Below are 60,948 nucleotides of genomic sequence, written 5' to 3' on the forward strand. Positions count from 1 at the left end.
TACACGGTAGCGCTGGTACAACTCTAAATAGAGGAAGAACAAACGGCAGCTGAAGTCGCGTCAATGCGCGCGTGGGAGAGTGGTATGGAACGTCGAGCGCGAGTCCGATAAGAGCGTCGAGTGCTTTCAAGTGACCCAGGGACGCCGCCGGGACAAGAACAATGAGACATGGAAGAGTGCAGTGCGGAAAAAGGATCCGATATGTGTATACCTATATACTTAGAAACCGAGTCTGAAAAAAAAATTGTATAATAATATATTATAACAGACGGTATAGTTGGTATAATCAGTAGAAACAGTCCGGGTATGGCACGGCGCTTATTCCTTTGCTGGCCCGCTTGGAGAAAACTATAACGCTGTAACCTTCGGGTTCAGAGCCGAGGCAAAATGGTGTCAGCGTGCCTCATTAGATTTTAACGCGCGGCCCACATGCGACGGGCTCAAAAGTTCCTCCCTAGCTTTGTGCGTCGTCCGACCGGTATAGACTTGCGCGACCGAGCGCAAGATCAACAGAGAAAGAGACAGAGGTAAAAAGCACGCGCGCAGTCGTACACACACATAGATAAAGAAGGACTAGGGCAAACAGTGGGCAGAGGTCAGCTTTCGCGCACAAACGAAAAGAGAAGAAGAATAAGAGAGTATAAGGTGCTCGTCTCGGGGCAACGTCGCGATCGATTATTTAAGCCTTTTACCCCCTCGATTCTAATCCTTTATCGGCTGAGCGGCGGCCCGAAAGTGGATCGTTTCTCGTATATTTGTAAATTCACCGGCCCGCCCTAACGAATTCGGATTAAAGGCCTTGGTGCTGCAGCAGCGCTCATAGTGCAGTGTATACGCGATGCAGCAACGAGGAGGACGTTGGCTCGATAAGCGCGCGCCGTGGAATTGAAAAGGCACAGCTGAGTAGAGGGAGAGATAGAGCGGGTCTAAGCCTTGCCAAGGACTGCACAATATCGCAGGGGGGGGCGAGGTATACTTCCGCGCTGTATATATAGCCGGAGCTGGACCGCCGATCGAGTGCCGGAGAGATAAATGCGATCGAGGCTTGAATCGTAACGACGCTGTGGCTTAGGCCCCGCGGGCGAGGCTCTCGATTTCGCGGAGATATCTGTGTGTGTACTGAGAGAGAGAGAGAGAGAGAGAGAGAGAGAGAGAGAGAGAGAGAGAGAGAGAGAGAGAGAGAGAGTTGGTGACCAAGCTTGGAATTCACTTTTGCCGGGATACTGTGTGCGCGTGTAGAGGAAAGGCTGAGACGGGGCTTTGACCTGTAAAGGGAATGTGTGGAGTGATTTTTAGTTAGTTTATTATCGATTGAGTCTCGATTCACTTATCTATTTTTGTATACAGTCAATTCGATTCGGCTGAAACACTGTACGCGTAACTTTCTAATTAAAAGTTAAAATATTTTCTACTCAATTTATACTTTGGCCAAATTTATTGTGAAAATCACAACGCATTACGTTACTTTTTAATACAGCTAAAAGTGCTGAGGATGAACAAGATAAAACATCCCCCTCCCCCATTAATATCCTTGAAAAAAACACGCCATCGCAAATCCACACCCCATCGGCATGAAATCTCTCTTTCTCACAGATTTATAGATCCAAATCTGCCAAAAATACAATTATGCCGCGCTACAGCTCTCCAGCACGTACCAGGACCCTCTCTCTCTCTCTCCCCGCGTCTCTACTGCATGCACAGACGTAGAGCCGCAGAGACAGGGAGTGACAGTGAGAGAATTGAAATTGCAGGGAAAGTGATGGGGCAACTATTCATTAAAGCCTGCAACTCAGTCATCGGTCGATGCCATAGCCGCGCAAGTCCTGCTTCTGCTGCGGCTCTGCGCCACTGATATTGGCTACACGCGTATTGGCGACTAAAAGCGGCCGAGCGCCTACTGCACTACTCGAATTGATTGGAATTGTTCCCGACTGATATCCCCTGCCTGACGGCGTTCACTCGCCCAGCAGCCGCTCGCGCACGTGCGCACACGACTCTTTCACTTATATAGACCTTTGTGTATCAGAAACTATACGCGCGCGTGTGCTGTGCGGACGATTTACGCGACGTCTTCTGTGCTGCAGATTATTACGATCGCTTCGTTCTTTAAAGTCCTCAAATCAGATTAACGCGATATTTTTCCGTCGGTGATGCCAATTACATTTCATACGCTCGATATCACACGACCACCGCACGCGCGGCAGCTATACGCGAAAATATTCGAAGCGCGACGTATACGTGAGACTATTTACCGGCGAGTATATAAGATCGTCCGACTAATATCTAACGGGATTTCTCGAAAGTGAGAACGAGCGCGGCGAGATTTCGAGATGCAAAGCACGAATGCTATAGGAGAGGCGTCGAGCGTGAAGGGTTCTTCTTCGGAATTAATTTTGAAGCTCCCGCGCTAAGCGATGCACTCAATTCTCTCTCCCCCTCTCTCTTTCGTGCTTATCGTATCACTCGACGCGAGAACGTATTGGACTCCAGCCATAACAAAGAAGTTCCTCTCCTCGCACGCTCACAGCTCTCTGCATAGCGTGGATTTTAATCCCTTCAGAATTTAATTTTCTTCGGGCTTCATATTTCCGCATTCGATATCTCGATTGATTCGCTGAGCCGAAAGAATACGGAGCTCACGGCGCGCAAGCTCGACTTGCACAGGTATGCGTGTATGGCTGTATTTCTCGGGGGACCGATGTTCTGTCAAGAATATTGAAATTGTGTGATTATGAGATTTTTTGAAATATTTCAATACACTGGAGACATCTATAGCTGAAGGGTTATAAACTTAACTTTCATGTGTAATTTAACTTATGTGCGTCAATGTCGATGTTCCGAATAGCAATTACGTAAACTCGACTCTTGCACTGCAGAACCATCATCGCAAATAGGGCAATATATAGTACACGCAATTACGAAGCTCCACACGGTATCATCCGAACAAGATTCAAATACGCGTTTCTACAGCTAATTTGGAGTTAATCGCCCGACGTACAGGATTCGATGTGAAATTTACTGATTTACATGATATTAACGCAACAGTAAATTCGGAAGATCAACTCGAAATATTATACAGCGTTGGTGAATGTTCCAAATAAACCACATCAAACTACAAACTTTTATATTCAGTTTGTATTTTTATTTTCACACTTATAGAAGCAGAATACATATATTTTTTTTTTTTACGTGGCATTTGGAACTCGAAAGTTCATCGCCTCATCTACGCAAGCCTTCCACGCTGCCCTATCTTGTGTCAACCCCACCTAAGATGCACCTCTCCGATCGACACCCACCCGTCCTATTTCTACTAGATCCGCTTTTACGTTGTCCTCCCATCTACGTCTAGGTCTACCTAGAGGTCGCGTTACCATCGGCCTGCCCTTCATGACACGCACTGCCGTACGGTCGTCTCCCATTCTCGCTACGTGCCCTGCCCATCCCAATCTGCGCGATTTTATTATTCTGTTAATATTTGGTGACGCGTACAGATTGTGTAACTCATCATTGTGTAGTCTCCTCCATTCTCCGGTTTCCTCATCTTTCTTCGGCCCGTATATTTTTCGCAAGACTTTATTTTCAAATACCCTAAAACGGTTGTCCGCCTGCTTAGTGAGAGCTCACGTTTCGCACCCGTACAGAACCACCGGCAGTATTATCGTCCTATATATTCTTATTTTAACGTTTTTAGACAACAGCCTCGACTTAAGTAAATTACTCACGGCGTAGAAGCAAGCATTACCCGAATGGAGTCTCTTATTTATTTCGACATTAATCTCGTTTCTATCATTTATGGTCGTATCCAGATACCTGAATTCGCTAACCTTTTCAAAAGTAAAATTCCCAACTCTGAGATCTTCCTCCCCTCTGCAGATGCCTAGCTTATCCACAATCATGTACTTTGTTTTTGATTCACTCACTTCTAACCCTGTATACTCCACCGCTTTTATGAGGATTTCCGCGTTTCTTGCTACCGTTTCCCTACAATCCCCCAGTATATCCAAATCATCTGCGTAGCCTAGTATCTGCGTTGTTCCATTAAGCGTTGCGCCCATCTGGCTAACCTGCATTTTTCTAACGGCATATTCTAACGTTAAGTTGAACAGCACCATAGAGAGCCCATCCCCTTGTTTTAAACCATCGCGTATCATGAAGGGTTCTGATACATTACCGCCTACTCGGACCTTTCCCGTGCTTCCGTTCAGACATATTTGAATTAATCTCACGAGTTTTTTCGGTACACCGAGAAGTACTAGAATTTGATACATTTTGCTTCGCTTAATAGAGTCGTACGCTTTTTAAAATCTATAAATAGTTGGTGTATGGTTTCGCAAAATTCCCACTTTTTCTCTAACAACTGTCTTATGGTAAACATTTGATCGCTCGTCGATCTGTTGCGCCGAAATCCACACTGATAATCTCCTACTATATCTTCCGCGAATGGAGTGAGTCTAGCTTGTATTACGTTTGACAGAACTTTATAGCACGTTGCTAAAAGTGAGATACCCCTATAGTTATTGCAGTCTGTCTTATCCCCTTTTTAAAAATCGGTATAATGATAGATTCCTTCCAATTTTCGGGTATTGTTTCATTTTTCCAGATGGCACATACTAATTTATAGATTTTGAAAGTGAGCTCGGCGCCCCCATATTTGAGTAACTCAGCTGGTATAGAGTCATTTCCCGCGGCTTTGTTGTTTTTTAGTTTTTTAATCGCGGCCTCTACTTCTTGGTAGCTCGGTTCCTCCACGTGGGGTTCAGCAGTGTGAATTTCGTCCCCTAATTCTTCGCTATTTTCGTGCACGTTTAATAATTTATCGAAATAGTTTTTCCACAGCGACAGTAATTCGTTGTCATTTGTTACGAGGTCCCCGTTTTCGTCCTTCATCAGTTGCGCTCTACTCCTAAAACCCTTTCTGATGGCGTTAATCCCTCTGTACATTTCGCGGGGGTTATTTTCCTTACTGTTAGTTTCTATTCTCCTAATAAGATTCTTTTGATACTCCCGCTTCTTATTTCTGTAGATCGCGCTCGTCTGTTTCCTTACGTTAGAATACTCTTCTACGGTCCTATCGCTTCTATTTTGTAAGCTATCTAATTTAGCCTTTTTGCGCCTTTCAAACCAGAGTTCGCACTCTTCGTCAAACCATGGTTTGCTCTTTGGCTTTTTCTTTTTACCCAGTACTTTGTTCGCGGCCTCTTTTACCGTTTTTTCGATGTCCCCTCATAAGCTATTCGGTTCGTCATTCCCCTCCGGCGATGTGTTTGCTTCTTCAAGTGCCTGAAACCTGTTATTAATTTCTATCTGGTACCTAATTCGCTCTGTTCTATCTCGTAGTTTCTCAATATCGAAGCTTTCTACCTTGTTTGCTCGCTTACGATTTTGATTCGCTACTAGTCTAGCTCTTAATTTGGCTACTACTAGAAAGTGGTCCGAGTCGGTATCTGCCCCTCTGGAGGCCCTTACGTCAAGAACATTAGTATGACGTCTTTTTTCAATGTGGAAATGATCAATTTGGTTCTGTGTGGCCCCGTCCGGCGATGTCCACGTTGCCTTGTGTATGTTCTTGTGCTTAAAACACGTAGTTTTGATTATAAGATCTTTTGCCGCCGCGAAATTTATGACCCTATTGCCGTTATCATTGCTGGCTTCGTGCAGGCTTTCCTTACCTATAGTAGGCCTAAACATTTCCTCCCTACCTATTTTAGCATTGAAATCGCCTAATACTATTCTTGTGTCGTAAGACGCGAACTGGTCGATTACCTGCTCTAAAGTTTCGTAATAGAGATCCTTAGCTTCTTCTTCTTTGTCCTCCGTAGGACAGTGTACATTAGTAAATACATATCTATACCATTCCCCTTCGATAATAATGTACGAGAGCCTATCATTGACGGATTTGAAACTTTTAACCGAATGTATGATGCTTTTGCTTACGAGAAATCCGGTGCCTAGAGATCCCCCACTCCCGGCCCCATACAGGTACGTGAAGTTACCCGATGCTAGTACTCCGCCATCTGGCCACCGCGATTCCTGTATTGCTACCAAATCTAGATTGTACCTATCAGCTTCCTTTACGAGTTTTTTAAACGCACCTGCTCTGTATAGACTGCGAACATTCCAAGTTCCGACCCTTAAGTCCCTTTTGGTTCGGATTTGATTTTTTTGAGCCATGATGTTATGTTAAACCCGCGCGCTTCGGATCCTTCCGATCGCAGGTGAGTCCACCGTTCTAGAGGTGATAACCCCCATACCTCTCTAGAACTAAGTATGAGAGCTTTCCGACTTTGACGAGGACAGTGTCAATTCGTCGTCAGACACACTACGGTTTCATTCTCGCATCCTAACGCCCCCCTGCAAGGCAGCGCGCCTTCGCTGGCATCGTTACCGTGTAAGACCAGGTGACGAATCATTCTACACATCCCCTTTCGGGGCAGTTGTCATCGCTCCCGCATCCTCCTCGGCAGCAGGATTTATGCCCATTTTTGTAATGTGATGAAAGAGATAGATTGAGAGATAAGAGTTAATGCGAAGTGTTTTTGTTGTTGTGGTGCTTGCGTAGTGTTTCTAGATGAATGCGTTCGACAGTGTGGGCTCATCACACCCACGCCTGTTCCTATCGGCTGTCCGCGGCTGCTTATTCAATTTATTCGCAGCTAACCTCTTTCTCAGGGGCTGTTCCTCTATCCGCAACCTAAGGACGCGCTGTGTAGTGGTGATAGGCACCCACCCGTCCGATCTGGACGACAACGCCCAAGACCCGCTTAGGGTAGCGGCATTGTAACAGAGCAGAATACATATACCTGTTTAAATTACTATCCAAAATACTGAAAATCAAGTACACGCAATGACAGACATAAATTCAACAGTAAAAATGTAGCCTCAAGTTTTCACAATTCAACAATGGTAACCCTTATCCTATACTTCTTAGCATATTTTGAAAAGTGCAGATGGATTATTTCGAATGCCATGATTATGATCGACAATATCCAATCACCCAATAACAATTGAAAAGCAATCGTTATTTTCTTAATGTCTAAAGGCTTCTTTTCATTGTCATTTTTATACTTAAGATAAAATAAATCTTGACGAGCGTAGAACAATTTGATGAATCCTCCTACGTTTAATTTCGTCAAAATTCAGTTCATCTTGCTCAAAAACGGCGAATCTTCCGAGCATACAAAGACTATACCTCGTCTTAATAAACTATCTGTCGATATATATATATATATATATATATATATATATATATATATATATATATACAGGGTGACCCAATTTAAACGGGCACCGCTCATAACTCGTCAGGGACAGCCACAATCGAAAAAATGGTAGAGACTAAAGTTGTAGGATATCGAAGGGGCAACCCGATGGTGAACTTGGATTTGACCTTGAACGCGTTTTTCAAGGTCATTTGAAGGTCAACTTTGGATTTTTAAATATGAACCCCATTCTTTTATTGCGGGAATGGAAAGAGCGGTAAATTTTACGTTCAGAATGGTATGTTCGGTTGCGGCACTGAAGGTCATCGCAAGGTCATGCAGCCAGAATGAAACCCCGCCTACGTAATTCCTCTAGCAACGCCAAATTAAAAAAATTGGTAGAGATTAAAGTTGTAGGATATCGAGGGGACAACCCGATGGTGACCTTGAATTTGACCTTGAACGCGTTTTTCAAGGTCATTTGAAGGTCAACTTTGGATTTTTAAATAGGAACCCCATTCTTTTATTGCGGGAATGGAAAGAGCGGTAAATTTTACGTTCAGAATGGTATGTTCGGTTGCGGCACTGAAGGTCATCTCAATGTCCTGCAGCCAGAATGAAACCCCGCCTACGTAATTCCTCTAGCGACGCCAAATTAAAAAAAAGTGGTAGAGACCAAAGTTCTTGTATAGGGGGGGGGGGGGGGGAGAATTGTGACCTCGAATTTGAGCCAGTCCTACAAGGTCATTTCAAGGTCAAATTATTTTTTTTCAAACTTTACTTTTACTTTGTATCCGAGATGAAATCCCTTCTTAGATGTTCTCTGTCCAGCGGCCAAGACGCAAATGAGCCCTCGCTAGCGTCCAAACATAAGTCTCGCTATTCCCCGAATGATCCCTTCCGACGGTTAACTTGCGAATGACTCCTCTAGGTGGTCGCCACCTACCTACCCGAACTCCTGATGTGCGAAAAATAAAAATGGCTCCCGAAATAAGCCTTTTAAAATAAGTCCCGCGCTCAGTCTTGCCACCGCGACTCCGTCGAACCTTCCCCTACGACGCTTAACTCACGAATGATTTTCAAGCAGGCGCCCCGGCCCCGCGCCGTACCTGCCGCCCGAACTTTTGATTTGCAAAAATAAAAATAGCCTCCGAAAATTGTCGAAAGAGTCTCACACTCGGCCTTCCGCCAAAAATATTATTTTTTTAATTTGGCGTTGCTAGAGGAATTACGTAGGCGGGGTTTCATTCTGGCTGCAGGACATTGAGATGACCTTCAGTGCCGCAACCGAACATACCATTCTGAACGTAAAATGTACCGCTCTTTTCATTCCCACAATAAAAGAATGGGGTTCCTATTTAAAAATCCAAAGTTGACCTTCAAATGACCTTGAAAAACGCGTTCAAGGTCAAATCCAAGGTCACCATCGGGTTGCCCCTTCGATATCCTACAACTTTGGTCTCTACCATTTTTTCGATTGTGGCTGTCCCTGACGAGTTATGAGCGGTGCCCGTTTAAATTGGGTCACCCTATATATATATTAATTCAGTTTCATAAACGTAAAATCTCAACGATTTGTTCTCGAATATACACGCTATGCGTTTCTCATTTAAAAGCATTCGAAAGCAGTCGCTGATATGGCTTACGTGATAACTATCTTGAATAATTTTTCCAAATATAAAGTCTTTATAAAACTGATCCCCGTGAATCTCTAGATCAGAGTTGATCAAGCCGTCGGCCGAATCCACTGCATGTCATGTATCCGGGAATCGTGCTCATTTGGCTCAAACGACACTGTATGAATGAATTAATGACGAAAAAAGCAAGGTCACGTAAAAAGATTTCTCGCTAGAGCCACGAGGTTGCCTTGTGGCGGAAGTGTTCACCAGCTTTCTCAAAATTTCCAATGCAGCTGACGATAATGAAAGCCTCCTAAAGTAGGCTAGCGTTATTTATTATTGATGTCGAAAATGTGAAAGCCCAAAGTATCCAAACCTTGAATGGGAACATATAGTAAATTTGCTCTGCCAAATTGAATTCTGTATTCAACGTAACTATTGAAATTTTCAGGCTGTAAAAGGGATAAGCTTCGTATCTCACGAAATCTCGTAGGAATATTCGATTAATGCATAATTCTATGCCATCCACCAAAACATCTTTGAAGGTCCCCTCGGGTCATTTTTTATCATTGATAAATCCACAGTTATAAGTGATCTTCATTGTAACAGTGGCATTTATTCGTTTGAGGATCTCATTAAAAACCTGATATTTGACTCCTTTGAATCTATCATAACCGCTTTTATTTCTATCGAACTGAATAGATTCTAAATGAGTGATGCACGTTACTGCTTTGAAATTGTAGCCATTTATATCCTTTACTTTATCAAAGTATAAATCCTCTAAACATTCGTTATAAATTGATTATTCGTTTATATTTATCAAAATTTTTGGCGTTTATACATTTACTTACGTGACAGTAGAATTCTATCCAAATTTACAAACTGGTGATCCAATTCTAACAAGGTCCAGTGATTATTTGTTGAACTACTGTTTGCCACGACATTCCAAAATTTTGGCGCCAGTGCATTAAAAGGATTAAAAGAGTACAGGTGCAAGTTTGTACGATTATCAGGACATAAATAGATTGCATTCAAAATATGGAAAGTCCACGCAGTGTTTAAAAATTCTTGCGCCGATTCACAATTATTTTGCGCATCATCACAAACTATCAAGAAGAAAACTTCGTGATTCCAATTGACTGAATTCTTTAGATCAGTCAAGACCTCTTTAAAGTTTTCATGGCTTGATGTAACTATAACGACGTTATTTGTGCAGTAGATTTTATTTCTTACAATTTTTTTGCCGATTACAAAAACTCTTTGCTTGCGCTTGTGATTTCGTAGCAGAAAGTCTTTATTATTTTTGCCTAATATTAACGAGATATAATGTTAAATGATTTTTTGAAAATCACATTGTGATTTTCATTCCAATCGCCTATGAGTATAGTGCTCCAATTCGTGCTGGTAAAGCTATAGTGGATTATGCGCGCCTTATGGGAGAAATATAATTCAAAATTATAATGTCAGCAACTTACGTTTATTGTGTTTTTAAAAACTTACAGTCGTTTCGAATATTTTATTGTCGGATTTTTCCAAAAACTAGAGCTCTTTGATTGTACTTGGTAATGTCGCAAAATAAATGTTATGAAAATACAAATGTAGAACGCAGCCTTTGATTTATAGTTCATAATTGTTTTTTACATTTTTCAGAAGACAAAACGAAAAATCCCGAACACTGGGGTTTGTGAAGACAGACTAAAGAAGGCTTGAAAGAGAACCGCGACGTAACATTAGCACTTTTTAAATTAAAAAACTCGCGCTACTTATCCTGTCTACGCATCAAGCCTGAAACAAATGAAACTCCACCACATTGATTTAGAAAAAGTGCATACAAAAATATATACCTTCAAAAATAGACACACTATTTTCAAAATTAAAATTCGCGCACTCAGTTGAAATGAGCCACTGGATTTCTTCAAACCCCGCACAGAATAACTCTAAAAAGCTAACTACCACGCTAGCGAGTGCACGACTCGAGCGCGTCAAATAATCAAAACTGCAAAAGAGAAACTTTCCATATACTTTCGAGCGTAAAAAAAAGTCGGTACAGCGAAAGAGCAAAAGGGGTGGTCGTCGAGTCGCACGGGAAACGGCAGCAGCAGCGGCGTTCAATATGCCAGATGCCGCCGAGAATATTGGACAAAAGTTTGCAGGGAGAGAATATAAATTCGCGCCCGCGTACTGGCCGGTCTGCAAAAGAGCGAGACGAAAAGAAAAAGGATAGCGCAGAGAGATAAGAATAAGGGGGTAGGGTATAGAGGATACGTTCAGACTATATGCTATATACGAGTACAAGAGACAAGTTTGCTTGCTCGAGCCGAATTTCGCTGCACACGAGCGACGAAATGCCACCTGGCACTTAACATGCATTATGTGCGGAAGAAACGCAAGCCGGGTGTTTGGTCCTGCGACGTTGACGATTTTTTTGTTATAAAGTTATAAAGGGAATATACCTGATTCTCTTGTATAGAGAACTGAATTTTTCGAGGACTGAATGCAAGCAGTAACCAAGTTTGTTGCAAACACGATGGAGGTATTACATGAATGCTAACAGAAGCTGTCAGAAGCAGCTTTCGGGGTGGAGAGCATGAGAAAACCCCCAGGAGAAGTCTTGTATTAATTGGCCACTAACAAGCTTCCTCGGAGACGGAATGTAACTGTCGGTAACTTGGCAAATCAAACAACAACTGATAACAGGTAGTTCGCTATGTAGCTATGTAAAGACAGGTAAATACATGACAGGTAATTAAATTTTTACGAACATTTGATCAGTCAAATGACTTCTCGAAAGAAACTCTGCCTTTTGTTCGGATACTATAATACACACGACCTTATCGTCACATTAAAACCTCCACTAACACCTCAAAATTCAACAGTCCACCGTCGTAGCTAGCCTCACAATCTCTATACATACACACGATATAGGTATATCGACTCGTCTCTGCGGGCGCATTTAGCGATCGAACACGTGTGCAAAGCCCCCGTGTCGCGTCGCACGAGCTCCTTCGACGACTCCGTCTCTTTCGCCTATCACCCGTATAGTCCCGCAATTAATACTTATAGCTGATCACGTAGCAGTTTGTGGATACACGTGTCTTGCGAGCAAGCTCTTGCCTCGGCGCCCCATTAGTATCCACATTGGGGATGACGTTCGCGTAGTCCCCCGACACTTCGACTCTACTCTCACTTGGTCGGTTCACGATGTGCCCGGCTCTTCTTGCCGCCGCTGCTGCTGCTGCTGTGTATTATGAGGCTGCGCGTGTGCATTGGTCAATGACACATTATATAATGTGGATGAGACACGGTATGGAATATAGAGCTGATGCACGATTGTTTTATTATTTTAATCACTCTTATATAAATAATATTTATTCAGCTTCCAGATGCATTTTTTTCTTCATCTATAACAAGATTTTTATCAGTAGGCATTCGAATATTTAAGATAAGTATTTTGCGCAGTCGTCCGTCTCACTGCGTCGCGCATAAATTGCAAGTTTGATCACTGTCATTCCCACAGCCTTTACCTTTATCAATGAGCAGCCGATTGTATCGAGTAAATAGCGCGATGTAGTTCGGAAGTTCGACGCGTCACGCTTATATATATGCATACATATATATATATATATATATATATATATATATGTGTGTGTGTGTGTGTGTGTGTGTATGTATAGAGCAAGGCTGAAGAGTATTTACCCTGAAGGGAGGAAGCGCGCGCGCGCGAGCTCGAAATTTGATTACGGCTCGCTGTGCGGGCGAATCGAACTGGTTTTGAACTTGGAGTCTACTGCGAGGTATATGCGTGTATAGGTAATATATTTGATACGTATGAAGAAAGACGCAGATGAAGAGATGGTTTCGATCTTAAAATAGAAAGAATGTATATTATAGTCTAGATATTGCATATAGTTTTATCAGACGATCAGTACCAACAGTATACTGATTAACTTTGTTTTACGGCTAATATTGGCTCGAATGTACTACCACGATTGATATAATATCTTTTCACACAACGGGTCAGGCTAGCATGTCACTTGATTATACATGCGCGCTTACATTAAAAAAAAAATCCGCAACTCTGAACAAAACCCAACCCAGACAAAATTCCCTCTGTACGTCAAGGCGATCGACTGATTGAATCGAATTCCCGATAAAGCAATTAGCGTCTCTCTCTCTCTCTCTCTCTCTCTCTCTCTCTCTCTCTCTCTCTCTCTCTCTCTCTCTCTCTCTCTCTAGCCGAGGAAGAAAAAGGAATCGATGCTCGCACCTGCAGAAGAGCCTCGAGTCCGAGTTAGTATAAGATGCAGCCTCGAGAACGAGAGCTCCTCTCTACCGTTATATATATATATATATATATATATATATATATATATATATATATACCGCTTTGTGTACATCTCGGGGGGTAAGAAGCTATCGCGCGCATTAGAATGCAGCGTGTTGGTCTGCAATCAGACCGGAACAGAGAGCCTAACTAGCTATGGATCCGCTGCCGGAAGCTCAAGCTATATACGTATATAGCGATAGTGTCCGAACACGTAAAGGTGTGCGAGACTGTATGTACATATACATGTGTATACCCGCGCGGCTATATATATGCATGCTGGGGGTAAGTTTCTTTTCGGTAAAGATTTTACTTATCCCTCCGGGCTATACCGAGGGAATTGATTTTCGCAGAATTGTGCGAGAGGAAAATGAAAATTCAATGATTAAGACTTGACAATGCGCGATTTTTAAAAGAATTTAGTTTCGCTGTATAGACTATACAATACACAAGTGTATAAAAAAAACGACTGCAGATATGAAAAAGTATTTATATAACAAATAACCGAGCTGCGTGCGCGAGTTCTTGATTAAACGAAATTTTTTCAATTAAATTCTTCGCGCAAGTTCGCCAGTACAAACGTTTACCATCAAAGCAGTTCCCTTATATACAGCAATTTACAAAACATCCAAACAAAAAAAATTCAACCCAAATTCAAAAAACCGTTTTCCCGCTCGCGAGATCGACATAAACTCGCCAATTTACGTTCTCAGGCCATCAAGCTCAAACTCGACGACACCTACGCGCGCCGTATAAACAAAATCGCTTATTCGCGTCCTTTTATTATTATACGCCTCGCGCAAACTTTCGCACCCTCTCTCGCAAGCTCTGCGCTTATAATGCATCTCTCTCTCTCTCTCTCTCTCTCTCTCTCTCTCTCTCTCTTTCTCATTCCCGGAGCTTTTTTTCGCGCGCGGATTGACACGCGCGCGCGCGCGCGCAAAAGTACGGTTAACGAGGGTAGCTATGCGCGCGCGCGTCATGAAGAAAAAATGAAAGCGTCCCCCTCGGGAGAGGAACAGGCTTGTAATTGCGGAGGGAACGACTGCAGGCGTCGGGAAAAGCGTATATACACGATATAACGCGTTATATTTCATCCCGCCACCGAGCTGCGCGTGTATTATACTGTACTGATTTTTTGACGAGGGTTCATTATGACGTGGAATTGCGAGATCGACTGCGAAAGTTTTTGCGCGCTGTTCGTTTAAGTGCGTTCTTTTTTTTGCTTTTTATTCTCGTCTGTACACGTGAACTCGTTTGAGAAGTGCGTTTTTTCAAAAGCTCGCGCGTTTGTCAGAGCTCGCGAAAACAGCGGGAATTGAAGTTTTTGTATACTCGCAGGCATGCAGTGCAACCGAAGCTTGCAACAATGAAAAAAAAAAAGAAAACAAGAACTATAGCTCCGATAGTGAAAAAAAGAGGCGCACTTTTGCGCGGCGACTGCTTATCATCCTCGCGATCAGAAAAATCCGCGAAAGGTACAGTCGAACAGTTACACACATACCGTGAGCGAGCCACTGCGAAAGCTCGCCTAAAAAAAGCACACACCTGTATGGCTAAAAATAAAAGTCAACCGACGCAAGTGATTCGGCGGCCGTGTATCAGTTGTAACGTTCCTTTGTAAATCTATCCTCGACTGTGCGGTGGTATAGAACCGACTACGCGACGACGATGACAATAACGCCGAAAAACAAAAAATCACTCCGTGCACAGAGGGGAAAAAAGCTCTCTACTTCCTCGCTGGCCCGAAAAAAAGGAAAACAACGCACATCCATCGGAACTCGATGAGTTATGCGCGATATATCGGCTTAATGAAAGGTCAAAAGGACAAATATCGAAGTGACCCGCGCGCGCGCCGGGGACGACCTTTTCTCTCTCCTCTCTTTGCCTCAAATAAAAAGTCGACCGGCGGCGATATACATATAACGGAGAGCGCGCTAGAGATCCTATATATAACGGCGTGGTGTGTATATGGCCTGGGAAATATGACAGTTAATGGAGGTCACGAGAGAGAGAGTGAGAGAGAGAGGAAAGCGAGTTTGAAAAAGGAGCCGAACTAATATGCCGGCGCGTGACGAGACGCGCGAAACGCCGTGTGTTACTGTATTTCTCAAATATATTATGAAATTTATAGGGTGAGTTGGCGGAAGCGATTTTGTACTTTAGTTTGACCTGATTTACACTATCTGTACGAGAATTGCTTTAGTTTTATTCGCGAGAATTATCGTGTGTCCGCGCGCGGTCGAGTGAGCGAGTTTTTTTTCGTTCGCTATGCGGAAAATCCTCCGCGGAAATACAAGTGTATACTAGATTGCGTATTATGTAATCGCCGGTGTCTGGTCAGACAATTTTGCTACTATCGATTACGAGGAACTGAAAAAAGAGAAATTTCAATCGGCTACTTTGGTCCGCAATTAGCGCAATAAAGCCCAATATCCTTCCCAGTAACGAGCAAAATAGCCAGAGCGACAGATTTACAAGCTTTATACGTCCGCATAGAAAAAAGCTTCTTTTCTCTCTCTCTCTCTCTCTCTCTCTCTCTCTCTCTTTAGTACAGCAGCAGCTATAACAGCACGGCTAGGTAATGCAGAACAAAGTAAAATCACTCAACGCGCACAATGCCGCCCGCTCCGACACGGCCAGGAAAAAAAGAATCCAAATTTTTACGCACCGAGATCGCTACATTTACTATATGCTGCGTACAGCTGCAGCACTGCACACAGCTGACGGTTAAAAAGGGGTATATACAGACAGCTGCGGCGCAGCAGTATATATATAGTATGTATAGCGCCGGCGGAAAATCGAGATAAAGAGCGAGCGAGGAAGCAAGATAACTGCAGCAGAATAGAAGATTCGATTGCACGTCACGAGCAGCCCCCGGAGCCTATTTCGTCGCAATCGGTTTTTCATTACCGGAAGCCCAACCGACCCTCCTCCTCCTCCTCTACCTATACCCCCGGCTTTATTCTTCGCCGCCGCCAACGGCCATCAGCGACGAGAGACACCACCGTCGCTATGCTGTTGTTGCAGCTGGATATTTTTCTGAGCTTTCGTCATTTTTTGATTTTAGATCATTTCTGCGAGGGAGGCTGTTTTCTTGCGGCTCACCCGTCGCTGTAAGAGAATATAATTAATGAAATTTGCATGCGCGAAATTATAATCGTTATGGTCTCGAGATGGAGGCAGTTACAGCATGAGCGACTGTAAAGACCGAGGTGACATGTGCGCAGCTATATTATATATACACTGGGCCTCGCAGATTTAGATGAGGGAAACAGTCCGCCACACCTGTCGTCACACGTCGCTGACCAGGCATTCGGAGAACTCGAGAAAGAATATATACGGCTGCACCTTATAGGAGTATAGCATTTTGCGTTTGAAAAATCGAACGACAACTTGAGCGATCCTGTGCTCAGCACAAGCAAATGCGATAATGACAAACGCCGTAGATTGCTCTCGAGAGCGTACGAGTGTATATCGATGTGCATGTATAAATAACACACAGATGGAAATAGGAAGAGTATATGGTGTGTTATTTCTTGCGCCCTAATTGAAATTGAAAATTTCATTTCGCCGCACCGGATCCGTATTGGGCGATTATTTTCGGAAGTGGCGAGAGAAACGCGTGGGCGTATCGGATCGAACGAATGAAACAATTATTGTTTTTCATTTGGACGCGGCGGGCGTGTGTGTGTGTGTGTGTGTGTGTGTGTGTGTGTGTGTATATATATATATATATATATATATATATATATAGTACGGATGAATGTGTTATATATATATATATATATATATATATATATATATATATATATATATATATATATATATATATATATATATATATATATATATATATATATATATATATATATATATATATATATATATATATATATATACATATATATATATATATATATATATATATATATATATATATATATATATACGTGTGCACTTTCGCCATGTATAGGTACAAATGTTTGTATGCAGTCGTGGAAAAGACGATAATGAAAAATAGTGTTTTTTACGCGCAGTTTAATAAAACGACTGTTGCGACGAGAGTCGAGTGAATTAGTTTTCGATGAAATTAAAGAGCTTTTGTTGCGCGTTTGCCTGCAACGATGATCAGTTTGCATAATAATGATCAAGTGTAAAGTCTGATGACAATATTGACAAAAAAAAAAAAAAATTTCTATAATTACAATAATCAAATTGCTTTCCTATAAACAATTGCATACTTAATTAGCAGATAGTGTCAATGATGATGGTCGAAAGAATCAATCAACATTTTTATAATTCATATATATAGCTTCTATATCATCATAATTTTTACAAAAAATTTGGTATCATACCAAATATATTACCAAATAGCAAATTTGAAATCAGAAACTTTTGCAATGTGTTCGATTTTCGGGCCCGTATCGCCATCTCGATGAAATTCTGAGAATTACGCGATAGTTATAAAACGAAGAAGAAGAACACTAGAACAGCAGATGTCGCTACTCTCCACTTTTCAATGTTTTCTTTATTCTTTCTCTGTGTATCTTATTTTATGTAAATATGTGCAATCTACGATGTGCCTATACTTATATCTTCTATACGTTCGTGTGCCTTTATTAGAACAAAAAAAATAGACAGTATGTTAGCGCGCGTATGGCTGAAATATAATCAGCTGATTACTTACAGTTTTGTGTATAATTTCTCTACACACACAGATATCCAAAAGTTGCTCAAGCCATTCGAATAAGTTTCTTTCTCTTCTACTGCGTTTCGACAAACGAGCGCGAATCATCAGTGCGTAGAATGGATAATTTTGGGACATACTCGTGGATAAAATCAGTATAGCTAATTTTATTTCGAGAACAAAGGAAAGCAGTTTGTTAACTAAATACCTAGTCATTGCAAAAGTGGATGGATCTGAGAAAAATCGACACAATGTCGTCGTCTCTAGATAGCGAAGATGTAAAACAGCCAATAAAGCGTTTAGAAATTCCGATTAGCAAGTTCAACGATGTAGCTATTCCGCATCATCTTGACCTTCTGAAGAGGCACAAAAATAACATTAAAAAAGTAAGTTTTCTCGCTTGAGAATATTTTGTTTTTGAACAGTAGTAAATACTAATAACTCAAACTTTTCAGTCCCAAGGTCTTCGAGACTGGGATCGAGTCTATACAGAGCAGATAAATGCTTCCAGAATAGTGAAGCAGCTTAAGCAATTGCTTCATGAAATGGATACTCTAAGAGGACAAGTGCAAGACAGCGATATAGCCACTTTTGATAAATTAACAATGAAAGCCAGGACAAGTACTTTGAATGCGATCAAAGAATATTTAGGTATGAGTTTTAGCATATAACTATTGCTGTGAAATTTATGATTTATCCTTATTTAATTATCCAATTTTTTGACAGAATTTGAATTGAATTTACCACTGGTTAAGAAGCATTTAACTCAAGTTTCCGATGATCATCAGAATACAGAAGAAAATCCACTGGACAATCGTTTTATGCAAATACAAGCGGAAGAAGAAGAGTTAGAGAGACAGCAGGCTTGTCTGCAAGCATGGACTTCCTTACACAATGATTTAGAAGAATTACAAAAACTTTTCATTGATTTCAACCAAATAGTGCATGTAAGTTTCTGTTTAAAACACTAACAGAGAACAACAGAATGGACAGATGTATCTAATATCATTTTTTTAGGAACAAGCAGAATCAGTAGACAGAATTGAAAATAATGTAGAAGATGTTCAAGTAAATGTTGCAAGTGGAACAAGGTCATTACAACAAGCATCAAAATACAAAGTAATGGCATATCCAATAGCTGGTGCTTTGCTTGGAACCTGTCTAGGAGGACCTGTTGGATTATTAGCAGGATTCAAATTTGGAGGATTAACAGCCATTGGGGGTGGACTTCTTGGTGAGTTTGTATATAATTTGTACAAAATTTAACATTCAAAACTCTTTATATGAGAGTTAATGATATCAAACATAATTTTTAGGTTTTACTGGAGGAGCAATATTGAAGAAGAAGTGTCACATAGATACAAATCTTAAACAGATCGAAGGTCCTACAGAACTGAGAAGAAAACCAAGTACCTCAAGCCAAGAATTAAACAAGTTTGAGAGCAAGAAGGATTCATGACAAAAAGCACAGTCTGATGTATACAAAGAAGAAAATTCATGCAACGTTTTCTAGTAAATTATATATAAAATCATATCAAAAATATCCGTGAAATTCTATTTATGATATTTAAAAATAAAGTTTAGTTGATTATAATATCTCCTATGGAGAAATATAAATTCACTATTATGCTGAAGGCTTGCTTGTAAGACACCTGTGATTTAAAAATGTAAAAATTTGTAAATATATTTCGCTATTATAAATGTTACAAGTACAGTACTAAGGTATTTTAGTACCTATCATGTCATAATTATATGAATCCTAGTTGAAAGGTTGTAATGTCTTCACTAAATTAGTACAAAAATGTTCATCCACCAGCACATACATTTTTAATAAACAAATAAATTTAACCATTGCCACTATCATTCATGTATTGGCTTATTATTCTCTTCATACTCTTAAGTAATTAAGAGTAATTACTTATTTCATAATTTAATTACAAATTTAAAAGTAAGAAATAAGAAAAATAATAATTGTTTAAGTACCTATTGCCAGAAATGCCTTAGAATTCGGACAGACCTGCACCCCATGCACGTGCGTGCTTGTTGTTTTACTTCTATCCTTGTCCAACATCAACATGTGACTGACGGACGTCGTGACCGCGAGAGCATGCGTTCAGTTCAGTGTTGTTTCTTGCTCTTCTCACGACCGGCGTATAAATAAGTAAATTTTTCGATTACCTGTTGCTGTAATAATACTTAATTAAAATGGGAAAGAAAGATAAGAAAAAGAAGATTAGTGGAACTGAGAAAACGTTGAAGAAAACCGAAAAGAAATTCAATGCGAAAATGAAAAAGGAACTGGCCGCTCTCGGAGAGGTTAGAAAAGTTCAATCTCGATAAACATTAAAATCTATTGTAAAAATAATTTAATTATGTAATAATCCTACCTCTTTTCGTTTAGGACGACATTGAAAAGGTCGTAGCTCAAATTGAGAAAGAGGAGGCACGTAGGCAAAAAGTTGTGGAAGCCGTGGTTGCTCCACCATCGCGCAGAGTTAACTTTTCTTTGACTCCTCATCCTTTCAAAGATGAATTAATCATGTTTGGAGGTGAATTTTATGATGGACAAAAGACAGTGGTTTATGGTGACCTTTTCTTTTATAATATCAGCAAAAATGAGTGGACTGTTGTTAAAGCACCAGGTGCTCCACCACCTCGGTGTGGTCATCAAGCAATAGCCACCCAGTCTAATAAGGGAGAGCTTTGGATTTTTGGAGGAGAATTTTCTAGTCCATCAGAGTCACAATTTTACCATTATCGGGACCTTTGGGTGTTTCATATAGGAGAAAAAAGATGGGAGAAGATAACGTAATTAATAATATTTTTTTTTTAATTTTTTAATAAATAGTACGTAAAAAAATGATTGCAAAGTTACAAAAATTTTTCATGTTAAAAATAGAGCTCCAGGAGGACCTTCTGCAAGAAGTGGACACAGAATGATCAATATTAAAAAAAATTTGTATGTTTTTGGAGGCTTTCATGATAACTTGAGAGATTATAAATATTTTAATGATATATATTGTTTTAATATGGCAACGTATAAATGGTCTAAGCTTGATACATCAGGTATGCATAAACTTACATATTTCATAATATGTTTTGCTTTAACAAAAACCAAAAACAAATATATTTTACAGGAAATCCTCCTGCTCCTAGGTCAGGCTGTATAGTTTTACCCACACCAGAAAACAAAATTATTGTTTATGGTGGGTACAGTAAAGAAAGAATAAAAAAAGATGTTGACAAAGGTCATGTTCATACAGATATGTTTTTGTTAACCCCTGAAAGTGAGTTTTATAAAATAAAGTATTATTTATTATTATATTGTTTGATTTTCAGAATTTAAATATTATTTGTTTTTTTTTCTCAGAAAATGATCAAACAGGTTTAAAATGGAAATGGTCTATTGTAAAACAGGGTGGAATATCAGTTTCTCCTCGATGCAGTGCATCAGCTGTAATTGTTCAACCACATTTAGCATACATGTTTGGAGGAGTTTACGACAAAGAAGACAATGATGAAGAACTTCATGGAACCTTCTTCAATGACCTTGTTGCATTCAATCTGAGTAAACTGCAATGGCACACAGGTAAAACAATAAAATTATGTTAAAAATTGTAAACTAGTTATATGTAGTTGTAAAAAATATGTGGTATTAATTCATTCACAACAATCATATTTTAGTTAATTTAAGTGGTAAAAGTGATACAACAGTCAAAAGAAGAAGAAGAAAAGTCAAGGACAACGAAGGTGCCGAAGATGATGATCAAGATGACGAAAATGAAGAAGAAGAAGATGCAAGGGATGAAGCAATGGATGTCACACCTGCTAAAACTATTGTGACTGACGATGATGGAATATTCACAGTAAATTTTATTTGAATAGAATGTTTATCTAACTTTTTAACGATATAAATATAAATTGAAATATTTCATTATTTGCTAGGTTACTCTGGGTCCAGCACCAACAGCCAATAAAGTAATTGCAGATGATGGAACAACAATTAATATCTTCACGCCATCAGCTAGAATCAATCCTGGTTTAGCTGTTAAACAAAATACTCTATACTTGTATGGTGGCATGTTTGAAGATGGTGATAGGACATATACTTTAAATGACTTTTATAGTTTAGGTAATGTATACTAATTATGATACAAGTTAGAAAGATATTAGAACTTTTTTTAATTGTATGTTTCGTTTTCACCTAGATTGTAAAAAATTAGATGAGTGGACGACGATAGTAAAAGACGATCTATCAACCCAAGTTTGGTTGGATTCAGGTTCAGAATCAGGTTCAGATGGAGAGAGTGGTGAAGATGATGACGACGACGACGACGACGACGATGACGATGAAGGTGAAGATGATTCTAACGAAGAAATGGACGTTGATGATAAGTGATTTTATGTATAGAAAAATGAAATTTTTTAAAACTCTTATTATTAAAAAATTATTTACAACAATATAGATCTATGTTTTTACAAAATAAAAAACAATGTTTTTATCACGTTGATACTGGTATCCTTTTCAATTCGCCTTGAAGATGTGAGAGCTAGAAAAGATTTAAAATTAATTTGCAGATGAAGATGAAGAAAATAATTGCATATACATACCTTCTCTTGATCTTTCAACTTTTCCTCTTCTGAAGAACTCGATGAATACTTTTTGTTAGATATAGATTTAATCAAGTCTTGTAACTTCTTTTGCGTTTTGATTCTTTTTTTCTCAATTCTCTCTGTTGCTAGCTTCAGAATAGAGTCATCATTTATTTTTAGGCATACTGAACAATTAAGTTCAAAATTATCACTAATACTTCGCTCGTTTTTCACATAACTTTCTGCTGGTATAACTTTAATATCAAACAGTTTGCTGACTGCTGTAATGATATTGATACTCTCTTGATATAGTTTTAAATCACCAGAATTATTTACAACAATGAAACCTGGAAATAACTAAAATTAGCAAATGCATGGTTAAACAAAGTTTTATAATACATTTATAAATACCTTCCACATTATCTTTTTTGCTCACATTTGCCAATAAAGTTCTTATAGATAAAATTACTTTAATAACATCATGCATCTTAGTCTCCAAGTCATGATCGCGAAGGTTTACAAACTCTTCTTTAGTAGGATAAGTACTCTCCAGCAATGAATTATTGAATTCGAATATAGACAATTTTTCAGATAGTTTAGAGTACAACTCATCACTTAGATATGGAGTAATCGGCGCCAATATTCTCAGAGATACTTCTAGGCATTTTGCTAGTGTATATCTATGACTAATAATAATATCTTGTTGCTCACTCTTAAATCCTGGTTTTGTTCCTTCCTAAAAAAATATGCAGAGTCAAATTATTTAAGTTAACTCAATTATATTTTTGACTTGACATATCAAAAAATCTAACCATATAATAATCACAAAACTCATAATATATGAATTCTTTAATAGCATTTACTGCCTTATAGAAATTTTTTTGATCAAATGCATTGTTTACAGTCTCTACCATCCATCCTAATCGACTCAGTATCCACTGATCAATTATGGCGAAATTTTTTGGTATTTCAATAGGATCATCACTGGTCATGAGTACAACATATCTGCTGGCTTGCCATATTTTATTACAGAAAAATTTGTTTTGTTGACATTCAATAATATTAAAAGACACTGTGCGTTCTTGAAAAAAAGCAAACATATTTTAAGTTGGTAAAAATATTATAGTTCTAAAAATGATTTTAAAAAATTATTTACCCTTGATGTTGTGCGAACATAATGTATAACGAAGAGCATCAACTCCACACTCAGGAACGCCATTTGGAAACATCTTTGTATTAATAGCCAGTGTTCTTTTTATTTCAGCCTGACTAAGTATACCATCCTCAAAACTCTTTTTGGCTTGTTCATTCAAGTTCTTTGAAAAATGTATATTACTGTTAAGTAAATTATAATAAAAAGTATAAATAATGATTGTTATATTGTTATATACATATACGTACTTCTAAGGAAATTCCATCTACAACGTTCTCTGGGTAAATAACATTACCCCGACTTTTGGACATTTTCTTTCCTTGAGCATCACATAAAACTCCATGCAACAAAACTTCCTTAAAAAAAATTCATTGTTAAATCGAGTACTCAAAACTATCAGCGATATAAAATACGTACTTTAAACGGAAGTTCATTAGTTAATTCAAGCCCTAGCATAACCATTCTGGCAACCCAAAAAAATAAAATGTCATGTCCAGTTTCCATTAAGCTCAATGGATAATATTTTTGAAAATCTGTGGCCTGTTTAACAGTAAATTTAATTAATTGTAGTTCTTATTAATTAATTTTCATTCTTATCACGTAACAATAGTAAAATTACTTTTGTTGGCCAACCCAATGAAGAAAATGGCAGTAATGCTGAAGAAAACCATGTGTCAAGTACATCATTATCTTGCTCCACCTTAACATCATCTCCATATTTTTTTATAGCTATTTGCAATGCTTCTATTTTTGATCTGGCGATTATCCACTTTATTTCATTATTCACTTTACAATGGTAAGCTGGAATTTGGTGACCCCACCATAATTGTCTCGAAACACACCAATCTCTAGAATCAATAAAATATTTTTTAAATCCTACAACAGATTTTTAGAGAAATTACAAATATTAGAATATATTTTTAAAACGTACCTTACGCTAGAAGTTGTAAGCCAATCAAACCACGTTTTATTATGAAATGGTGGATCAAATTTTAATGATTCGTTTTCAACAGCTTGTAAAGCTCTTGCAGCCATGTCTTTACATCTGATAAACCATTGTTCTTTTAGTAATAATTCAATAATATCTCCAGTCCGCGAGCATCTTGGAATTTCCATTTCATGATCCTTTACTGATGCCAGAGATCCCAAGTTTGCTAAATCTGCCAAGATTTTTTTCCTGGCAATAAATCTTGGAAAACCCTATTTTCACATTTAATAACTGTTACTTCATTTGATTTACAAAAATCTAGTTCATACAAAAAAATCCTTACCTTATAATGTCCAGCAGCATCATTCAATTTTCCATCCTCATTTATAATATCGATAATTTTTAAGTTATGCTTTTTAGCTATGGTGTAATCAAAATGATCATGAGCAGGAGTTATTTTCACAATTCCTACAATATAATTATCAATAGATTCTAAATAATGTTAGAAAAGTTATAAGTTATAAGTATATAATTTGAAGTTTAAAAACATACCTGTACCAAAATCCATTTTTACACTTGCATCAGCTATGACAGGTAAATAAGAATCTTTTAGAGGGTGTTTTACTTGTTGTCCAATGAACTGACTATAACGATCATCATCTGGATGAACAGCAAGAGCTACATCTCCCAATAGAGTTTCTGGCCTTGTTGTTGCTACTTTTAATGTTTCACCTGAAATTTAAATAGCAAATTTAAAATGGTTCTGGTACTTTTACAAATATGCAAATAAACTTTATTACTTACTTGAATTTCTTAGGTCATATGAAATTTCATAGATTTGACCAAAGGTTACTTTTCTGTCATAACCAGGTATTTCAAGATCTGTTTTTGTAGTGATCTTCTCAAATTCTACTTCTATATCAGATAAAGCACTCCCTAATGCAGTAGACCAGTTAACTAAGCTTTTATCTCGATATAACAGATTTCGCTGATCCAGCATGATTAATGCTTCAGTGACAGCTTGACTGTGATGCTACAAAAAACATATTTTAGAACTGCACAAATTTTTGTTTGTTAATATTTATAGAATTGTAATCTTTTATTACACCTTGCTCATGGTAAAATATTCTCTTGACCAATCTAAACTTGCCCCCAAAGTCTTTAACTGATTCTCTATTGTACTGCTTTTCTTTTCTTTCCATTGATTCAGAAGGTCTAAAAATTCATTCTTGCTCATATCGGTTCTCTTTAATCCTTTGGTCTTATATAAATACTTTTCAACAACAGCTTGTGTTGCTATACCAGCATGATCTAAGCCTGGTACCCAAAGTACTGAATAGCCTCTCATTCGATGCCTAAATAAAAAATTAACACTTGTTATATTTACATAAGTATATTGCTTGTCAGATAATTAAAAATTAATCAGCCTTTACTCACCACCGGGCTAAGACATCTTGAACTGTTGTAGTCAAAGCGTGACCAAGATGCAATGTGCCTGTAACATTAGGTGGAGGCAAGATCATTCTATAACTTTTTTCTTTCTTGTCATTTGGTTGAAAATACTTATTCCTTTCCCAAACCTCATACCATCCTTTTTCAACATCTTTTGACTGAAAAGTCAAAGGAAAATCTAAATATAAACCAAATTACAATCAAATTAGTTTCATTAGTCTTAAAATTTTCTAAAATATTTCATAAACAAATAAAAACATACCATTCAAACGATGATTATGATAGATATTATGACATTTTCTGCCAATAAGCTTTATGTTTGTGTAATCTCTTGCTCGATTCATATACATTGTTATGAGATTAGTTTTATTGCTATCTACAAGTTATATTCCAACTTTATTCACCACATCAAAGTAAATATAAAAAATACAGTTATTTCATTATTCAATGCACAGATACACTATAGAGACGGTCATGCGGTGCTAAAGCTAAGCTAACGTCGACTAGAATAAGATTCTGATTCGATTTCTGCAATATGTATCGTATAAGTATATATATATTGGGGACCGTAACCTCAAACCATCACACTGATGCAGCAAGTGCAGACAGCGGAACTTGTTTATGGAATGAAATTTAAAACGTTAGACATATTTCAGAATCATGGTTTACCTACATTTTCCATCAAATTTAACAGAAGAAGAGATTATGCTTCAAGCAAAATATAATAAATTAAAAAGAAAGGTAGATTAACGATTATTTTTTGCGTTTTTTATTCAATTTCGTAAACTACATAGGTTATGTTTTATTGTTTACATGATTTTCTAAAGATTTTTTTATACAATGATGAATACAGAATAAAAAAAAGTTCTTTTTGTAACATGCAGGAAAAAACAGGCCTTGATTTGATTACCTGTGAAATAAAAAATACTTAAAATTAATTTGTTTCTAATTTTTTTTATAGAAAAAGGCGCTGCAAGATTTGAAAACACCAAAACCTGAACCAGAGCGTATTCCTCAAGCACCAAAACGTCCAACAGAAGCCAGAGATGCTCGGGAAGTAGCTAAAAAGTTGATCAAATCTGGAGTTATAACAGCTCCAAAAACTCCAAAACGTCCTGAACAAGCATTCAAAAGACCTCGTGGTTTAGAAAGAAAATTAAATAGTACAGAGAAGACTGTTTCTTCTTATCAACCTTTTTCAGCAACACAACCAGAAGAGGATGATACAGAACCATCAAGGCCTAAGGTAGTAAAAGGATTGTATGATAGTTTTGTATCCGCTACTGATACAGAAGATCGAGGTGCTCCTGAAAAGTCTATATCTTCTAAACCAAATGAAACCAAGCCTATCAAAGGCAATACAATATTTGTTTCTGGATATAAAATATCAGAAGATTTTCTTAAGAAACACTTTTCAACTTTTGGAAATATTTTAAAAATTACTATGGAGGCTGAAAAAAAGTAAGTACATATAAAAGTGTATTAATGGGATTTCTTTTGTGTTATATATCTCTGAAACATTACTATTATTTTCACTTCTGCTTCCATAGAGGATTCATTACTTTTGAAAAACCAGAATCGGCTGAACGTGCGATAAGTGAAATGGATGGAATAATGGCTTCATCAATTCAATTGAAAGTTTCAATGGCAAGAAGACAACCAGTGATCGATCCAATAAATGACACAACTTCTAGTTCAATGTGGTCTACCTTGGCAGCAAGTTACACGCAAAAGAGTGCACATAAAGATAAACGGGATATAAAAGTTTATGATGATGAACTCTTCCAATGAATCTATTAATAATAAAACACTCTACATTTATATTATGTTAGGTAGTTTAGAATACATATGGAAGTATTTTCATTTTTTTGTTATTAAGTATTTGACTGTATCTTAAAGGACGAATGGAAATTATAGAATAGGATAGAAATTCATATTATTTTTAATAGAGAAGGTTTATAAATATAGGTTTTGTATATTATATCTGTATAAGTCTGTATAAAATTTTCTAAATTTATTTAAAAGTTTGTGATCAAGAATTCAAACCATGTTTATTATCACAAATTTTTCTATATATACTTGTAATAAAAAAATATATATAGCTATTACATAATTAAATTATCAACTTTATTAGTTGTAGTATATTTTTTAATTTAAAATAGTAAATGCGAACTAAACATTTCTATAATGTTAGTAGCTTAAAATATTATACCTCATGTGCAGCTCACAGCTTTGATTATTATTAAGTATATATTAGTATTTTTGAATCCATAAGAAAGAATTTTATATTATATATATCAAATATTATATTATTTTATATTAATTTTATATTATATTATTTTATATAAATTTTATATTATATATATCAAATTGTATACTTCTCGTTAAAACAGTTGAGAAAAGCCTTATTATTGTATACATTTTTTTTACTCAAAACTGCCTTGCCGGAAAGTTTTGCGTTAAAATATCGTAAATAGTTTTGAAAAGACTCATTTATATGTGATAGGACAGCGCTACAATTTTATCCCTTTTGATATCCATTGATACTTACTGCAGTGTATCTGTGATACACGAATTCAGATCGGATTACTTCAATTCTGCCAAACTTTAGAGGTTAGTAGTAAAATAGTTTATTTTACAATAAATTAAAATGTAGAATATATGATGTAAGTACCAAAATTATTGAAACAAAAATTTAAAGTAGATATATACAAGAAAGTATAACTTATTCAGCAATATTCAATCAATGAAAGTCTTTATATTGTACGATTTTGAGTTTACAAGACATTTGGTTTTTACTCCTTATATATGTGTATATATAACACATAAATGATAATTTTTAGAGTGTGTCTCCGCGGTCGATATCGCGTACGCGAAATGTAATTTAGCGTGCGCGAAAACTTTGTAGCGTGTGCGAAATCAACTAACAAATTTTCCGGGAAAATTTCGCGTGCGCTACTAATCAACCTTTCGTGTGCGCTAAATCTGTCGCGCACGCTAGAAAAATCAACCTTTCGCGTACGCGATCGCGCACGCTAGATATAAACTTTTCAGGCACGTTAGTATTTTTAAGAGCAATTCTTTCGCGTACGCTAAAGTGCTCCAAATTTTCTTATAAGAAGCAAACGGAGTACTTATACATAGAGATGTTTCATTCATCCTTCATAAGTCACTCTTGTTGCTTCTTTTATATATAGGAAATGTAGAGCACTTTAGCGTACGCGAAAGAATTGCCTAAACAAGAAAAACTCTAGCGTATGCGAAAATCTCCCGCTCCATCTCTCATACAAGTACTCCGTTCGCTTCTTACAAGAAAATTTGGAGCACTTTAGCGCACGCGAAAGAATTGCTAAAAAAAAAAAAGTTCATTTATACCACTCTAACCTCAAAATGCAAACTTTAATTGCAATTTTCGGCTCCCGTGGTATAGTATACTATTCTAGCGTACGCGAAAAGTTGATTTTCTAGCATGCGCGACAGATTTAGCGCACGCGAAAGGTTGATTAGTAGCGTACGCGAAAAAATTTCCGGAAAATTGTCTGTGGTTTTCGCGTACGCTAAAATTTTCTCGCGTACGCTACATTTTTTTTCGCGTACGCGATATCGGACGCGGAGACACACTCTAATTTTTAAAAAGTTGTGAAATAATATAAGTACAAAAATAAAGAAAAATCGATGTGTTGTTTTTTGTGTGGAAAAAAACTGATTTCATGGATGTGCCAAGAGATGCTCGCAAACAATATTTTTCACAAAAATCTATGGTTATGGACAATGCAAAGTGCTGTATCAAACACTTCAATGACGATGGAAGAACTTTTGTAGACGAAGTAGTAGCTAGGACCTTTGTAAAGCCACTAATAGATAAAACTTCATAAACTGTCACAAATTTAAACGAAGATTATGAAATGAAATAGTCAAATACTACAAAAATATAAAAAAAGTAGTACTATGAAAAATTCAATGCCTATTTTCTGTTTTAAGATTTTGTACTTATTCTATTAACTTATTTACATACTTTAAGCTTTGTATATATATATATATATATATATATATATATATTTTTTTTTTTTTTTTTTATCATATGGTTTGAATTTAAAATCGTTCAAGCATATATAGAAATTTAATTCTGATAGTAATATGTAAGTAAAAAAAATAAGTATAATGTAAGTGATTCAATCACTTATTTTATTAAAGTTATAGTTATATGTGTATAGTGAGTAAAATTAAAATAAAAAGTCTGTTAGTATGTTTTTCTTTTTATGTAAAACTTACTGATATAATCACATTTCCTGGATGTTGTATAACATTATTATTTTGTAGCAATAAAATAAAAGGTTATTTTATGTAGTGAAGTTATTGTTATTGTTAATATTTTAAACACTAATAGATACTGTTTTCACCATAATTTCTGTAATTACATTTTCCAAAGTTTATTTGAAGAATTTAATGTAATATATTAGATCAATTAACACTGATACTGATCATAGTAAATAAAAAGTATTTTTCATTTCAATAATTTTAAAAAGCTGTTTATTTTAAAATATAGATATATTACAAAATTATTTACTTATTATTTATAAAAATACTGTTTATATAATGCAAGTACATAAAATGTGAAAAATTTCATTTAACTAATAGCTAATAAATAATATTGTTGAGTAATTACATAAGCGCTAATTTCATTAAAGGAAAAATTATTTAAATTATACCATAATTTATATGTTTAACAATTTAAGTACTTAATATTATAATTTATAAAAGTATATCAACAAGCATATAAAATTTATATACTGTTATTAATTGTAAGTTTTAATTTTTCATAATTTTTGACAGTTATGTATAAATATATGACATTTTGAAAAGTAACAAATAACTGTGTCAACACAGTATTCACACAAATAGGTATATCTGTATAGTGTTCAAATGCACAGTTACCGAACATCTTTATATATATACAATTTATCTCTCATAATTAAATTACATAAAAAAATCTTAAAAATACTAATCTTGTTTATCAATATCTACTTTTTCTGAATCATCATTATGATGAAAATCTGGAATTTCTAGTTTTACACAAGCACCTGCCATTTTACTGCCATAATATCCAGACCAAAAACTTCTATCTTGTCCACCATGGGAAAAACTGATTTTTCTCAGTCCTGGGCCATAATTTTTAAACTCATGTTCAAACTAAAAAAAGTAAATACCATAAAAAGATATATTAAAAATATCAAGGTGTTTTTATTTAAATGTACTCACTTTAAACCATTGATTTTGTTCTTCACCTTCAAGGATTTTTGAAAAATTGTAAGACTGGATAACATCACTTAATCCTTCTCCTTTTTGTAACAATTCAACGGTGCATACATAAAGTGCTGGACAATCCCATCGAGAACTATACCATTCACTCACCTAAAAAAAGTAAATAATTTAATGTCTTGTAATACATCCTTTTATTCAATCATAATTTAAACCTTCTAATCACCTTTATTGTAGGTTGTAAATTATCGAGTAAATATTCTGTAAAGCCTTCGTCCAACAAATCAATTGTTTGCTGTTTACAGCAACGATCGTAAGAAGTGACAAAGCAACACTGTTTTCCTTCAAACACTGGATCATCTGGTAGTGCCGGTACACCAACAGGTGGATTTTCCACTTTCCAGCCATCACCTCCATCATTTACTATTGTCCAGTCTGAGTTGACTCTAGTTTTTCCAGAATGGTTCTTTATCAAGTTTCTGCCAAACGCTTTTTTATCACAGATGAAATAATACATGGTCCATGGTGCATTTTCATCAACCGGCAGTGTTTTGCCCAATGTACGTTCAGCTTTCTTGCGCCAAACATATCCTTGAATAAGTTCAAGCCACTGCTTGCAGACCAACTGACAATTGCACAGAGTTTTGTGATCAACATAACAAAGTATCTCACAGAGCAACTCTTCGGGGATATAATTTTCTCTGATGATCAACCCATTGTTGCTTGCTTCATCGTAGGCCACTCGTTCTTCTGACACAGCCATACTTTTCAACTTATCACTTATTTGTCCCATAGCCTATAAAAATCTATTAAGTAAATATCAGTCCAACATGTATTGGCCTTGAAATAGTAGGCCTGAATTACACTTACAATTGCGCTATGGTAGAATTTAGAGGAACAGTAAAACGACAACTAAAAGTAGAAAAATAGCAGACCTTCTATTTCATACAACAATTGCACTGAAATTATAAACTTTTGCTCACTAATACTCCGTAAATTTTCTCGGCAAATTTGAGTATTCGGGAAGTCTGTTTACGGAAAGTTCGTCAAGTATACACGATATGTCAGCTACCTGCTTCTATGTGCGAGTGAAAATAATATAGGTATAGTACATACTATCAAGTACTCCACCACGCATGCGGAGGATCTGTTCGGGAGCAGCTGATGATGTTATGAAATGAGTCATTCACGTGCATACAGATAAACTTTTAATGCGTATAGGATGACTGTGTTAGTGGAAAATAAAAATGATCGGAAAATGTACATAGGTTAAGTAATATGTGACTTTTATTATGTATATATAGGTATATATTTCATGGTCACGACATGAATTGCGTGTTATAATACAATATTTTCAATCTTTTGATTATTGAATTTATTTTATTTGTTAAAAATAAATAAATTCCAATATATTATATTAAAAACATCAAAAAATTTCAGCCAAACGTTGATTAATTGAAATTTATAATTATCCTAATATAATAAATAATACCTTTACTATTAATTTTTGTTTACGTTTATGCTTACGGGATTTATCGTCTGCTAAACGTCAAGTACATATAATGTGTGTGTGTGTGTGTGGGTATATATATATATATAGTTTATACGATATACCTATATAGGTAGGTATATAAGTCCACGCGCGTACTCCCCGTACTCAAGAAAAATGGCTCGTTTTTTACGGCGTCTGATGATGGCGTCAGTCGGTGATTTTTGGAAGTTTAAGTAACGCGATGTGTATATTGTATAAAAGTGTACACTATTATTATAAAAATCAATTTTTAGTGTATCTATTATGAATTTTGAACAGTAAATTTTTGCGTGATTTATTAATAAATACAAAAGTATGATGAGAGTAAACGTAAGTTATAATGCAGTACCGATTCATTAAAATTAATATAACATATCATTAAATCTATTTGTTCTTTGTAGGCAAAGAAAGTGAAAGTCAGTTTTGCGGTTGATGCAGTTGATGAAGAATGTTTTGAAAAGACAGAAATGACATATGACGAAATAAGCAATAATGGATCGATCATTGAAAATAAGAGTATTCCAGATGAACTATTATCAAAAATACTATGTTACACTGATCATAAGGCATTACTTCTTTGCCAACTAGTTTGTAAACATTGGCACTATCTTATTCGAAACTATGTGTGGCATAAAAAGGCAGAATTTACTTTGGGTAAAAGTTTGACGTTTACTGAAAAGACACCTTGGACAGTATACTATTTCATTTGTGATCAAATGCCCTTCTATAAAAATTTAGTCAAGAATCATTCTGGAAAAGATGGACTTTTTAAACATTGGTGTATAACAGAAAATGGTGGTACTGGCTGGAATGTAGAAAATCCACCAAAGGCTGTTAAGCAATTACCTGATGATCCAGTGTTTGAAGATGAGAGTTATTGCTTTGTCACATCTTTTAGTAAATGTTGGAAAGAACAAACTATTCACTTGATCGATGAAGGATTCTCTGAGTATGTTCTAGATTATTTACAGCCAACAATCAAGGTGTGTATATTGTAATATTTCATAATACGAACATTTCAAAATAATATTTCATTTCAAAATAGCTTTCAAAATAAAAGACAATGAATAAATTTCTATATACATTATGTACAGGTCAGCGAGTGGTTCTGTTGTCGGCCAAATGTTCCAGCAATATATGAATGTACAATAAAATTACTTCGTGAACAAAAATCAGATAGAACAGCAATCGAAACATTGAGCTACAGCAAAGTTTTGGAAGGAGAACAAATGAATCAATGGTTTAAAGTGAGTTTACTAATATAAAATGCTTTAGAATGACATTTCATTTGAGTTATGTAAATCCTTAATTTATTATTTATAGTTTACACATGAATTCAAAAATTATGGTAAAGGACTGAGAAAAATAAAATTTGGTCACGGTGGTCAAGACAGGTCTTACGTAGCTGGAAGCTGTGGTAGTAAAATGGCTGGAGCTTGTATTAAGTTAAAAATAAGAACTTAATAATTTTAATAACTAACAGAATCATACTGCCTAAATAATAAACATCATCATTTCTTATAAAGGTTAGCACATAAGTCAAAAAGGCCTATTTTATTTTCCATTTTTAGAACACCAAAGTGAAATAAACTTATCCAGAAACTGATAAACTTAAGGTATGACTTGGATATTTACTTTAAGTTTATCATGTTTTGGAAACATTTATTTTACCCTGTTGCTTTTAAAACAAAATGGCAAATTAAAACAAGCCTTTTTTTGAGTTATGTGCTAGTTTCTGTAGGAAGCGACGATATTATAGTACAAATTTGTACCGTGAATGAGATTATTTTTTAAAATCTATATTCTAAATGGAATATTTCATGTCTTTTAGAAACGTTTCAAAAACAGGCAGATAAAAAATGCACATTCCATGTCATACACTGATTTAAAAATCTAGTCCAAAAAAGAGCTGATGTTTCAAATTCTATAGATGGTTTTTATATATTTATATATAATAGCAATAATTGTTATAAATAGTCGACATAAACTTCTGTTTTATGACGATTTTCACTTAAAAAATTCAACTGTGATTAAACCAAACTTTTTTACACAAGATTGTACTGTTTCTAGGTTTTCTAAAGTATTTGAAACACTTAAAATGCCGAAATTATTGTAATATTCGTGATTCATTATTTTGTATGGAGTTTTAAATAAAAGACAAGTTATTCTATTGTATGCCTCTTTATTACGAAATATATCATGAAATAACATAATAATACATAATAATTTTTAAAATATAAAAGCAAAATACAATTTTCTAAACTTGACACCTTTTGATTACATTCAGTTTGTTCCCTACACGTGACAAGTAAACGCGTGCGCCAAAAACATATCGGGTATAATCACAGTCAATCAAAATTATTGCATATAAAAAATAAGATGACTTGTATTAACTATATATATTTGTATTACATCCCACTAGATATGGGATTAAGAATATAGTTTTTGCCTATTTTTTATGTCTACATACTCTTTTTCATAGATTTTCTTTTTATCATAAAAATTAAAAAGATCAAGAAACTATTCGTTATTGCCGCGAAAATTAGCACATTATGAGTCTACCGCAAAGACTAACCCATTTCATGCCCCGCTTCGAAGGATAACACATTTGAAGAAAACACTAGCGATTGTGAGATATCATGACTAAAAAAATGATAAACTTTATGAACAAAGCAGTACATAATAACATCCTCTTAAAAATAGCCAGCTAGTACAAAAATCATTAAATTATCATAAGTTTTTCTTATACTACAAATATTGTTAGTGTGTGCCGTGAAACGTACTAGTCTTCGCAGCGAGAATTGAAATGTGTTAGTCTTCGGCACTAATAATGAAAACACTCTTTGTAGGGAGCGACGATATGATTTTGAAAACCAAGAAAGTGTTAGAGTACACCTATTGTTTCATATCTTTGAGATGATTATTAATTACATACATCTACATGTTATTATCGTATTTTATGTATATACAAAATGTGTGTATTTATTGCCATGTCAAATTTTTGTTCCAGAAAAGTAACACGATATATTTTGATGACACAATCAATAAAGAAATAACTTACAATTCTTATTTGTAAATGTTGTTCTTTTAAAAAGAGTAATCACAGCAAATGACATATCTTATAATTTACTGTTATTTTATCTTGAAATTTTGTATTTTATCGATCTACCCTGTTACACTTTTCACAAACTACATATCATATTCTAAACTTCTAGAAGTACATACAATACAAATGTCTAATCATACATTATTACACGATTTTACATAATTTAGTGTAACTTTTCATAATAGAGATAATATATAATCACAAACCCTACTTTATTTATTTTAATGATTTTTTTATTTAAAATAAATTAATAATGTGCATAAAATTTTACTCCAATTAAGAGCTAAAAATAATTTTTTTATTTCTTTTTGATAATATGTACTCTTGACTAAAATTTTTACACAATTTTGTATGAGTTTTTTGCAATCGTAAGTCTAAATGTATACTATTATGATGTTATTTAATTTACTTTTATTTTAGACGTATTAAAATTCTATAAATAAATTATACTTAAAAATATGACAACTGGCCAGAATCTGAATATTTGTTAAATTTATTGAATAAATAGAAGTCAAAATAACTGCCAAAAAGTATGTTTTCAAAGTAATAGTTCATGCTAATACTGCTTTACGTACATTTTACATACAATTGTTCAGTTCACTGATTTTTATTACATTATTATTTAATTCTTTTACTGCCAGTATTCATTGCTTCAAATAGGCGAGGTTTATGACAAAACGTTAAATTCTTTAAAATAATAATTACAAATGCTTGTTTAAATACAATGTACAACATATAATTACAAACTAAAATCGGCAAGACTGATTTAACTTTTTATAAAAGTCTTTTAAAATAGAAATAATTCATGGCACGTAATTTTAAGCAATCAAGTATGCCTCTTACAATTATAAATCTATTTTGTGCATCAATTTACATTTATAAAAATATATTTTGAGTTAATCTTCATAACTTAGAAATAATGCACTTTTTCTCAATGAGTGAGAATTGATCTATTCCAACCTACACAATCGAAACAATAAAAGGGATCAATATCCTGCATTGTGCTCGAATAACTAACATGCGTCATCTAAAATATATTTTCAAAGTCGTTGCTCTTGTTACTAGTAACTTGTAAAACATTATTTTTATTTATTTTATTGACGATATCTATCTTAAAATTTTGTTGGGCTCTACAACAAAACATGGAAGCTCATGAATATTTTTTCAACAAAAAATATGTTATTTTGAGTACATTTAAGTATATGAAAAAGTGAATATATTAAAAAAAAATCCATTTATAAAACTTTTTTTATAGAAAAGATTCTAGATATAATTGACTGATAAATATCGTCGTGTATACGAAATATGTAACATCTTTATAATATTGCTACTACACATGATTTTGCATTTATATTTCGAGCACATAAGACTACTTGATATAATATTTCTAAATTTACAAATACTTAGCGCCTATGTTCATTGTACGTACACCGGTGGCATAATTATTCGTCGTAAAACATGAATTTTTATTTATTAATTGAAATTTGAAAAATCAGTTTTAAGAGTAATTGATGGTGCAGGTACTTTGAGCTGAGGCTTTGTCGATTCTAAAATTCTCGATTGCCTTTGGGCTTGTTGTTGGTGACTTAAACGTACTGCATTTTCTAATTTGGTTTTCAGTTCTGTTGATTGGGACATCAGAGTTTTGAATTCCTGAAATTTATTTTTAGCATAAGTAATCAATCCATTTCTTTATTATAACTCTAATATGTAGTTTTATACCTGAGGATACTTTGGTCCAATTCTATTTAACCATTGGAAGCTATGTTGATGAAGACTAATTTGATGCTTTGTGCCATGTTGGAGTTGCTCACCCTCCATTAAATAATTTATTAAAATTGGAACTAATAATGTTAGCATCTGGATTCCTATAAGAAACGTTTAATTTTAAATTAAAACAAGATTTTGTATAATGCGCTCATAAAAGCACCATAATCGTAATACAATAATTTGAATACATAAGCAGACAAAATATTCATTGTATAATATATATTTACAAACATAATAAATGTGTAAATTATTTCAATAAATTATTTTTGAAAAGACAATATTTGATTAAAACGTGTAACCTTTTAATGCAATTTTAAAATAAATATGGTTAATGCACGAACTACAATGAAATAAAAGTGAAAGACATTCATTACTTTTATATCAAAGTAAAGCGTATAACGATCATTTGTTTGCGATTTATAATAATCGTGCATTTATATTTAAAGAAATAATCATATAACAGCCATTGTATAAAAAACAATAAATAACGAGAATACAGTCAACCAATGGCTTATTTTTCAAGATTACCTTGTAATAGATCTTCTGCACCGCATGAAACATTTTTTAATCGTGTTGTAGTATATGCGCGAAATTCTTAAAATTTAAATAATAATTTAAATAATATTATACTTACGTCGTGTAGGTTCTGCAAGTGCAATAAGACCTTCAATTGTTGTGATACACTCCAAAGTAAATTGTAAATCTGCATCATTTGTTACTTGTTTACTCTGATCGCTATACAAAAATTCTACTATTCTCGGTGCAAGTGCATGGATATACGGTGTACTTATACAGCGTTCAGGATGTAGGAAGATCGTTCGAAGTGTTTGCACACACTTTAGCCTTATCTGTAATAAAGAAAAGTTTTTACTAAAAAATTAGCAGCATATTATCTTGATACTAAACGTTAACTCACGTAAATATTTTCAGATTGAATAGCTTGTCTGAAATGATTTATGCATGGAAATTGCAAGTTTGGCGCACTGACTACTTCTGGTAAAGCATGGAGAACGAAAACTGCAATTCCTAACATCATAGCAACTTCATCCATTTTAGTTTCGTCGTTTCCTTTGATGTTAAAATATAAAAATAATGGATATATTTACTGACTTGTAAAGAAATGTTCATAATGTACAGGTAAAAGCTTCTACAGTACCTGCTTTAGCAAGGTCAATGATTTTTGCCAGTGCACTCTGTAAAAGTGATGTCCATTGATCCTGGCTACGAGGATCTCTGGAGTATCTGTTCATAGCGAGAGTCCTTAAGCAATGCAACGCGGCATGTATTGGTGTTTCAGTGCCAGTTTTGATGATATTGTTCTCTGATCGAACCGCAGTTTCTCTTATGACACCAGTTGTGAGATAAAGAAGCGTAGGCAATATCGAGATTGACCCTGTAGGAGAGCAAAGGTTTGGAAGAGCTTCCATTACCGAAAGAGCAGCTGCAATGAGTTTGCCGCTTTCTTCCGTAGGCAAGTACCCTCGTTGGCTTAATATAGCTGTAGCTCCGTCAGGATTTGGATTTAACGATGGAATTTGTCGGACTAATAAACATAAACATACTTCTAATACTGCAAAAACTAATGACGTTCCTGGCGTTAAATCTGATGTATCTTCTCCTTCGCCTAATAAATCTACTTCTGGAACGTCTTTCGTTTCATCATCATCAGATGTAAGTTCTACAGAAAATATTAAAAATTGTATCCATATTCAATGAATGAAAATAATTTCTATTTATCTATTTTTAATATACTTACCTCTTAATTTGGCTTTTTTTCGTTCACTCAAGTCCTCTTGAGCAGCTTTGATTACTTGTTTTAATACTTCCATTACCATCATTTGAATAGAATAACTTTCCTTTGTTAACAACAGTCTGCAAATAAAGATTAATAAATGAAATTTTTAATTCCGTTTATGATGTAATTATTCAAAAATAAGTTATTCGTGAGAATAGAAGCTAACCTGTGCAAAACATTGCATAGCTCAACTGGAAGAGATCGATTAATCATTAAAACGTTTCTAGCCCAACCAGAATCGAGCAAAGTGTATAATGCGCTTAGACAAGTTTCGATATTTTGTATAGATTCAGAAGAACGTGTACTGCACAAAGCCTCCATGCAAATTCCTGCAACGAAAATCAAATCAGTAAATTCTTTATTATATTAGACAAGTATATGTAAAGGTAATATTCTTACCAAAGAGTAAATGAAAACGTTCTTTGTTAGAATCAGTCTTAGTTGTGTGATTGTTATTGGTTCCATCAGAGTTTTTGGTATTTATGTCAGTGTTTTCATTCAACTCAAAACCTTTCACATTCAACCAAAGCGTTGCAGCATACAAAATTGGTGCCCAAGAATTCGAGTAGTATGGACGAGCTGATTCCATAGTGTCCGTTGTATAAAAAGCTCCACCATCGTGCGGTAATTGACTTGAAAATTCTGGAATCGAATAATGAAGTGATGTAAAATTTATTGACTTGTTGATCACTTTTTTCTAATCTAAATTTCATGTTACCTGGAGGAAGAGACAGTAAAGCATGATCTCGCAATGCCGCGAGCCAGTGTTGGCTCAAGCTTGGAAGCTCAGGCTGTACCAAACTTAATAAACTTTCCTTCTGAAATTCGAATTCTCCAAAATCTTCTTCATCTTTTTCGTTATTTTGCCGATTTTTTCGATTTGTAGACTCTCTATTATCTAATGCTGAACCATCGTTTATCATTGCGACGATATATACCTGAACAGGATTTTATATGTTAAATTTTAATTAAAATATACAACAAATAATGTCATCATAACTTATTGACAAATTGAAAATTACCTCTGCCCAAGCCTTTAAAATTGCCAGCCGTTCAAGAGTAGAAAGGCTTTCATTGTAGATTTGAACTCGCGTATGTCCTTCTCTTAACTTTTCTAAAGACGATACTAAGAGCTGATGAACTCTTCGCAAATCATTAAGATCTCTAGCAACGCCACTTCCTATCCATGCACTGCAAGCTTCACAAGCAGCTGCAGTAACATGCGGCGATGTTTCTGCCGAAAATGCCGGTCTTAACGCAGCTCCAACCTGTATTTCATAGATATTAACATATGAAATTTATAAATCAGCATTTAACTAATTTTATTTCTTAAAGAAGTTATTTACCTGAGCCTGAAATTGTTCTAGTAGCAAGTGTCCAGGGAACTCAGGTTCTGGAACTTTAGCAAATTTGTCTATAATCTCTTGTAAGGTCTTTAAACCTTCTAAACGCAAAGGATCACAATCACTTGTCGCTGCCATGAATGCCATACGAACCAAATCTGATAGATGTAAAACAAGAAAGTCGCCTAAAACGTAATTGCTTACAAGCGTTAATATTACATCGCAGATACTCTAGTTTACATTTTTTTAGATTAGTAAGAATATTAACCTTTGCCTTTCGTGTTCTGCAATTCCTTGGCCATAGATAAGTCGAAATGGACCTGCTTATCGTTTGCGCAAGCCGTTATGATACGACGAACACATTGTGCTGCAAAAACCCTAGTAGGCCAACGCGGTGAAACTGTTTGACGTTGCTTAGTAGATTCGTCGGCGTGAAACTCAGCTTGATCATCATCACCCTCTGCATCGGCGTTTTCATTATCAGCGGTTGCCTCTTCTGTGTTTACATTTGTAATGTCTTCCAACGTACTCGATTCTATAATAATAAAATTAACGTTAACATTGAAAAATCAAACTAATCTTGGTAAGGTAGTAAATTTGCAACTGTATTAAGAACTCATTACGCATAGTAAATATTACAAGTACCTGTTGCGACCGTTAGAACGTCTTTGCATAATGAAAGCCAAGGTGACAGATTATTAGCGGCTAAAATCTGGAGCATGCTTGTTAATGTGTCATGAATTTCTTTGATTAGTTGACTGTCAGTTTCCGTGTCGAGCATACTGAATAAGACCCCAGGAAGTCCAGTTTCCGTTATTACCAGTCCTTCAACGACGTTTGTGTCTCTGCTTTCGTTAGCTAATGTCATTGCGTGCTCGCACACTTCTTTTGCTTCGCGCTGTGCCAATTGACGAAGGCACGATATTGCTGCTTTACGGAGTAGTAGGTGATTACTTGATAACGTTCGCTACAAAGAAAAGGCAGGATTTAGTAAAATTAAAAAAAAAACACCAATCTGAAATTAACTTACGCATAATGTAGGAACTAGCGAAGACAAATTGACATGACGTGGAGCGAACAAGTGTAACTGTTGCAGACATCCGGTAGCCTCAGCTTGGACAAGAGAGTCCTGATGATCTTGCATTATGGCACAAGCGCACAAAAATGAGGACCGAGCCATGCATATTGAAGAAGTATTTCCTTGCAGTTCTGGACCTATTGTAGTAATCATCGCTGCTAGAACTTTTCCGATGCACTGATGCACGTCAATGTAAGAATGTGGCACATTTAATAACAGGGTTAATGCTAAAGAAAGAGTCGGTTCAACATAGCCTCGGAACATAGGGCCTCCAGAATCTGCTATCAAAGCTAATGCATGAAGTGCCCACACCTGTAAACGTTTTCAAAAGTATCAGCATGAGTTTTGATTTTATTATTATTATTATTATTAGTATAGTATATCAGAAATTGCAGTTTACTTGTACGACGGGTGAAGAATTATCTTGAGCCAATGCAAGTAAGATGCTGACGCTGGTGTTGAGATGTTGACTAGATCCCATACCACCAACGTATTTGTGAAGACATCCCAATGCTAGCGAGTGTCCAGTCCTGCTAACAACATCGCGAGCAGATTTTAAACGATCAAAGCTCGTTTGTGCCATTTCGGCGGTGAACTTTGCATCTGAAATAACTTGTGCCATACGACCAACCGCTTCGCCAGCAGCCCAACGTAGAATAGCATTGCTGCTAACTAAAGAACTCTGCGAAGCAAAAAGTTAAAGTATATTATATGTGTGAATTCTGCAGATGCGCATAAATTATCGAATAAAACTCTTACAATTATAAGATTTGTAGCTGATTTCTTTACATCTTCCTGACCAAAACTGGTTTTCGCTTCGTTTAGCCCTTTTAATCCACTAAGAACCGCTGTGAAGACGTTCATTTGGATAGCCTCCTGTCTACCAGATTTTGCATGCTTTATGCATTCGCTGAAGTGATCTAGCATCTGTAAGCGATGTTTATTTGCCACTCGTGGAAATATTTGACCAAATAGTGAAACCGACATATCAATCACTGCCACACCTAATGGTAATGGACCTGGAAGGGATTCATCCTAAAAATTAGACATTGGTTAATGAATAAATATTGAAATATTCTTGAAGATGAAAATATACGTTATGAACTATGTTTTTCTTACTTGTGGTATGGGACGATACAGACAACAAGAATTGTGCTCTAATGCGCCAGATCCGGCTGCACTATTGGGCTGTAACTGAAGGAATAATTTTTAGTGGAATAGATACTAGCATAATTAAGGGGAATTAAAATATATATTCAACTAAAAATAAAATATAAAATAATGAGTATTGTGATTATACATCTTCTAAAGTAAATACTTTAATAATGTTATACTATGCATCACAAAAATAATTGTTTAAAAAAAATATTTTTCACAATGTGAAAATAAATTTTGCGGAAATATAACAAAAAAAGCAGATTTTTAATATTCTAAAGCAAATAATAGTTACTATCAAATCATATCATCATAGAAAGCATATTTGTTATGTGTAATGTATACGTAAAAAATAAGCACAAATTTTATTGGAAACTATTTTTTGAATATTAAAGCATTTTCGCAAACCACATTACTCACATGTTCCACATCAGCTCTTCTGTTAGGTTCCATCTAAATATGAATGAAGAAATTTATTTCCAAGAAAAATTATGTATAACAATAATCGACTCTGCTTAGCTTTTGTTAAGCTACATTTTTAAAACGTCGATCCTAGATATTGGTAAACTTATTTAATTAGCAAACTCTTACCTGGTCTTCTATTGTTCTGTGATCAGTTTCTTGTAGCCAGGTACCAAGTATAACGGAATTGTTCGCATGGCATACTGTTCGAAGCAAGGAAGTAGTTGTATTTCCAGGGTTTTCTGCTAACGTGAATTCAGACACTAACATTCTGAGCAGATGAGTGTAGGAACCTTAGAAAATGATAAATGTTAGTAAAAAATAAACAGTATGAACTATCAATTATTTCCAGAGATGCGAAAAATACCTTCAAATGTTTGTGGCGGAAGTAATAACAACGTTTCGTATAATCGAAGACGAACCATTGCAGCTGGAGCCTTAAGTTGTTGACCATAACATTTTAATACAGTTGATAGACTGGAATAAACACACAAAATTATTAATTTGATTTTAAAGATAAAATTAGATGTTCTCATTATTAATGGCATACTTTGTTAACATAGCCAACGCAGACTCGATAGGCGTAAGAAGACGCCTTGTAATGTCATCGTTCACCAATTCAGGACAGTGCAACAGGAAGCTATGCATTGCAGATAGAGCTCCAGCCCGACCTTCTAGAGTGACTTGCCATGTGAATGCATCACCACGCGCTTTTTCACTTTCCAGCTCCTTATTAGAACGGGGAAATGAGTTCCTCCAGAGAAGTAGCATTCTTGGCAATAGTCCTTTTACAACAGCAGTACCTGGAGAATTTCATAAACAAATTAAGTTTCATGCGCTCAAAGAAATTATTATATATTAAGCGTGTAAATCAATTACCTAAAGTCATTATAGCTCCAATAAGAAGCCATCCTGCATGAGTCCGATTCAAGGATAGCCGACTATTTTGACTTGCACTTCTCAAAAGTTCTTCGGCGGTATTGAATATAATCTGTTAAAAAGTCATTTGATTGTTTAATTCGTACGTTTTAAATGTTAATTGAATAATGAATTGATTTTGAAAACTTACTTTTCCTTTGGTGTGTGGAACTCCAAGAGGTGAAAATCGGACGCTACCTAAGACTGCGGCTAATGCACTACTGTATCCTGTAATTGCTTCTGGAGATGTTCTCATATTTTCTATGCTCTCGACACAACGGTCAATTAGAGGTGTTATTTGACTTGGTACAGCAACACAAATGCATCTCAAACACCACGCTGCTGCAAGCCTGGCAGCTTGACAGGGATGCACCAAAACAGCCATTGTAGTTTCAATTAGATCTAAAAAAAGTTTAGTTTTAAATACTTTTTTTAGAATCATAAGTTTTTTGGAGAATTATTTCGAAAGTATTAAAAACTCACTTAAAGATTGATCATTCAACAGATTAGAGGCTGTAGTTCCTAATCCAAGAATCAAATTTCCCATTTCTTGCAAAGCACAGACTAGCAAATGTTGACTAAATAATGTTTCTTGATTGCAATCCTTCGCGTTTTCGGGACTGAAATCTACAAAACAATTGATATTTTTGAAATGCCTGCACGATATTTGCATTGTTATCCTAAAAATAGTAATTAATGTTGGAGAAATTACTAGTTTGTTACATGTTTCTCTTTATGTGAACAATCGAAATTTCTTATTCATTTTTTCCAGTTTTATTGCAATAATTTCGTGGCACGCCTTTTCGAGAAATGCAGATATCTTTAATTTTCAGATTAAAAAAACGAGAATACGTGCATGAAAAATATAGCGTGCATAAAAAGTAAAGTGGGTATTCTCGGCTCTTGCTCGCATTAGCTCCCTTAAATCTTGCTAACCTCACACTCGATTTAAAAAAACCCACTTTACGATCTTTGTACAGATATAATAATGTTCTGTAGTAATTAAGAATGATTAATAGTTTTAGGACACATGAAAAAAAATCTTACCAATTGAATTCATTTGTTTTAAAATAACGTGCGCAATTTCTTTGCATGCAGCCGCTTGAGCTCCTTCACCAAGCAATTTTCCGATGGTTCCTCTGAGTATGAAATTTATACATTTTCTTGAGTAAACAGCATCTACGTGAGAGCTTGCAGCTTTTGGATTCGCAACCAGATCTAGCACGTGACCGACTAGTGTGCCGATGTTACGTTCTAGCCATGTGCTTCCCAACATTTGCACAAAAACTACGTAAGCCTATAAGCGGATGAAAAAAATTTCGTGTTAAGAATATCCTTTATTGAATTCTCTCTAAGACATTCCAGTAAACGTTTTGCTTACGTGTGTTACGCCCACGCGAACTTCTCTGTTGACTCCAGAGCTGCCTTTGATTATTTCTCCAGTTCCTTTTAAAAATCCAACGCCTCCTCTCAAGAATCCAGACATCAAAATATTTAAGACTTCTTCTAATGAGATTTGTTTAAAATTTTTGTTTTGAATACCTGAAATAATTTAGCCAACGTTAGCACGGATGCTTACGAAATAGAATTCTGAGGTGATTGAACTCGAGTATATTTTGATGCCTACTTATAGGATTTTGACCTTTCGGTGTGGGTAATTGCGTCATCGCGACGAGTGTACCTAATAATTTTGCAACTGAACATCGCACTTCGTAATTTGATCCTTCAAATGCTCGAAAGCATAAGGTCGCTACACTTTCAATTTCAGTCGTGTATAAAAATGGTGCATGATGCAGCATTTCCAGAAGACACTGAAAAATTTTAAAACAATTATTAATAGTCGTATTTTTTAAATTCGTAACTTGTTACGATTTTTTTGTTGAAAATATAATATTTCATTTACTTTAGCAGCAGCACATCTCACAGCCATGACCCGATCGGTCAAACAATGCCTGCAAACTTTGTATATTTCTTTGTGAACATTAGTAACAGCGGAACCCATGCCCGCACAAACCTAAAATAATAAGACAAGGTCAAATTTAGCATAAATATACCAAATTTACTAGCTCTACTTTTCTCACTTTGAAGAAGAGCAGTTAAGTTTATTTACCTTCTCCAAGGTATGCATGATCTCAATGCGAGTCTGAGATTCAGCAGAACGTAGGGATTTGATTAAAATTTGCACTGTTTCCTCATATGAACGTCCCATCATTCTTCCAAGTTTTTCATACATACAACCAACACAACATATTGCAGCACTACAAATAAATTTATTTTATCAGTGATATAAATATAAAAATATATTACATTCGTTAAATAAAACGAAAGTATTTTCATGTCTTATAATAGTAAACTAAAATTAACTTCAACATCTCTACTAAAAATAAATCAAAGTATTTTGGAACTACATTATTTCCACAGTGTTTCAAACTCAAGTGAAAAAGTTAGCAGTTCATGGAATTTGGTCAGTTTTAACTATGACCGAATCGTACATAACGTAACTTTGCTTCAATTAGAAAAGTACACAAATGAGTAATACTAACAGTTTCGTAGGAAGGAAGCTTGGTGAGTCATCTTTGTTCTTCAAAATGTCATTGCATTTGTTCACGGTGTCAAAGAGCAAAAATGTATCACCCACACTGAATAGAGTTGCTAAACATCGCGCTATCAAGCGACGAGTGGGTGGTCCTGGAGCACCTTGCATGTGCCTTGTCAATTGTTCTACTAATTTCTGCTGACATCCTTTGATATCGTTCTGTGGAGCCATTATCTTATATTAGCTGATCTTATCTTATATAAATGGCTTATGAAGAATTCCAAAAAAATTTTTCTCCTTACCTTTTGAGCAGCTATTAAAACTTTGTCTAAAAATCTTAGCCATTCGAAAACAAAAACTGGACGCTTTGCTTCGGTAATTTGATTAAGTGCATCCTCATTGAGGGTCAAACTATGACTCAGCTCCATCATTGTTACTGTGTTACACCAACAGGTACTTTCTTCTATGAAATAAAATCATAATGCATAAATAAATTTTTATTCAATTTTTCCAAATCAAATTGAGAAGGTAGTCCTAATATAATCAAACGTGCTACAGAAATATATATATATATATATATATATATAAATATAATTGAGTTGACAAACTTAATGCTGTAACAATTTTCATTTTCAAAAGACAAGATCAAGATGATGATTAACTGAGAGGAAATAAAATACAACACAAAACAATGAGAGAAAAATATTTCTTGATTTTTTGTGAATTACACAATTCAATATTTTTCACATTTTTAAAGCAATACATTATTATATATGTCAAATAAGATTATTCAATATGCTAAGGTAGCGTTGAAAGCTTCTTAAGTATTTTCATCACTTCAATTTGTTATGAAGCCCTAGCATAAAAAAACTCAAGTAAATACCTACATAATGTTGTAAAACTAATATGCAATATAGAAAGCTGTGTTTACAGTTGAACGTATTTCAGATACTCTTGTAAACTCATTATTACTCCAAATCAAAATGCAATAAAGAGAACTTATAATCCACCTGAATTTTCTAATGAATTATTAATTTTTGCCACAAACTCGAGGAGCTTCTATCTAAAAAACTAAGAATAAAAGTTATTGAAAAAAGCAAAAACTCCAAAGGAAAAATAGGTCAGCAAGTCTGCACATGACAGAGCTTTCTCCTGCAAACCCTATAAATAAGTGACAACATAGCGCGCACGAGGCAATATCGCATGACCCATTAATTCGCCCGTGTCCCTATAAATAAAACCGAGCGAAATCATATTATCCACGGCTCTATATAAGTATACGAACCTGTCGCAAAAAAAGGACGATCGATGCGGAATCGCCGACCTTTTTAAAAGTCACTCGTCATTCGTTCCCTCATATTATCGCTCTCGTGCAGCACTCGGATGAGCTCCTCCTTCCTCCTTATCTTCCTCGAAATTCGCACAAACGCACCTCAGTTAGACAGCTTTCAAGGATGACCCCGAGGACAACAGAGTCTTGATGATAATGATGATTACTTGTATACGCGAGTCGACTCTTCGGATGGACGCATGAAACTCTATTTTGCGCGAAGTATATAAGTATATATTTGGCTATAGTGTATATGGGAGCGAGACGCGAGAACACATATATACGCAGAAAAGGAAAGGGCTCCGAAATTCGAGACGCGGCGGTGGTCACTACGAGGACGGTCTGCTGATGTGCTGCATCGCGACGAAGGATGGACTGACACAACACGTATACGCTGTGCACCTGGAGGACGATTCGTGCGGACGTTACGTGGCTTAGGTTAGAAAACGACGGCTGCGACGAAGATTCGCCCAGAAATCGGCCCAAATATGTCACTGTACGGTGGTGATAGTGGTGGTGGTATGGGCCGCGACGAGGCGACGACTACTACTGCAGATATATGTATATATATATATATATATACGTGAGTTTAGTGCTATGCTACTGCGCGCGATATGATGTGCGAGAGACGTGAGGATTTTCGACGATAAAAATGGGTAACATCGCCGTACTCGGTGGGTCAGGTAGGTTTCGTTCTACGGATTTAAAGGGATAACTTAGGTACCTATATATTTTACAGCACTTTGACGGGGACGTGGCGCCATCTGATGGAGCTTTTGAATCTTCTCGCGAATGTGAAACTCTTTCAGTAAATGGGTTGAACTTGATTACTATTATTTGAAGTTTATACTGGATTGTATCTTTTTAATCTGTGTTTGTAATATCATATGAAAACACTTGTTCATCATAATATTTTGATACTCAATTAAAAAATAATATTACCAAGTATAGAAAACATATAAATATAATCAAATACTTAATAGGCGCACAAATAAAGAACGCAACAGTTTTAAAATAAAAAAAGTATATCTTTATTTATTTAACGTATCACTATCACATGCATTCACAGTAAACATACTAAAAACTTGTCTCGAAAAAATTGGTCCAACAGAAATTAGCTTCTTTCACGACATAAAATATATAATGATCGCGCTCGCGCTCTTCTCTACATCCTTCAACTACGTCTCGTATATATCGCTTACATAGTCATGTTGATTGTTCTCTCTGTTTTATTGGAATGTAACGCTCGACTAATACTATTTACATACTTTCACAGAACAATAAATTCTCATTTATATAATATTGCGCGTGTTTCGAGCGTTTGGACAATACTTTGGTTCGCTGCAAATCTCGAGGGTACAATTTTTCGACTCAAAAAGAAACATTCGTAACAAAAAAAAAAATTAAAAATTAAAATTAAAATTAAAATTACAACACAAAAAAAAATCGGTTTCGAGGGATAACATTTTTTTGAAACATCGCAGTTTCACAACGTAAAATAGCCAACTATACGCGATTGCACACAAGCGAAACCGCTTCTCACGATCGACAACTCTACATCGAAAATAAAAAAAAAAGAACAAGAAACAAAGAGCATCATCCAAGTCTTCACAGCTTGTCGACGTTCTTCTCGAGGTTGTCGAGCTCCTCGAGGATGGCCTTGGGCAGATCGTCGTTGACCTGGTTGTCGAGGTACTCCCTGAGCTCGCTGACCTCCTTCTTCCAGAAGTCCTTGGGCAGACTGAACAGTTCCTGCAGGTCGACCTTATCAGCGAGACCCTCGAGGTTGAGCGACTCGGGTTTGGGCAGGTAACCGATCGGCGAGTCGACGGCTATGTCTTCGCCGTCGATGCGACGGAGGATCCAGTCGAGGACGCGAGAGTTCTCTCCGAAACCTGGCCAGAGGAAACCGTTCGGTCCCTTGCGGAACCAGTTCACGTGGAAGATCGAGGGCAGCTTGGCGTTCTCCACGCGGGACATGCTCAGCCAGTGGTCCAGGTAGTGGCCGAAGTTGTAGCCGAAAAACGGACGCATCGCGAACGGGTCGTTCATTATCACTTTGCCCTGCGAGAAGCGAATTCGATTGCGTTAGAGAAGTACTGTTTGATGGATAATGTGTTATATAGTGTTCATAGTTTGAATTATAGAAACGGTACCTTGTGCTCAGCAGCGGCAGTGGCCTCGGACCTCATGGTGGCTCCGATGAAGACACCGTGTTGCCAGTTACGCGCTTGGTAGATCAGGGGAACACCAGCCGGTCTGCGACCTCCGAAGAGGATGGCGTCGATTGGCACACCCTCGGGGTCTTCCCAGGCGGGATCGATGATGGGGCACTGGCTGGCTGGGGTGCAGAAACGGGAGTTCGGGTGGGCTGCCGGTGTTTTCGAGCCGCTCTGCCATGGCTTGCCGTGCCAATCCGTGATCTGCACGTTCTCGGGAACCTCCTTCTCCAGACCCTCCCAGAAGATACCGCCGTCGCTGGTTTTGGCGACGTTGGTGAAGACGGTGTTCTTGTAGATGGTGGCCATGGCGTTGGGGTTGGTGGAGTTGCTGGTACCGGGAGCGACGCCGAAGAAACCGTTTTCCGGGTTGATGGCGCGGAGCTTGCCTTGAGCGTCGAAGCGCATCCAGGCGATGTCGTCGCCGACGCACTCGATCTTGTAGCCCGGAAGAGTCGGCTGCAACATGGCCAGATTCGTCTTTCCGCAGGCGCTTGGGAAGGCTGCCGCGATGTAGCGTTTCTTGCCTTTCGGATTCGTCACTCCCAGGATCTGTAATCGGATTGGTATGTGAGCAAGAATTGAAAATTGAAAATAAACGAATAAGTCATGTGAGCCAATAAGTAGTAACGCACCAGCATGTGTTCGGCGAGCCAGCCCTCGTCCCTAGCGATGGTCGATCCGATCCTCAATGCGAAGCACTTCTTTCCAAGTAGCGAGTTGCCGCCGTAACCGCTTCCGTAAGAGACGATCTCGTTCTTGGCCGGCTTGTGCAGGATGATGGTACGCTCGGGATCGCAGGGCCAGGTCTCGTCGATCTTGCCGGCGGAACCGGCCTTGGGCACACCAACTGAGTGCAGGCACTTGACGAAGTCCCGCTTGTCCAGAGCTTGCAGAACCTTCTCTCCCATGCGAGTCATGATGCGCATCGAGCAGACCACGTAAGCCGAGTCGGTGATCTCGATACCGATCTTGGACAGAGGTGAGCCGACCGGGCCCATGCTGAACGGAATGACGTACATCGTTCTGCCCTTCATGCAGTTGGGGAAACGCTCCATGATGGCCTTGTCCATATCGTTGGGCGCGATCCAGTTGCCGAGCAGTCCCTTGACTCGGTCACGAGGAGTCGGAATGGTGTCCTTCTTGTTCGGGGTACTGATGAAGGTCTTGCTCTCCACTCGGGCTACGTCGGCTGGATTCGTTCTTGCCAACCAGCTGGAATAAGTGCGCGAAACGCTTAGCTCTCTCGTCTGCACAATCCCATCAGTACGCACAGATAGCGAAGAGTAACTCACCAGTTCTCGTATTTGGGCAGTTTCTCGATGGTGCCCTTGGACTCGAGGAGCTTCAGCATCTGCTCGTTCTCGGCTTCGCTGCCGTCGCAGATGTAGACCATGTCGGGTCGGCATAGTCTCACAGCCTCTTCGATGAAGGCACGGACCTTCGGGGTCAGGGGCGTACTGATGTTGCTGATCACCGGTGTGTCAGCGATGCGGTCTTGCGTCTCGTACTTGCTGCTCGGGCTCTTGGCCGCGTGGGTCACCATCAGCTTGTTGCTGACTCTGGGAAAACAGAAGAAAGACGTTCAGGCTTTTGAGCTGCTGGAACCGGAGTGCGAATAGAGCCTATGCGTTGTACGACTTCCGCTCGAGTAATCAATTTGTTCCATTACGTTTTCTTTTTCGTGAGACTTGATAGGGCTTCGCGCGACGTTTAGCGGAAGCTTTAGTGCTGACCTTTTTGCGCTCGCGATGTTTGATTGCGCTTGAGGTTTTTTATTTATTTGGAGTGGACGATCGCTTGTTATTCTGGTGACGTGTTCGAGTTTTCGAGGATTTGAAACTGTTTACAGAAACGTGAAAACGTGAAGCTACTCGAAAAAAAGCGCCTTTGGAAAGCTTTACAAGTGTTAAAGGGGGGCGTCGCTGTCGATCGCTGGCTATATCGAATAGCGTGAACTTGACATTGACCGCCGCGAAGAAAATCGCTTCGAGAGTCAGTTAAGGTCCGTAAAAACGCTTTGGCTCGTTACGAGCCTTAATTCCCTAAAGCGTTCTCAACAAATTATATCATCGCGTATCATCAAGCTAAATTAAATTTAAAACTTTCGACACTTCTAGCAATCGCACCGATATATACCAATTAATTAGAGATAATATATGAGCCTAATAGTTTTTGTTTATCAAATTCGATCTGTTGCAAGCTGCAAGCTATGCATATAGATTATAGTCCTTGCGGTGGCGGTTGTCTGAAAATGTAAATAGATTTAAAATGTCGCCTATATGAGGGCTTTCGTCATCGCAAATATTATTTTAATGAGTCTTATGAAAGTTGCTCATTAAACTTGTATATATGTGCTTGTGAAACTTGCAGTCGAAAAAAAGGTCGAATTTGATCGAAAATCGAGATATTTCGAGACGTTTGGTGTAATACGATATAATAAAACATGTCGCTATCATACGTATGTATAATACAACGTGGATATAGCTGTGTGCGAACTTTGCGTTAGTAAGAATGGAGCTAGTTAATATTAGAATCGAAAAATGACGCAACGGCTTTGATCTAGAACCCATCTGTATCAGTAAACCGATCCAACTAGGCCGCCTTTGATTGTAACAGACAGCTCCATTATATCTATCAAACTCCTAACCGAATTACACTCGGCCCAAGATCCACATGCACAACTATATGTATAACATAAGCAAATCCACTCCTCCGTTTGCATCAGCCTGAAGCATCGTGAAAAAAAATTCTAAAATTGAAATAAAACAAATCTACGCGTATAGGCATACGAGTATATTGCTATCTCTTTAACAAGCGCAAAAAAGCCCCACGCTATCGCTGACACAGCTGATGGAACAAGGTACAAAGTACCACGGAGATAAGCTTCGCGCGCGTGTGACTCTGCGCGATATGATTTTTTTCCGCGTTGAATTCAACAAGTGTCGGCGTTACATCACATTCCGACGATCGAGCCCCCCTTTCAAGTTCTTTGTCGCGCGGTGCGAGTTTAAAACTCGTGTACCACTTAGACTCGCGTTAAAAGCGTGTGTGTGTGTGTGTGTGTGTGTGTGTGTGTGTGTGTGGAAGACTTGCCTCTAGTTTGCACTCTTTCTTTTTATGCCTGTTTTGGCTGAGCTGTGCACATACGCGATGGAAGCTGAGCCGAGAGAAAGCTGAGGTTTCGAGTATGGAGATATACTTATGTATGCGTGTGTAAGGCTAGACAAATGTAGGTGATGAAAAATTGACGAATTGGGGACCGAGTGGAATCAATCCGTGTTACGAACGCCATGAGGCAACAACGTATTAGTATGACGTTTATTTGCGGCTAATGCTATATAGAAGCTTCGTGAAAGCACATAGATGGTTGCAATTCGATGATTTCGCGGCTCAATACACTGTGATTTTGAAACTCAAGCGACTAATTACATAAAATACATGATGTAGCGAGAGTCTTTTTCATGATATCACTTTTTCAAGTTTCACCTATGCTATACATCTCCATCTCACACTACACCAGCGTAAAAAGATAAGCAAGTGCCCAATCAAAGCAATCACGCTACCAGCAGAATTGCGCGGCGCATCCGCTGCTCCAAAACCACGATTCGCGCTCTCCGAATAAAAAGAGTCAAATAGAAAATTAAAAATAAAATAAAACTTACTGCGGGTAACGTGTGGCCACGGTGATCGACATTTTCTCTCCGTTTCTCAGTACAGCCGATCTCCAGTTAAAAATGGCAAATTCCCTCTTGGCGATAATCTGTTGATGATGATCAGGTCGAGCCACTCCGGTCCTTGCGATGCCTGCTCTGGCTAATCCTCCGTAAGTTCTCTTCGCCGGGCTCCACAGGTATCCTCCTCGCAAACTGGACCAATTCGTCGAAGATCTGTGCAATCCCGTTTCTATCCATCGGATCGTTGACATGCTGCTTGAGCTCGGCCAGTGCCGTTCCTTTTATACGATCGGAAAACACGCCGCCCGATTTATCCTACTCTCTTCCCCTCGTGCGCGAGCGCCCGATGAGCAAGCCGCACGCGCGCCAGTGGAAAATCCGCGCGTGAGAAGGGGCTGCTCTTGCGGGGGTATGACTGGAGAGTGGGGGTACAGAGACAATGTTCCTTAAACTTCCGGAGTCGATTGGCGGCGGCGAGATATTGCGGTGTCTGTGTGTGTCAGCTGGTCTACGGCTACTGTGTGTGCGAGCGGAGAGATGGTTTATACGCGCACTCGGTAGTCGGAGTGAGAGGAGAAGAGAGAGGGGGATGTGGAGGGGTGAGGAGAGAGAGAGAGAGAGAGAGAGAGAGAAAAAAAGGAGTGCGTGCGTGCGTAGTGGTGAGCGAGGCTACAAAAAGTCCTAGTCGGGCCCTGGCGCGGCTCAGAGATCGGTTGGACTCCGTGCCGATCGGATGACGATCCGTCTACGGTCTTCCTCTTCGGCTCCTTCCTCCTCTGCTTCTACTTCGTCTTCTTCCTCGTCCTCACCTGGCGGCGCGGCTCTTTCCTCCAGTTTATTTACGCGCGCGCGTGAATTTCGATCGAAAGAAAGCCGCGATTACTTCGCTGTGCACACTGTGGAGGGGATGCAGGGAAAGATCGACACGGTCGTAGTAACGAGTCGTTCGGTGGCGCGCTGCGTTTTATACGCGGGCGATAGCTCTCTCCTTCTCTTTTGACGGTCTCTCTTTTATTTTTCGTCGACGAGGCGAGAGAGAGGCCCTGCAGTCGCGCTATCTCACGCCGCTGCTGCTGCTGTTGATCGAGTATATAACGCTGCGCGCGACAACACCGACGACGATCGTCGAGTCGCTCTTCGGACTTATTTACGTCGGGTTAGAGAGAGAGAGAGAGAGAGAAAGATCGAGCGTACAGTGTTGCCAGCTAGAGCGTTTGCATGGTGATGATATAGAGACACGTATGCGCTAGTGGAACAGCCCCAGATCGAAGAAAGAGATTTCGGCGGAGTAGAGAGAGAGAGAGAGAGAGAGGACGTGTTCGTAAAATTTTCCTATTCCAGACTTCGCGGTGGTCCTGTTTACCCAGAGTGTAGAGCTGTTGATGATTAGCTCGCGGGGGTTACGAGAGTCGCGTGTTTTATTTATATTTTTTCTCTATATTGCGGAGATCTCTTTATCGCTGGTCTATATTCGTACCGATTCTGCTCGGTAATTTAAAAGGAGAGCGATGTTAAAAAATTTCTCCAAAAACATGTATTATAATCCTGTTTATTTTCATACTTTACTTTGATCGAATAATACTCTTGGCTCTCGTCGTTGAGAGAACGATCAGTGCCGATAAAACATAAATTTCAAAGGGCAGGACATGTCTAAACTGATTGCCTGGAAATCCGATGAAGACCCATATAAAAATCTTAGGTCGAGCTCGATTAAGTGAGCATCCACATTAACGATGATTGATACCGATCTCGTCAATCGCATAATCCAATCGGCAATATTGCCGACATCGAAGTCTGACATCTAAAAATAAATGTGCTAGCGCTTAATGCCTACAAAAATAAACTGTTTTTTGATACTCATTTACTGCGAATTCGCGGAAATTCGCAGCTGTTATCTGCAGTTAATTCGATACTCGTACATACCGTTTTGACAACAGCCAGATAAGAACAATTTTTATTGTCTTTAATGTTCAAAGATATTTAGCAGCTGTTAATGTGTTTAGAGTTTACGCACATCATGCAAGATGAACTTATACGCTGTAGAAAAAATATTTACTCTAAAATTCAAACGCGAATTATACTTGTACTATACGCGTTTAAAAATACACGAGAATAAAAATGCTTCTACATAAAAAAAGTCGTATTATGATTCGCGTCGATCGCAGTAAAAGTCGCGCGATCGTAAATAAAAACCGATAAGAGAGCATTTCATAAGCACTCGACGTAACTCGTTCAAATCCATTATCAATGCCGATCAACTAACGATCATGGATACTCCATAGCTGACAACGCGAACTTTCCCAAGAAAACCAAACTCTCTACAGCGATAACGAAAAATCCTCTTCGCTCCGAAAGCATCACGCTCTCTCTCTCTCTCTCTCTCTCTCTCTCTCTCTCTCTCTCTCTCTCGCTCGCACTCGACGCTCCAAAAAGAAGACACCTCCGAGCAAACCGGCCGAGCGGAAGATTCCTCGGTCTCGATAAAAAAAAAACAACAACCCACTACACGCGCCGAGAAGCGTGTATATAACATAGCCCGAGGCGGGGGCTCGCTCGAAAGCGAATTATGCGAGAGCGCGCTGCTGTAAGTCACCTTGAATTCGCGCAGTCGTAAAGTAAGCGGGCTAGAGAAGAAGATTCCGACCAATCGTTGCTTCCTACGTAGGAACGAAGATAGGAACGACGATGTCCCGTTGGCTGAGCCGGGCTCGTTTCGGGTCGTGCCTCCGCACGCACACTACTATACGTATACTCACGCGCCTTTGATCGAAAGCTTGGAGATCATGTCTGATGTTTTTTGAGGTAAACGGCCCGCCGTGTGCGAGCGTGATGGTCGAGAGAATCTGGTTTTTCTGCGCGTGGTTCTCGTTGAATTATGGATGTTCTTTGTTGTAATTGCGGGGAGAGAAACGTCAAGATTGGACGGTTAAATTGCTCGAAGATTTGTATTTATCGAGGTTTGCTAAAAGGGGCGTGAACGGGATTTGGAGATTTAGAAATTTTTATTTTTTTATTGTATTTGAATATTCAGGAGCTGTCGAGGAAAAATCTCGCGACGCACGGATAAAGCTGGCTTGTATATTTTTACAGATGAGACACGATTTTCAGTAGTAATAGCGAGACACGCAGACGTTCTTAAAACTGTACAAACAGTGTTACTATCAAAATGTTGATGGGCCACTTTAAGAATATTCCATCATCATCCAAAACCAAAACCACAGCGACTGCTCGGAATCTCCGAGAATGAAACTCCAGACGGCTGGATGCTGTCGGCTTAGCAAAATTCTCATTTCTCTTGCAGTATACGAGAGCGTTCTATAGAGAACGTGTCTGTCTGGAGTCGATAGGAGTTCGTTGATAATGTCTCGTTCGCATCTCGAGACTTTTTACTGTGTTACACGCTTGCTTGCATCCAGACAAGACAAGTGAGCATAGGAAACGAAGCTTATCGGCGATTGAATAGACTGCTCGCGATGTTCTTTGTTGGATATGTGCGTGACGAGACGGTTGGTTGATTTTGATTTTGCGCAGAGTTTTGCGAATGAAGGTTGTCTGGAAAAATGATACTTTATAAACTTTGCTTGATGTTTTATAAGCGTATAAGATCGGCTGGTGAAACTTTTTCAACGATTTCTTCTCAGATGTGGGCTGAAAGGATGAACACGTAATCGATTGGGTTCGTTTCAATACAATACTGGTAATAGGGCTAGAATAGTTATGCTCAGCTTAGAGAAAAATACTATTAGAGACTTTTTGTTGCATGACTTATCGATCATGTAATAATTTTTTAGTTTGATGGTCGCATTATTTATTGAGAACAAAAAGAAAACTCTGTTAACTTGTTTGGGTGAACCACGAATACTATGATTGCATTACGTAACAATGTATACAGTCGGAAAAAGCCTTTTGTACACCACGTTTGAGTCATAATACAATTTTCCTCTTATGTCTATGTTCGTTAAAGCCACAAAGATTCCAATTGTTTAATGTCATATTTGAAATAATGTTTAAATTTGGAACTATAAAAGAACAGCAGTTACTGAAATTTTACTGCAACTGATTAAAAATCACCATGCAATTAAATATAAATATTAGAAAAAATTACATTTTAATTTTAATTTAATTTTAATGACATTTTACAAAGAGGCAAGTCGTTTCGTGGAAAGCACGCTCCAGCCACAGTAAATTATTCCTCAATATCTCCAGATTTTTTGTATTACGTACGATGAGACTTGCGAATATAAAAAGTCTTGGATTATTTTTAGTCCCTCCTCAGAAGCTTGTTTACTATTTATATGTGTATATTTTTTGTTAGTTACACTTTCATATAGAATATGACAATTATCTTGAGTATTATTTATATAATTGGTATTCATATGAAGCTGAGGAGAAACTGTTTAATATTATACTGTCATAGTTAAGATTGAGCATTGGTGTAAAGTTATTTTTAGATGTTGTTTTGTCTAAAAATAAATGTTAACATGACTTTCGATGTTTCTTCAATGATACGACACGATTTGTTTTTTAATGAAAATGACAATGTCACTGCAAGTGAGGCGAAATGGTACGCTATTAGTTATATCCAACGGCCAATTGAAATTTTATGGGCTAATTATTTGTCACCATTAATACCTATCATCATGAATTTGTTTTGTTCTCTATATTAGCACGCATAATTATTAACGTTTTAATTACTTTTAAAAAAGTTTTGTGAATCACTCGATATTAGATTAAATTACCATAAAAATTACATTAATTAAATGGCTGTAATATAAGTGTAGCACATAATAATTTACTATCACATCATTGACATCAAGTGTCGAGCTTTGATGAGAACGAACGCGCAGTCACGAGTTAAACGACGAAGGTCATTATTTTTGTTTCTGTCTGATGATTATAATGATTTTTTCCCTAGAAAACATATTAATCGCAAGAACGTGATTCTTCATCGATGGAAATTCTGGATCGTATTGTGCTTCGCACAAAAGTCAATAATTAGAAATCTAGTTCGCATCGGACAACAAACGGCTGTTTCTTTCCGACTTCTGCCAGTTCCTTGCGATATCTTCCTACGCCATCTGACCACTGTTTATTAACTTTTAAGAAACAGTGTCGCGCAAGCTTTCAATCAAACGATATTACCGCAACTGATGTCTACACCCTCTTTTGTCTTATCTACAACGTCTTATACAATGTGTGATGCTTGTAAAATTTTCGTAATACGCGCAAAAATCTGCAAAAGAGAGTAAAGTTATGTTAGTTAATGAAAAATGGCGCGTTTTATCTGTTCAATGTTGTCTAACGCATTATGTATGTTTGTATGTAAGGCTCGTGCGTTTCATGCAGTGTTTTTCCAGTTTACTATAGATTTAAAAAGGAGATGTAACTGGATCATTCAGTGCACAGTTTGTGTTTGCGGAACTATCTAGCAGGGATTTTAAAGTTTCTTGCTAACTGTAAATTTTTGTAATTATGCGATCTCTTTTATAGCCCATAAAACAATTCCAGTCCTTTTGTTTTCTTTGTTACCTTTCGGTATATTGCTATAATTATCTTAACTGTTTCTTCGCATGCTAGAAAATCGATCATTTCAAGAAAGGAACATAAAAAAGTACTTTACAAGTCAAACTGGTGCAGAGATATATGTATTAACGAAACTATACCACAGCGTTATAACGTGTAGACTATAATATAATAGTAATGATATTAGTTCTTTTAGAAGTGTTGCTCGATATCATTGATGTACGGAATAAAACATTCGTTGCACATAAATTTAAAAGGAATCGATTACATATACTTCTTTCGGCAGGTCCGAGAAAATGGCGAATCATGCCAGCAGTTCAAAAAAAGATACGATCCGGTTGGATCTAGTCTCCTCGCGTGCAATTAACTCTTATGATCATTGAAGCCGAAATGAGCCTCCGCTTGGTTCAGCTTTGTGAAAGGTGTCGCCTGTTCGTTGATTGCCTCGTTTGCGTTTAGACAGAAACTTACCGGGTGGGGATGACATACAGTTTACCGCCCGAGGTGTGTTAAGACATAGACACCGACGCACGTGTGCCCAGAGATTAGGTGTGCCTTTCATTGACTATCGCTTATTATATTAGAGGTAGCTCATGGGCTGTGATTTTTGGATTCTCTACAAATAAAAAATAGGGACAACATTTGAAATGAAATCAGTGGTTTATCTTCAAAAAATCATCTGAATTTGGAAAAACCAAATTCGACATGCCGTGTAGTTTTTATTTGTTTATATCACATCAGCTGTAGCTGTCTTTTAGTTATAGTTTGTTAAAGCGATTGTAAGATATCAACTAACTGGTTTATGTATAAAATTGTGTATGCGACAGAACTATTAAATCGGATTGTTCTATATTATTCAGATAGAATAAATAATGCATATAATCCATCTCTTTCATAGTCAAGGCGCGCCAGCTGTTTTTCAAACTCGACAAAATCAGGTTGACAAATATTTTGCCAAACGTGCAAAACTGCAATATAATTGCATACGTCCATGTCCATTCGATCAGAAGTCAAAAGGTTCATAAGCCGCACATCAATAAGCGTGCGAAATATCATGCGATCGTCTCTCCATCCCGGCGCATTTGTTGACATGCTTGCGTATTCTTCTCTTTGTTTTGTGGTTTTGCGAACTCTCCGGACGATGGCGAGTATATATAAAACCTCTCACGCGACACTTCTCGACGCCTCTCGTCCCGTATCTATATAGGTATGCCCATTTTATATATACACATGCAACAGCTGATTCGCCAACCGGCTCACGCGAGTTGTCGGAAGGTGATTTCGAAAC

The 60,948-nt window shown here is 37.2% G+C and overlaps 8 protein-coding genes across 22 annotated transcripts; 4 read left to right on the plus strand and 4 right to left on the minus strand.

Moving 5' to 3' along the window:
* Window positions 1–17,675: 17,675 nt before the first annotated feature.
* Window positions 17,676–19,697, plus strand: Syx17 (syntaxin 17). The gene is given in 5 exon segments (NM_001142875.1): window positions 17,676–18,218; window positions 18,288–18,483; window positions 18,559–18,779; window positions 18,850–19,066; window positions 19,149–19,697. Coding segments are annotated over 5 exon segments (936 nt in total). The 5' UTR covers window positions 17,676–18,059; the 3' UTR covers window positions 19,292–19,697.
* A 218-nt stretch (window positions 19,698–19,915) lies between these two features.
* On the plus strand, window positions 19,916–22,341 carry LOC100115776 (kelch domain-containing protein 4). The gene is made up of 8 exons (XM_001600355.6): window positions 19,916–20,148; window positions 20,234–20,640; window positions 20,732–20,898; window positions 20,970–21,119; window positions 21,203–21,421; window positions 21,517–21,698; window positions 21,778–21,964; window positions 22,041–22,341. The coding sequence occupies exons 1-8, from the start codon at window positions 20,038–20,040 to the stop codon at window positions 22,229–22,231; spliced, it is 1,614 nt and encodes a 537-aa protein (XP_001600405.1). The 5' UTR covers window positions 19,916–20,037; the 3' UTR covers window positions 22,232–22,341.
* Window positions 22,261–29,915, minus strand: LOC103317533 (valine--tRNA ligase, mitochondrial). Of its 3 annotated transcripts, none has more exons than XM_031933586.2 (16): window positions 28,510–29,915; window positions 26,221–26,334; window positions 25,944–26,136; window positions 25,615–25,861; window positions 25,311–25,539; window positions 25,059–25,238; window positions 24,850–24,974; window positions 24,510–24,778; window positions 24,198–24,426; window positions 23,996–24,118; window positions 23,827–23,934; window positions 23,582–23,741; window positions 23,238–23,506; window positions 22,837–23,161; window positions 22,444–22,772; window positions 22,261–22,382 (listed from the first exon to the last, which is right to left on the minus strand). In XM_031933586.2, the coding sequence occupies exons 2-16, from the start codon at window positions 26,306–26,308 to the stop codon at window positions 22,335–22,337; spliced, it is 2,922 nt and encodes a 973-aa protein (XP_031789446.1). In that variant the 5' UTR covers window positions 26,309–26,334; window positions 28,510–29,915; the 3' UTR covers window positions 22,261–22,334. The 3 variants fall into 3 exon arrangements, with proteins under 3 accessions (XP_031789446.1, XP_031789447.1, XP_031789448.1); XM_031933587.2 differs by having other exon boundaries at window positions 26,221–26,352; XM_031933588.2 differs by lacking the exon at window positions 28,510–29,915 and having other exon boundaries at window positions 25,944–26,116.
* LOC100115690 (negative elongation factor E) lies at window positions 26,395–28,088 on the plus strand. Its single transcript, XM_031933590.2, has 3 exons — window positions 26,395–26,699; window positions 26,920–27,419; window positions 27,509–28,088. The coding sequence occupies exons 1-3, from the start codon at window positions 26,619–26,621 to the stop codon at window positions 27,747–27,749; spliced, it is 822 nt and encodes a 273-aa protein (XP_031789450.1). The 5' UTR covers window positions 26,395–26,618; the 3' UTR covers window positions 27,750–28,088.
* A 551-nt stretch (window positions 29,916–30,466) lies between the features above and the next one.
* On the minus strand, window positions 30,467–32,807 carry LOC100115647 (F-box only protein 6). 8 transcript variants are annotated; one of them, XM_032602286.1, is made up of 5 exons: window positions 32,745–32,807; window positions 32,088–32,295; window positions 31,444–32,013; window positions 31,218–31,370; window positions 30,467–31,148 (listed from the first exon to the last, which is right to left on the minus strand). In XM_032602286.1, exons 3-5 carry the CDS (start codon window positions 32,008–32,010, stop codon window positions 30,960–30,962), a joined length of 909 nt encoding a protein of 302 aa, XP_032458177.1. In that variant the 5' UTR covers window positions 32,011–32,013; window positions 32,088–32,295; window positions 32,745–32,807; the 3' UTR covers window positions 30,467–30,959. The 8 variants fall into 8 exon arrangements, with proteins under 8 accessions (XP_032458177.1, XP_001600314.2, XP_032458178.1 ...); XM_001600264.6 differs by having other exon boundaries at window positions 31,444–32,023; XM_032602287.1 differs by having other exon boundaries at window positions 32,201–32,295; window positions 32,710–32,807.
* Window positions 32,808–32,812: 5 nt separating this feature from the next.
* Window positions 32,813–37,084, plus strand: LOC100115606 (F-box only protein 44). Its single transcript, XM_001600237.6, has 4 exons — window positions 32,813–33,078; window positions 33,150–33,731; window positions 33,843–33,995; window positions 34,072–37,084. Exons 1-4 carry the CDS (start codon window positions 33,064–33,066, stop codon window positions 34,210–34,212), a joined length of 891 nt encoding a protein of 296 aa, XP_001600287.1. The 5' UTR covers window positions 32,813–33,063; the 3' UTR covers window positions 34,213–37,084.
* LOC100115566 (HEAT repeat-containing protein 5B) lies at window positions 34,914–48,812 on the minus strand. Of its 6 annotated transcripts, none has more exons than XM_016990057.3 (33): window positions 48,197–48,792; window positions 47,214–47,374; window positions 46,919–47,130; window positions 46,486–46,633; window positions 46,279–46,389; window positions 46,003–46,186; window positions 45,757–45,917; window positions 45,423–45,672; window positions 44,859–45,002; window positions 44,527–44,777; window positions 44,337–44,448; window positions 44,008–44,260; window positions 43,825–43,934; window positions 43,587–43,750; window positions 43,416–43,448; window positions 42,960–43,034; window positions 42,600–42,875; window positions 42,241–42,522; window positions 41,793–42,152; window positions 41,408–41,729; window positions 41,031–41,297; window positions 40,766–40,947; window positions 40,442–40,687; window positions 40,138–40,357; window positions 39,819–40,061; window positions 39,586–39,748; window positions 39,381–39,496; window positions 38,781–39,302; window positions 38,541–38,692; window positions 38,259–38,472; window positions 38,153–38,167; window positions 37,577–37,722; window positions 34,914–37,507 (listed from the first exon to the last, which is right to left on the minus strand). In XM_016990057.3, exons 2-33 carry the CDS (start codon window positions 47,340–47,342, stop codon window positions 37,328–37,330), a joined length of 6,243 nt encoding a protein of 2,080 aa, XP_016845546.1. In that variant the 5' UTR covers window positions 47,343–47,374; window positions 48,197–48,792; the 3' UTR covers window positions 34,914–37,327. The 6 variants fall into 6 exon arrangements, with proteins under 6 accessions (XP_016845546.1, XP_031777139.1, XP_031777137.1 ...); XM_031921274.2 differs by having other exon boundaries at window positions 37,328–37,507; window positions 47,214–47,371; window positions 48,197–48,812; XM_031921276.2 differs by having other exon boundaries at window positions 37,328–37,507; window positions 42,960–43,028.
* Window positions 48,813–49,248: 436 nt separating this feature from the next.
* On the minus strand, window positions 49,249–55,252 carry LOC100115526 (phosphoenolpyruvate carboxykinase [GTP]). The gene is made up of 5 exons (XM_001600177.6): window positions 54,126–55,252; window positions 51,756–52,022; window positions 51,096–51,675; window positions 50,398–51,012; window positions 49,249–50,305 (listed from the first exon to the last, which is right to left on the minus strand). Exons 1-5 carry the CDS (start codon window positions 54,386–54,388, stop codon window positions 49,850–49,852), a joined length of 2,181 nt encoding a protein of 726 aa, XP_001600227.1. The 5' UTR covers window positions 54,389–55,252; the 3' UTR covers window positions 49,249–49,849.
* Window positions 55,253–60,948: the final 5,696 nt, after the last annotated feature.

The sequence above is a fragment of the Nasonia vitripennis genome, chromosome 1 (assembly GCF_009193385.2).
Source record: "Nasonia vitripennis strain AsymCx chromosome 1, Nvit_psr_1.1, whole genome shotgun sequence".
In the NCBI taxonomy this organism is placed as follows: domain Eukaryota; kingdom Metazoa; phylum Arthropoda; class Insecta; order Hymenoptera; family Pteromalidae; genus Nasonia; species Nasonia vitripennis.

Bases quoted from the DNA above. Each gene is read 5' to 3' on its own strand.
- LOC100115776 (XM_001600355.6), top strand. From the start codon at position 20,038: ATGGGAAAGAAAGATAAGAAAAAGAAGATTAGTGGAACTGAGAAAACG. The intron at 20,641-20,731 runs GTAATTAATAAT...TGTTAAAAATAG, and splicing joins AAAAGATGGGAGAAGATAAC to AGCTCCAGGAGGACCTTCTG. The intron at 21,965-22,040 runs GTAATGTATACT...GTTTTCACCTAG, and splicing joins AAATGACTTTTATAGTTTAG to ATTGTAAAAAATTAGATGAG.
- LOC103317533 (XM_031933586.2), bottom strand. From the start codon at position 26,308: ATGTATATGAATCGAGCAAGAGATTACACAAACATAAAGCTTATTGGC. The intron at 23,742-23,826 runs GTACGTATATGT...CATTTTTCAAAG, and splicing joins TAGATGGAATTTCCTTAGAA to AACTTGAATGAACAAGCCAA. The intron at 22,773-22,836 runs GTATTTATAAAT...AGTTATTTCCAG, and splicing joins CAAAAAAGATAATGTGGAAG to GTTTCATTGTTGTAAATAAT.
- LOC100115690 (XM_031933590.2), top strand. From the start codon at position 26,619: ATGGTTTACCTACATTTTCCATCAAATTTAACAGAAGAAGAGATTATG. The intron at 26,700-26,919 runs GTAGATTAACGA...TTTTTTTTATAG, and splicing joins ATAATAAATTAAAAAGAAAG to AAAAAGGCGCTGCAAGATTT. The intron at 27,420-27,508 runs GTAAGTACATAT...CTGCTTCCATAG, and splicing joins ACTATGGAGGCTGAAAAAAA to AGGATTCATTACTTTTGAAA.
- LOC100115647 (XM_032602286.1), bottom strand. From the start codon at position 32,010: ATGGGACAAATAAGTGATAAGTTGAAAAGTATGGCTGTGTCAGAAGAA. The intron at 31,371-31,443 runs GTGATTAGAAGG...TACTTTTTTTAG, and splicing joins ATTTACAACCTACAATAAAG to GTGAGTGAATGGTATAGTTC. The intron at 31,149-31,217 runs GTGAGTACATTT...TACTTTTTTTAG, and splicing joins AACAAAATCAATGGTTTAAA to TTTGAACATGAGTTTAAAAA.
- LOC100115606 (XM_001600237.6), top strand. The intron at 33,732-33,842 runs GTGTGTATATTG...CATTATGTACAG, and splicing joins ATTTACAGCCAACAATCAAG to GTCAGCGAGTGGTTCTGTTG. The intron at 33,996-34,071 runs GTGAGTTTACTA...TATTATTTATAG, and splicing joins AAATGAATCAATGGTTTAAA to TTTACACATGAATTCAAAAA.
- LOC100115566 (XM_016990057.3), bottom strand. From the start codon at position 47,342: ATGATGGAGCTGAGTCATAGTTTGACCCTCAATGAGGATGCACTTAAT. The intron at 45,673-45,756 runs GTAAGCAAAACG...ATCCGCTTATAG, and splicing joins TTCGCGTGGGCGTAACACAC to GCTTACGTAGTTTTTGTGCA. The intron at 43,035-43,415 runs GTGAGTAATGTG...TTATTCCTTCAG, and splicing joins GAAGAGCTGATGTGGAACAT to TTACAGCCCAATAGTGCAGC.
- LOC100115526 (XM_001600177.6), bottom strand. From the start codon at position 54,388: ATGTCAACGATCCGATGGATAGAAACGGGATTGCACAGATCTTCGACG. The intron at 51,676-51,755 runs GTGAGTTACTCT...CACTTATTCCAG, and splicing joins CTGCCCAAATACGAGAACTG to CTGGTTGGCAAGAACGAATC. The intron at 51,013-51,095 runs GTGCGTTACTAC...ATCCGATTACAG, and splicing joins GGCTCGCCGAACACATGCTG to ATCCTGGGAGTGACGAATCC.